Source organism: Boleophthalmus pectinirostris, unplaced genomic scaffold (genome assembly GCF_026225935.1).
Source record: "Boleophthalmus pectinirostris isolate CB_2022bp ecotype Guang Dong unplaced genomic scaffold, ASM2622593v1 HiC_scaffold_20, whole genome shotgun sequence".
In the NCBI taxonomy this organism is placed as follows: domain Eukaryota; kingdom Metazoa; phylum Chordata; class Actinopteri; order Gobiiformes; family Gobiidae; genus Boleophthalmus; species Boleophthalmus pectinirostris.
The window spans coordinates 7,078,976-7,149,584 of record NW_026571153.1 but is presented as its reverse complement, the minus strand read 5'-3'; the positions used below and the strand labels follow the sequence as shown (position 1 = coordinate 7,149,584).

The 70,609-nt window shown below is 37.4% G+C and overlaps 6 protein-coding genes, 1 long non-coding RNA gene and 1 pseudogene across 11 annotated transcripts in view; 3 read left to right on the top strand and 5 right to left on the bottom strand.

The window, feature by feature from the left end:
* LOC129409859 (uncharacterized) overlaps positions 1 to 1,007 on the top strand; it is a 2,638-nt gene extending 1,631 nt beyond the window's left edge. The window contains exons 2-3 of the long non-coding RNA XR_008632618.1: positions 38 to 138; positions 812 to 1,007. This is a non-coding gene — a long non-coding RNA (uncharacterized LOC129409859). The remainder of the gene's footprint in view (positions 1 to 37; positions 139 to 811) is intronic.
* An 8,527-nt stretch (positions 1,008 to 9,534) lies between these two features.
* On the bottom strand, positions 9,535 to 11,714 carry LOC129409815 (erythroblast NAD(P)(+)--arginine ADP-ribosyltransferase-like). The gene is made up of 3 exons (XM_055156584.1): positions 11,668 to 11,714; positions 11,538 to 11,603; positions 9,535 to 10,666 (listed from the first exon to the last, which is right to left on the bottom strand). The coding sequence occupies exons 2-3, from the start codon at positions 11,592 to 11,594 to the stop codon at positions 9,890 to 9,892; spliced, it is 834 nt and encodes a 277-aa protein (XP_055012559.1). The 5' UTR covers positions 11,595 to 11,603; positions 11,668 to 11,714; the 3' UTR covers positions 9,535 to 9,889.
* A 10,203-nt stretch (positions 11,715 to 21,917) lies between these two features.
* Positions 21,918 to 23,414, top strand: LOC110164162 (erythroblast NAD(P)(+)--arginine ADP-ribosyltransferase-like; annotated as a pseudogene).
* A 5,633-nt stretch (positions 23,415 to 29,047) lies between these two features.
* On the bottom strand, positions 29,048 to 30,056 carry LOC110164443 (ecto-ADP-ribosyltransferase 4-like). The gene is made up of 2 exons (XM_055156807.1): positions 30,042 to 30,056; positions 29,048 to 29,875 (listed from the first exon to the last, which is right to left on the bottom strand). Exons 1-2 carry the CDS (start codon positions 30,054 to 30,056, stop codon positions 29,141 to 29,143), a joined length of 750 nt encoding a protein of 249 aa, XP_055012782.1. The 3' UTR covers positions 29,048 to 29,140.
* Positions 30,057 to 35,318: 5,262 nt separating this feature from the next.
* On the top strand, positions 35,319 to 37,353 carry LOC129409803 (NAD(P)(+)--arginine ADP-ribosyltransferase 2-like). 2 transcript variants are annotated; one of them, XM_055156563.1, is made up of 3 exons: positions 35,319 to 35,423; positions 35,488 to 35,550; positions 36,023 to 37,353. In XM_055156563.1, exons 2-3 carry the CDS (start codon positions 35,497 to 35,499, stop codon positions 36,716 to 36,718), a joined length of 750 nt encoding a protein of 249 aa, XP_055012538.1. In that variant the 5' UTR covers positions 35,319 to 35,423; positions 35,488 to 35,496; the 3' UTR covers positions 36,719 to 37,353. The 2 variants fall into 2 exon arrangements, with proteins under 2 accessions (XP_055012538.1, XP_055012537.1); XM_055156562.1 differs by lacking the exon at positions 35,319 to 35,423 and having other exon boundaries at positions 35,438 to 35,550.
* Positions 37,354 to 38,756: 1,403 nt separating this feature from the next.
* Positions 38,757 to 47,879, bottom strand: LOC129409755 (uncharacterized). Of its 3 annotated transcripts, XM_055156343.1 has the most exons (8): positions 46,720 to 46,859; positions 45,817 to 45,892; positions 45,244 to 45,337; positions 44,843 to 44,901; positions 43,977 to 44,225; positions 42,120 to 42,144; positions 41,981 to 42,042; positions 38,757 to 40,705 (listed from the first exon to the last, which is right to left on the bottom strand). In XM_055156343.1, exons 3-8 carry the CDS (start codon positions 45,249 to 45,251, stop codon positions 39,729 to 39,731), a joined length of 1,380 nt encoding a protein of 459 aa, XP_055012318.1. In that variant the 5' UTR covers positions 45,252 to 45,337; positions 45,817 to 45,892; positions 46,720 to 46,859; the 3' UTR covers positions 38,757 to 39,728. The 3 variants fall into 3 exon arrangements, with proteins under 3 accessions (XP_055012318.1, XP_055012316.1, XP_055012317.1); XM_055156341.1 differs by lacking the exon at positions 45,817 to 45,892 and having other exon boundaries at positions 46,720 to 47,879; XM_055156342.1 differs by lacking the exon at positions 45,817 to 45,892 and having other exon boundaries at positions 44,025 to 44,225; positions 46,720 to 47,879.
* A 147-nt stretch (positions 47,880 to 48,026) lies between these two features.
* On the bottom strand, positions 48,027 to 55,239 carry epdl1 (ependymin-like 1). Its single transcript, XM_020933776.2, has 6 exons — positions 55,114 to 55,239; positions 54,999 to 55,033; positions 52,676 to 52,810; positions 50,373 to 50,556; positions 49,159 to 49,246; positions 48,027 to 48,530 (listed from the first exon to the last, which is right to left on the bottom strand). Exons 1-6 carry the CDS (start codon positions 55,190 to 55,192, stop codon positions 48,389 to 48,391), a joined length of 663 nt encoding a protein of 220 aa, XP_020789435.2. The 5' UTR covers positions 55,193 to 55,239; the 3' UTR covers positions 48,027 to 48,388.
* Positions 55,240 to 60,423: 5,184 nt separating this feature from the next.
* alpk1 (alpha-kinase 1) overlaps positions 60,424 to 70,609 on the bottom strand; it is a 16,888-nt gene continuing 6,702 nt past the window's right edge. For both annotated transcript variants that reach the window (XM_020933775.2, XM_055156585.1), the window contains exons 7-14: positions 69,971 to 70,047; positions 69,802 to 69,897; positions 69,611 to 69,715; positions 67,004 to 68,429; positions 65,788 to 65,935; positions 64,413 to 64,575; positions 64,077 to 64,263; positions 60,424 to 62,729 (exon numbers count right to left, since the gene is read on the bottom strand). In XM_020933775.2, the coding sequence (XP_020789434.1) occupies positions 62,518 to 62,729; positions 64,077 to 64,263; positions 64,413 to 64,575; positions 65,788 to 65,935; positions 67,004 to 68,429; positions 69,611 to 69,715; positions 69,802 to 69,897; positions 69,971 to 70,047 (2,414 nt within the window). In that variant the 3' untranslated portion in view covers positions 60,424 to 62,517. The remainder of the gene's footprint in view (positions 62,730 to 64,076; positions 64,264 to 64,412; positions 64,576 to 65,787; positions 65,936 to 67,003; positions 68,430 to 69,610; positions 69,716 to 69,801; positions 69,898 to 69,970; positions 70,048 to 70,609) is intronic.

The following is a 70,609-nucleotide window of genomic DNA, read 5'->3' as shown; positions in this document are numbered from 1 at the left end:
GAATTACTAAGAAAAATAAGTGTTCTTATGTTTGCAGGCTTCACTGAGTGCCGCACTGGATTTATCTACATGAAGGCAATATGTGATCAAATTGCTGATGATTTTCCTTGGAGACCCTGTTAATGAAATAAGAATCAGGTATGATAACGGTGTATATATAATATACATGTCATGTCTTATAATATCAAACTCCTCACCAATTGGCTGTCTGTAATTGATGCCCCTTTTTTGTGTTAAACATGTGAATGAAGCAAAACTTGCCTTGAAGCCTATTCTGATTCTAAATGCCATTTACACTGGTCCTTTTAGTGAATAAATAGATTTGCAGTGATCTTGTTATTGGGGGAAAAAATGCATAGTCCATTATATTGTAGGGAATATTTTACCAATATACTACATAGCATTAATTATACAACAAAATATTAGTTGATGCAAATTTTAAAATATTAGAAATCATACTGCAAATTCTCAGCTCAGTGTTAAACTGTAGGGATTGTGGAATGTTGTGATGTCACGTGAACCCAACATTTTCAGTTGTCTCAGTCTCTATAGTCATTCAATCTAGCCACATGAAACCAAGAACTGGCACGAAGTTTACATTTATACATCATAAGAAAAGAGATTTCTCTCAAAGGAAATCTGTTTTATATATAGTTATGAAGTCACTTCCCACCATCTGAAATCATTACATAACATTTTAGAATATGATGTATTTTTTTTCAAATTCTTAAAATGCATACAGATGCAGACTGATCATAAGCATTGGAAAATTATATTTTTGTGCTAATCTACTCATGTTTTTCCGGTACAGCAAGAATGCAGTGTGGTGGAGGAAACAATGGCAGTTGTCACAAGTTGTTGCTGGTTGCTATGTAACTACTTGCATATCGCTGTATTCAGTGATGTTCACATTTATGCACTGTTAATAAAAAGTAAAATAATTCAATGTGTTGTGAAATTATTAAGATTATAGGACCACTATAAAATAAAAGTTCAAATAGATTGTATTAATCTATTACATGGTCATTCATTTAATGTAGAATTTAAATTGGCACATAAATGCTAATGAATGTTTTTTAATTGACACAATTAACTTTTGCGTGTTGAGGTAATGGATGTTTTCTTGTTGAACCAATTTATAATTTATTAACTGTTATAATTTAAACTGTTTTAGTTTGACCAATTTATAAATATCATTACGATCAATTAACAATATTTAGATGTAAATGATTTCTATATAAATTATAAGTTAAACCAGTGTTTTATTTTTTTCAGTGTACATAAAACGACACATAGTGAAATGTGAGGGTGAATACAGGCGAACCAGTTGAGAAAGCACCATCAGAGGAGCCGTCTACACCAGGAGCAGAGAGACGTCCACCACCACCAAGGAACCACCACAGGGTCCAGGGGAGAGATGAGGCCCAAGCACCATCCCTCCACCAGGAGCCCACGGGACAGACCCGACAGCTACAGCCGACCCCTGCTCCTGATGCAGAGGGCTCCTACAGAGGAAACACTGGAAATCCTAAAAATAAGTCTAAAATATAATTAAAATGTGTATAATAGAAACAAGTAAAAAAATATGATATTTCATTCAAAAGCTAAGCTAAAAAGGTGGGTCTTGAGCCTACTCTTAAAAACATGAACGTTCTCTGCAGCCCTGAGCTCCTCCGGCAGACAGTTCCATAGACGAGGGCCACAGTACTGAAAAGACGCCTCTCCGTGAGTGTGTGTCCTGACTTTGGGAATGACCAGGAGCTGCTGCCGGAGGAGCGCAGGGTCCGCGAGGGTTCGTAAGGTAAAAGGAGTTCTGAAAGATAAGAAGGCCCAAGACCATTAAGACATTTAAAAACCAGTAAAAGAACTTTAAAATTGATCCTGAAACTCACAGGGAGCCAATGCAGTGATTTTAAAACCAGTGTAATGTGGTCCCGCCCTCTGGTCCTCGTCAGGACACGTGCTGCTGAATTTTGTAGTAATTGTAAACCTGAAATACTCTTTTTGGGAAGACCAGAGAGCAGGGCATTACAGTAGTCTATTCGACTGGTGATAAAAGCATGCATCAGCGTCTTTGTGTTGGCCAGAGAGAGAATGGGGCGGACTCTGGCTATGTTTTTTAAGTGATAGAAACCAATTTTTGTAATGTTCTTAATGTGTGGAATAAAAGTCAGCTCAGAGTCAATAATGACGCCCAAGTTTTTCACTTGTGGAGAAGGGTTAAAAGACTGTGTTTGTAGTTTGGGTAAAAGTTTCTCTCTCTGGGCCTCAGGACCAATGACTAAAACCTCAGTTTTGTCCTGGTTAAGCTGGAGAAAGTTTTCTGCCATCCAGGATTTGATATCTAGAATGCAGTTAAAAAGAGCATCCATTGGTCTGGTGTCATCAGGAGACATGGAGATGTAAAGCTGTGTATCATCTGCGTAGCTGTGGAAGTTAATTCCATGTCTCCTGATGACACCACCAAGAGGGAGCATGTACAAGTTAAAAAGCACAGGGCCTAAAATGGAGCCCTGGGGCACACCACATGTGATTTTATGGACCCTGGAGGAGCATGTGTCTACACTCACCATAAATGTTCTGTCTGTGAGGTAGGATGTGAACCATTTGTGAACAGCACCGGAGAGGCCGAGGTCTTTTAGGCGAGTTAAAAGAATAGTGTGGTCTACTGTGTCAAAGGCAGCGCTCAGATCCAGTAGAACCAACACGGTCACCTTCTGTGAATCATAATTTATTCTAAAATCATTTAAAATCTTTGCCAAGGCGGTCTCGGCGCTGTGGTTCACCCTAAAACCAGACTGAAATTTTTTCCAAAATGTTATGATCATCTAAAAAATAATTTATTTGAACAAAAACAAGTTTTTCTAAAATTTTGCTTAAAAATGGTAGGTTAGACACTGGTCGGTAGTTGTTAAAATCATTAAAATCTAAATTGCTCTTCTTCAGCAGGGGCCTCACCACCGCTGCTTTGAAGGCAGAGGGAAAGACCCCCATCTGAAGAGAGCAATTCATCATGGTTAAAAGCTCATCCCTAAAAGATCCATAAAATGACTTAAAAAATGGGGTAGGAATTGGATCTAAAAGACATGTGGTGGGCCTCACTGAGGAGAAAACTTTATCAAGCATCTCAGCATTAACCAGGACAAAACTGTCCAAGGTTTCCTCTGGTCCAGACAAACACTCAGATGTACTAAAAACAGAGCTTTGACAAGATAAAATATCACATCTGATAGTGTTTATCTTACCCATGAAGTGGTCTGCAAACTGCTCACAGAGAGTCAGTGGGTGTTAAGTAAAACCTGCTAAAATCAGGGTTTAAAATGTTGTTGATGGTTGAAAAAAGAACTTTTGGATTATTTTTGTTATTGGTTATTAAAGTAGAAAAGTAATGGTTCCTTGTGTTTCTTATTGCGTTGTTGTAAGTCCGTTGTTGATCAGTAAATAATTGATAGTTTATTGTAGTTTTGTTTTTTCTCCATCTACGTTCTGCCCTCCTGCACTCTCTCTTGGATTTTTTCAGTTCTTCATTTCTCCATGGGGGTTTTAGCTTAGTTTTGATGTTTTTAGTTTTGAGTGGAGCAACCAGGTCTAGAGCTGACTGTAGTTTACTGTTAAAATTGTCAGTAATAAAATCGCAAGGGGCAGGTAAAACGACTGGGGGATTTTTATTTAAAACTTCGATAAAATTTGCAGCCACTTCAGGGGTCAGACGGCGCTTCCTCACAGTTCTCACAGAGGTCTCCCGCTGTATAAAACCAGTGATGTTAAAAAACACACAGTAGTGGTCAGACACAGCCAAGTCAACAACAGAGGACACACTAGTGGTCAGGCCATAGGTGATGACCAGATCCAGAGTGTGTCCTCTGTTGTGAGTTGGCTGTGTGACGTGCTGAGTAAAATCCATATAATTAAGAACATTTAAAAATTCATTTGCGACAGGATCTAAAAGGTTATCTATGTGTAAGTTAAAATCACCGGTTATAATAATCATATTAAAAGAATTGTGTAATATAGATAAAAACTCAGAAAACTCATTGATAAAAATACTACATTTCTTTGGTGGTCTGTACACTGTGACACATAAAATCTGGGGGTTGCTAAAAACAATTGAGTGGTGTTCAAAAGTTGTAAAATTATTCAATAAAATAGGTTTGGTGGCCAGTGTGTTTGTACAGATAGAAGCAGTGCCACCTCCCCTTTTACCATTCCTGGTTGAAAAAGCAAAGTTAAAAGCAGGTGGTGAGGCCTCTGTGAGAACAGCTGGTGCATCTGTACCCAGCCATGTTTCAGTTAAAAAGAAGCAGTCAAGTTTGTGTTCTAAAATCAAGTCGTTTACAATAAAAGATTTGTTCAGCAGAGAGCGGACATTTAAAAGGGCCATGTTTAAGGTTAATGGTGACAGTGAAACAGGAATTTGTGGTGGATGTGCTTTTTGAAGAGGTCTAAGATTATTGATGTTGGCAGTAGTTTTAAGAGAAGATTTATGCTGATGCCGCTCTCTGCTGATAATAACGGGAATTAACTGTCCTTGAGTATATTGTCATGATTCTGCTAGTGTGAGTTCAATATTATATGAGAGGAGACGGGATCCGGGGATGTTGGGGTGTAGTCGGTCCTTTTTAAAAAGTTCAGGTCTCTTAAAAAATGTGATAAAATTGTCCACGTAGGGGATTTTATTGTCTCTGCAGTATCTTTTGAGCCATATGTGCAATGCTCTTAGACGGCTGAACTTCTCGTCTCCAAAACGAGGTGGTACAAAGGGTCCGGAGATGATACACTGTTTGTCTAAACTGTGGATTGTGGTGATGAGGATTTTGAAATTGTCCTTAAGTATTTCTGACTGCTGCAGTTTGAGATCATTAGTTCCGATATGAATAACTACCGCTGATACTGTGGGGTGATGACGTATGATGGTGGGGGCGGAGTCTATGATGTCCTTCACGAGAGCACCTGGGTGACAGGAGGTGTGGCCTTTTTTAATTCTCACGTGTCGGACCATGGAGGAGCCGAGAACCAGCACGGACGGGTCTGGCCTGGACGCCGGGGCCGAGGGCACCGCAGAGATGTGAGCCGAGCTCCGCGAGGCAGCACGGTCAGGAGCGAGACCATCTCCTCGCTCACGTCGAGCGCTCGGGCTCGACATGCGCGAGGAGGGAACGGAGGCCCCTCTCGGCGCACGCGAGGCGGTCAGGACACGCGCACGCGGAGAGGGGGCCGTAGGTCCCCCCCCGTCACGCCGAGCCGCCGGACCCGGCATGCGCGAGGCGGAATCTCCGGCAGAACCTCCGGGCGGCACCGGGGCCGCAGGGGAAGACCTGGACAGCAACGGAGACTCACTCTCGTGCAGGTTACCCAAGGCAGGTGGCGGTGTGGCCATGGTCATGCCGCGCGCACCGGGACGATCTGATGGTGGAGCCGGGGTGAAGTGCAGCTGGCCCTTGTAGGTTTGGGGCAGCGGGGGAAAATCCACATGGTCGAAGACATTGAATTTATTTGCCATGGATATGGAGGAGCAAGACGGCCGGTTTGCTCGCTTACCTCGCTGTCTGGAGCAACCACGGGGTAGAACAGTCCAGGGATCCGATCGGACTGGAGTAGAGCTCAGCGGGGCTTTAGGTCTAGCCCCACGCTGAAGCCAGTAGTGATCACCTGTACCAGTTGGGACGCCAGGGTCGGGCGGAGAGGGCTGGTGCTCAGGGGCGTCTCCGGAATAGTGGACGGTGTCAGCTAGCTGGGCGCTGTTGGCGGTGGCACGGGTCTTTCCCAGGATGATGTTCTGGTCGCTCTCCAGTCGACTTTCAAACACGGATATACGTTGTTCTAACTCAGCTACCCTCTGACTGAGGACGTGGCAGCTGTCACAGCTGGACGTAGAGGTAAGTGGATGCATGGCACCTGTAGCCACGCAGCCGGCTTACGGCGATTTCGCTAGTTGGCTTAATTTCGGGCAATTTCGGAATAAGGTTATAACCAAAGTCAATAAGTGCCTCGATATTTCTTATTCCCCTCTAAAAGATGCCTTAATTATTGGTAAAAACGAATTGTTTGGGAATCGATCGAGCTAGCGTAAACAGACGCCGACGCATGCGTTAGATCTAGTTGTGTAGATACAAGACAAGATAACCACCCACTTCAAAGACAGCAGAGATGCAAAGAGTCTATGGCTGGACATCCAGATTATCACGGGACTACAAGCCAGTGCCACTGAGCAGCGAGAGCAGCACCTCTGTTCCATGACCTGAACAACACCCATCCATAGAAAACCACACCCCCTCTCCACAACCAAACTCTATGCCTGTCTGCCACCAGCTTGAAGAAGACACTCACCGCCATCAACCCACGCAAAGCAGCAGGTCCAGACAACATCCCAGGCAGTGTGCTGAAAGAATGTGCAGAGGAGCTAAAGGATGTCTTTACAGAATCTTCAACATCTCTTTGGAGGAAGTCATTGTCCCATCTTGCTTCAAAGCCGCCACCATCATACATGTGCCAAAGAAACCATCCCCATCCTGCTTCTATGACTACCGCCCTGTGGCAGTGATGCTCATCATCATGAAGTGTCATGTCTCACATTAAATCCACCCTGGACCCCTTCCAATTCGCATCCCAAGTAGGGGTGGGCGATATATCGATATTTTAAATATATCGAGATAGTTTTTAAACTCGATATGAATTCTGACATATCGTATATATCGATATAATTCTTATATTCAATTTTGATTTCAGCCGCTTCGCTTGTTTATCTTCTCTCTCGTCGCCTCCGCGCGCCCCGCCTCCCTGAGTTTGTTCGCTCATGTCTCCTTCACTCCTCACTACCACCGCGAACGCCCAAAGTTGGTGCCAGTGAAAAGCTTCAAGCACCACGAACCTTTGCCACCATTTACAGACAAAACCATCAGCAGCACATCCTCATATTCCACCGAGTCGCGTCCTTTAGTCCAAAAGAAGCTAAAAGAGCAGAGCTGCGTGAGAAGTGCGCTGTTTATGCAAATGAGCCATGCGCTTAAGTTTCGTTTCTGTGAAATGTAAACACACGTGCGCAAAACTGCATTAAACACATTATTATCACAAACGGGGTGATGTGGCTCTATAGTCGTTATGCTTTATATTTTATAAAGTTTAGCAATGTAAAGTTTATTTATACAGAATATTTTAATTAATAATCTGCTGCAGTGTCACTTGTACAATAGTGTTTGGAAACGTTGGGTTTGATCTGCAGTGGATTGTGGGATTAAACCTCAGAGCTCCTTACTGCTGCATAGAAACATGGATCTGTTAAAATAAGGAACATCCTGAGCTTCTTCTGCTAAATGAGCTCATGGTTATGGTTCTGGTTTGGATAACAGAGTTAATGCAAAGATGAGCTTGTGTTGAGTTGTTTTATTTTATGAATGAAAAGAAGGAAAAATGTATTATTTCTTTTATTTTACAGTTAAATTATTATTTATGTAATTAGGGTTTTTTGTAATCTTAAATGTTCCTATATGAACTGCCGACCTCTTACACTTCAATAAAAAAAAAAGACCTGGTGGAATTGGCATATTTGTTTTTGCAGTTTTCAGTTTTAGGGGGTTATTTTTTCTTGAACATATATCGAGATATATATCGTATATTGAGATATAGCAAAATATATCGAGATATATTTTTTGATCCATATCGCCCAGCCCTAATCCCAAGCCAAATGTTCTACACAGAGGATGCGATGTGCTCTGCCCTCCACCACCCCTCACCCATCTGAACAATAAGGACTCATATGTGACAATGCTGTTTATAGACTTCAGTTCAGCATTCTACACCGAAATACCACAGTAACTCATCAGCATACTTGACAAACTGGGCTTCAGCACCTCCCTCTGCAACTGGCTGCTAGGCTTCCTCAGCCAGAGACCACATGCAGTACGTTTTGGCAACAATACCTCAAGCACCATCACTCTGAGCACGGGTGCTCCTCCTCAGACCTCTGCTCTTCATCTGCTGACACATGCCTGCACAACAACTTGCAGCACCAACCACCTTGTGAAGTTCGTGGATGACACAACTCTGGTGGGTCTCATCACCAAGGGCGACGAGACTCACTACAGGCGAGAGGAAGACCTTCTGACCATGTGGTGCAGAGACAACAACCTCCAGCTGAAAGTCAGCAAGACTAAGGAGATTGTTGTCGACTTCCACAGAGGCTAGACCCAACAGCTGCCACTGACCATCGACAGTGCTGCTGTGGAGAGAGTGAGCAGCACTAAATTCCAAAGGGGGTGAAGAAAGACCAGCAGTGCCTCTTCTTCCTGCGAAAACTCAAGTGGGCTAATGCCTCACCATGATCATGATCACATTCTCCTGAGGAACCATCGAGAGCATCCTTTCCAGCTGCATCACTGTGTGGGACGGAAGCCGCACTGACCACGACAGGAGAGACCTGCAGTGCAGAGTGAACACAGTTGCCTCACCCACATACACACCACCTGCCTCAGCCACAAAGCCATCACATTTGTGAGCGATACAAGTTACCCAGCACATAATCTATTCACCCTCCTGCCCTCTGGGAGGAGGTAGAGGAGCCTCTGTTCCCACACCACCAGAATCACTAACAGCTTCATTCACCAGGCTGTTAGGATGATGAACTCTCTCCCCTCTCTAACCATCAGGCAGCCAGGAAGCAGAAATCTTCCTCTCCCCAAAGAAGAACACTTGGTCTTCTCTATTTATTATTATTATTAGTAGTATGAGTATTATTATTTAATTAGAAGACTGGGAGTGAGGAATACAATTTCAGTTCTTCATATGTTTTTATATGGAAACTGACAATAAACTGAATTGAATTCAGATCAGGTAATAGGTGTACAAATCAAGTTTCAGAATCACAAATAGAGTTATACACACTTCTTATTAAAGGTAAAACAAATTAAGAATGTACAAATCTTTGTAACAATAATGCTAAACAGGATTTAATAAAACATAAGAATTATGAGTAAATTGGTGCTCTCAGTCTGTCTCCATTATATACACTGCTCTGAAATAGTTGAATTGTTCCTGTTTTCATTCATCTGGTTGGGTTTTGTACTTGGAGAAAACACAATAGATCCTGGTACAACTATAATTTTCTACATTAAACATTCACACGTGTATGACACTGCTGGTGTAAATTGTCTGACCAGTTACAAAGGAAAGCATTACCTGCGCGTGTGCTGCTCATGTGCTGTTGCACTACACACCCCTGGGAATGTTTTGATCCAGCAGAAGGCAGCAGTGTGGAGTATTTGCACATGGAGCTGTCCGAGGTTCTGAAATGAGACTTGACTTTGGATGGGGCAAAGTCACATGACTGCAGATGTGGTAATGTCAGAAATGGTCTTACTGAATTGAATGGAGTTACACAAAAGCTGAGTTTTTGGTGATGGGGCGATAGATATGGCGGTAATGATGATTTATTATTAGGAAATGAATTAAATGAAACTGCAAATTAAGACAAGAAAAAAAACAACCTTTTATTTCTAAGCTTTTTTATTTATTTATTTATTTTTGTTTTGTTTTGGTTTTTAATGGCATGTTATATGTGGAAGTTTCTGTTACACACACTTAGATTTAGACATTTTTGACCATTGTTTGTGTTAATGTAGTAAAAAAGCACTTGACAATGTTATTAAAACACAATATACACAGTTATAGCAAAAAGATTTGTGTTTTGTTCCACTTTAAATTTACTCTCATGAAAGTAAATGAAAACAAACTGAAGAAAAAAAGAGTAAAGATGTAACACTGAGTTTATTTCATATGATTTGAATAGTGCACCCCTTTCACCTATTAAAAAGTTTTTAAAAAGCATCTGCTTAAAAAAAAAAAAAAAGAAAGAAACTGGTTCCAGCTAACTCCTGTACAAACATTATGCTGACAGTCAGGAAAAAAAATTTCGAACTGAGTTAAAAATATTTTCAATTTCTTTTCTTATGTTATTGAACAACTTTTTCATATATGCGGCCTTGCAGTTGAGTTTAGTCTTGGTCCCCACATGCTTCAGAACAAAGATCTTTTTACAGTCTTCCAATCGTTGATAGGAGCAGTGCTTAATATCAATGATCTTGAACTTCTCATAGGGAGGGATTAACACCTCATCCTCATTACTAAAGCACGAATATTCATTGATGGGAGCACCTAAGCAGGTCTCAATTTGAAAGCAAGTCTCGTCACCAAATTCTACCACATCGGGCCTGAGTGAAGAGGAGGCAAATTGACCAAAACGTATTTCTTGGTTGAGCTGACCTGTAAATGTATGTTCGCTTCTCCTGTAGGTGGTACGGCATATTTTGTTATTATTAAGTGTCTGTAAAGCAGAAACGAGCCAGTAGTATAAAGCGTGATATTTGAAAGAATTAGAGACGTATTTGTCAGCACTGACTCGAACCGCAGCGTTAAACTCTCCATAGACGTCATCTCCAGTGTAGACGCCTAAAGCATGGACCTGATCTTTGGTCAGGGCCATGTTCGTTCTTCTGTTGTATTTGTTATTTGCACAAGACTCCATTTTATTCCACGCCTCTTTGAATAGCTGATTCTTCTTCATTTCTCTGGGGAAGTAAGTATGATTGACCCTTTCAGCCATTGCCTCACTGCAGCCGTCGTACATGTCGTCAACCGATTTGTCCATCATACTCAGGGGAATTGAGAAAGACTCCTAAGCAAGGCAAGGCAAGGCAAGTTCATTTGTATAGCACAATTCATACACAAAGTAATTCAAAGTGCTTTACAGAATAAGAAATACATTAAAATCACACTAAAAATAAATCAAAACATCATAAAATTTAAGATTAAAAATTTAAAAAGAGAGATAGACATTAATTACATAAATGAGAGAGAAGAGTGCGGAATGAAAACTTTTCAGTCATATGCACAGTTAAACAGAACCGTTTTGAGCCCGTATTTAAACAGAGTCAAAGTAGAGGCCTGTTTCATATGTTAAGGAAAACAATTTAAGAGCAAAGAGATCAAATCAATTATAATCTTTAAACCGAGATATCTGAGAATATTTATATTGAATTCCATAAACATGACCTAACTGTAACTGGACATGTTCAACCCAAACACAACTTTTACTGAACAACTGTAATGATTCATTCTTAATTACAATCAAACTGGACATCATGTTTTGGTTTTCAAGATGGTTACACAATCAGAAAGTGGAATGAGTGTCTCATTTGTGTTGCCAGTTTCAATGCTGAAATCCAATTTGTTTTAAAACCTAAAATGTGTCTCTCTGATCTGAACGGTCACTACCTAAACCCCAGCACTGCAGCCTCTGCAGCTCAGTGTATGTGTCCATATACTGACAATGAGGAGAACTTGTATGTGTCCTCAATCTGCAGATTAAAGCCCAGGTTCAGTTGTGTTCAGTTCAAACTGTAAGACTGCAGACAACATATAGTTTCTTTAAATAAAAGTATAGAATAAAACAGAGGCTTTTGCTTAAATTGTCCGGAGTCCTTGATCATTTTAAAAAGAAATAAAACAAGCTAAATGTCTTAAGAGTTTGAATCAGAAACCCTTACCATTGAAAAAGAAGTCATCACCAAACAAAGCATCAAAGCCAGCACTGTGGTCTCCATGTTTGTGAACTAAAGCAGGAAGAATAAAGCAAAATAACATATCTGGGTTATAGAGTAAACTTGCTGTTGTTACCTCATGTCCAGTCTGGTCTCTGTCTGCAGGTCACCACTGCTCTGCCCTTAAATACACAAGACCATGATGGGGTTTTGAATTTGGAAAAAAACCAAAAAAAACATTTACATAGTACTGTTCCTCCTACGTTTTCGTAGTACTGTCAGAACATCTGACCCCAGACTTTGTGCTAGTTTCACTTATGTTATTTCAGCACAAAGAAAAAAAAAATGAAAGCAATCTTTCCTTCTGCATTTGACCATGGAGATACTTTGTGTAACTATGTACTTCCTGTTTCCATTCCACAAAAGCTGGACTGTGTATCGTGCATTGCTGCATCTCTATATCATTCATTACACTGAAGAAAGCATTAGTACAACCTTCCAAAGGAGTCTGGCACAGTTTGGACTTGGGACCTGCTCGAACTCCATGTACCAGGACACGGCATCTTTGTGAGCTGCCAGACACACAGCAATGCTGTTGTCACAGTTTAGGGCACAAAGCAGCACACAGTAAGGCTCAATAGAGCAAGGGACTGATTCACTCCACCCAGGAACCTGTGTGACCAGTGGACTTCTGCGTTGTTTTGCAGTGCTTGTGGAGCTGTTAAGGATCAAAATAATTCGCTTTTATGGTAAAAGCATGAAACTTTGCCAGATTACTGACTAATTTACTTACACCCTCAGGACTAATATTTCTGAATATGGAACCAAGTTTAATTTAACACTGGAGCTGAGAACTGCTCATATCACAAAATAGATAACATGAAAACGAGGAAACTAGCATAAAAAATACTCCATTCTTACAATCGAAGTTGTGCAGGTTCATAAAGTTAAATGAATAAAATATTTTATCTTTCAAAGATTGAGTTTGTTCTGTCCTTTGTGTTGTGAAGTGTCTGAGTTACACAATTTCAAACAAATTTATTATTATTATGATTATTATTATTATGATTATTATTATTATTAATTATTAGGGATGTTACAATAACCGAAATATCGTGATATCGTATCATTAGAGTTATAATAATATCATGGATCATCACAATACATCGAATTACAAGTCTCCTTGCTTAAATTAAAAGTTATGGTGCAGCAGTAGCTAAAAAAAGACAGATGGAACTACATAGACCATGATCCTTTGCTCCATTTCAGCGCAGACTACAAGAAGAAATAACAGTTCTTCTTGTCTTGTCTTGTCAAGACATTTTAAGAGGAAAAAGTAGCATATTAACCGTTTTGTTATCCTCCAAAAATATCGCAATAACTATCATACTATGAGATGTATATCGTGAAAATATCGTTCTGAGAGATTTGGATATTGTTACATCCCTAATCGTGAGTCTCCCTAACATATCGTGAGCTTTCCCACGATATAAGTATCATACCGTGAGGTTCATACTGTGACGATATCGTATCATTAGACTTGGATATTGTTACACCCCTATTAATTATATGAGTTCTGGTGTGCAGCCAGGGAAGTTTCAGTTAAAGGGACAGTCTGAAATTTTGGAGATAGGATGTCATTTCCTAGTGAGCCAGAGTGTTGGAGACGTGTGGAGACACTTTTTAAAATATTCCATCCAGTCCTTGTATTTGCAGAGGTTGTTGGTGCTAGACTAGTGCACGTCAATGTCCAATCCACAAAACACCCGAAGTAAATCTATTATTACACCAGGTTGTCTATGTAAATGTCTGTGTGTAGGATCGTATTTACGATAAGGCCGGTATGGTTAAACACTGATTCTCTGACAACAATTTAATTCTTTGATGATTGAGTTTTTCATTTGTGAAGTTTGTTCTTGAAAAATTCCACATTTTGCATTATTATTATATTTAATTTATATTTTTATAAAAAACAGTAAATTTCAATTACTCTTACTCTGTCCAACAGAAAAGCTTTGATCTGACTGTGGAAGTGAGGAGGTTTGAGTCGGCTGATCAGAGTCTGCAGGACGGGTGGAGGGGCTGGAGGAGGTCAGTGAGGTGTGGAGGGGTCTGGTTATGGAGGCCCATGATGTGCTTATGACTTGAGTCTAAACAAAACCAGTTGGGTTGACAACAGAACAGAAGAGTCTATGATGGAGTATGTGAATTTTTTTCCCAAGACTGAGATATTTTTTGCTTCCTTTCTTTCTTAGAAGCTGGGGTTCATCAGACGCTTCTGCTTTCTCAGAGTCACATACTAAAACGCTGATTCTGCCAATATCACTTCACGTTGTATTTATTTTTTACCATAGCACTGTTTTCATTTCTGTGTTTTTAAAGGCCGACAATTTCACCCCAAACACTGTTCTCTGATCAGTGTAAATGTTTTTGTTTTCCAAAACCCAATAAATATGGCTTTGAAAGATAACATATTTTATGAATTTAACTTTATGAACCCGCACAACCCTTACATTCTCAAGGAAAACTGTCACGTTCCCTCCTTAATGCTTTGGAGTTTAGAAAAAAATAGTTGTTCAGCTTTACAAAATTGATAACTAATCAAATTCGATAAGAAAGGGATCATGCAGTGTTTTTATGACAGCCTCGTTTTCATGTCATCTATTTTGTGATATGAGCAGTTCTCAGCTCCAGTGTTAAATTAAACTTGGTTTCATATCCAGAAATATTAGTCCTGACAGTGTAAGTAAGTAAGTTAGTAATCTGGCAAAGTTTCATGCTTGTACCATAAAAGCAAATTATTTTGGTTATGAGCTCCACTTTGGCCTTGCCCCCGTATAAATTCAGGGTCTGACCGTTTCCTCTTCACTTTGCAAATCTCTTATTGGAAGAGGTCAGTCATCTGTTGTAATCCTGTGATTTAAGTGTCCTTTTGTTATTATTCTGCCTTTATTCACATTCTGATTACCATTGTTTAATTAATTCATATGAAGATGTCTGGTGAGATGCTGACTGTCCATTGTCTTCTCCCCTGTAGTTTGGGCTGAACCGCAGACTGGACTGAGTAGAGGCACATGTTGATTATGTTTTTCTTATATGAACCAGATTAAACAGAGAGTGCCTCCAAAAGTTCCCGCTGTGTCCTTTGGCGCCTTAACACACCACAAGCAAAGCAAAACAATGCAGAAATCACTGGTCACACAGGTTCCTGGGTGGAGTGAATCAGTCCCTTGCACACAGTAAGGCTCCCTTGAGCCTTACTGTGTGCTGCTTTGTGCCCTAAACTGTGACAACAGCATTGCTGTGTGTCTGGCAGCTCACAAAGGTTCCATGTCCTGGTACATGGAGTTCAAGCAGGTCCCAAGTCCAAACTGTGCCAGACTCCTTTGGAAGGTTGTACCTTGAGAAGTCTGCCCTCTACCGCCCTGTACAGGAAACAAGGCTTAATTCTAATCAACAATACACAAATTTGTGCTTTAATCAGAACAATAGTGATGTAAAAATACATTCATATGTAATTATTTTATGGTCTGATTAAGTGCTGCCCGTTAAGATGCAGAAATCCACTTCTTCCACCAATCTGGAGCTTTGTAAATCTAGTAAAAGGCTCAGGCTTCCTTCTGTCTTTGATAATGTGTACATCTTGGTGCGCAACAATAATCCACAATCTCTGAAACAATACAGTTTGTTCATGGTGGCCCATGCATGGCCAACTCCGTTAGTGGGACTATAGCCGGGTGGTACAGTAGCCTAATGAAATCCTGCAGTGAATGCACTTCATTTCTTTGTACTGAAATAACCAAGAGAAACTAGCACAAAGGCTGGTGTCAGTAAACACTGATGCTTTGACAGTACCACGTAAATGTGTGTGTGTGTGTTTTGTTTTGTTTTGTTTTTCTTTCAAGTGCAAAACCCCATCATGGTCTTGTGTATTTAAGGACAGAGCAGTGGTGACCTGCAGACAGAGACCAGACTGGACCTGAGGTAACAACATCAAGTTGATTCTTATACTCAGATATGTTGTTTTACATTATTCTTTGTGCTTTAGTTCACAGACATGGAGACCACAGTGCTGGCTTTGATGCTTTGTCTGGTGATGACTTATTTTCCAACGGAAAGGGTTTTTGATTCAAGCTCTTAAGATATTTGGCTTATTTAATTTTTTTCTAATTTAGCCAATGGACAATTTAACCAAAATCCTCTGTTTTATTCTGTATTTGTATTGAAAGAAATTGTATGTTTCTGTAAGGCTTTAATCTGCAGATTGAGGACAAGTTCTCCTCATTGTCAGTATATGGACACATACACTGAGCTGCAGAGGCTGCAGTGCTGGGGTTTATGTAGTGACCGTTCAGATCAGAGAGACACATTTTAGGTTTAAAACAAACTGGATTTCAGCTTTGAAACTGGCAACACAAATCAGAGATCTTTCTGATTGTGTAATCATCTTTAGAACCAAAACATGATGTCCAATTTGGTTGTAATTAAGAATGAATCATTTCAGTTGTGCAGTAAAAGTTGTGTTTTTGCTTGAACATGTCCAGTTACAGTTAGGTCATGTTTATGGAATTCAATATAAAAATTCTCAGATATCACAGTTTAAGAATTATAATTTATTTGATCTGTTTGCTCTTAAATTGTCCAGGAGTCTGACATAATTCCCGTGAATATGATGGACAAATCGGTTCACGACATGTACGACGGCTGCAGTGAGACAATGGATGAAAAGGTCAAGAATGAATCCTTCCCCAGAGAGATGAAGAATAATGAGTTATTCAAAAATATGTGGAAGAAAACAGAGTCTTGTGCAAATGACAAATAAAACAAAAGAAAGGACAAGGCCTTGACCAAAGATCAGGTCCAGGCTTTAAGCGTCTACACTGGAAATGACGTCTATGTAGAGTTTCACGCAGCTGTTCGAGTCAGTGCAGACAAATATACCACTAATGAATTCAAATATCATGCTTTACACTACTGGCTCATTTCTGCTTTACAGACACTAAATATTAACAAAATATGTCGTATCACTTACAGGAGAACCCGAGATACATTTACAGGTCAGCTCCCATCAAAGAATATTCGTGCTTTAGTGATGAGGATGAGGTGTTAATCCAGGGATGGGCAAACTACGGCCCGGGGGCCATATGCGGCCCTTTAAACCTTTTAATCCGGCCCGCCGAATTTGAATAAATAATAATAATAAACCTTGTTAATGTTTTATTTTTCCTGGATTTCCGGCGTTTCCCAGTAGATGGCGCACTATATATACATTGAGGTGAGGCGGCTTCTGTTGGCCGCAATGCTTTATGGGAAAGTATTGACAGGAGTCATTTTCAGGCGGCGTATCCGGACCATGAATGAGGTAGAAATGTTAAAGACATAAGACTGCACTAATTCCACTGGAAAAAAACATAAATTAAACTTCAGTGCTTTCCTCTTTCATGTGTAAAATCATGACATACAGGGAAAATGCGCTCAAGCAAGTTTGTGTGACGGGTTCTCATGTGTCATGTTCTGTCTCGTGTTATTTGGTTCAGTCGGGGTTGTGAACACCTGTGACATTTGTTAAAGAAAAAGTCGTACGAGCCAGTGCCAAACCCAACATATACCAAAATGGACGTCCATTCAAATAAATGTGCTTAGCTCAGTGGCGTATGATCCCGGATTAGCCTAGCCCGGCTAGGTACTTCCGGCGGCTGTGGGCAGACCGAGCATGCGCACTAGTGCTCTTTTCTCCCGCGGGCACACGCGAATGCACGCGACCCCACGCATGGTGCGCGGGCTCGTGTGTCATGTGATCGCTTTGACCAATCAGAGCGAGAGGAGCTAAAGCGGAACAGAGCGTAGCCGAAGCTAACGAATATAAACTGGTTTTTTTTAAGACAACTGAAGGATTTTGAGCTGAGAAAGTTTATGATATAAAAATAGGTAAAAATCGCCAATAAATCCGATATTTTTGAAAGCTGTAGATGACCTGTCAGACGAACACGAGCAGTTTGTGATTACATTGCCTCTATGAGAAAAATCTTGTCTCGGCCCATGGGATTTTTTCTGCTGAAGTTCCAGTGAGTGACACTACGTCAGCTGGAGGCAGCTACAAGCAGCAATACTGTATCCAGTTATTTAGTGTCCGGTGACCTTATGCAGCCATTCAAACTGACTCACAGAACTTGACCAAATTATAATAAATAAACCGTACTGCTGTTTTATCTTTCTTGCATTTCCGGCGTTTCCCGGTAGATGGCGCACTATATATACATTGAGGTGCGGCAGCTTCTGTTGGCCGCAATGCTTTATGGGAAAGTATTGACAGGACTCATTTCGGGCGGTGTATTCGGACCATGAATGAGGTAAAAGTGTTCAAGACAATAAGGCTGCACTGTTTCCGCTTTGTAGCTACGTAAAACAAAGTCATTAATTTCATACTCACTGTACTTGACAGTCATTAAGTTTTGGTTGAACTGCGCGTTAGTAGCATGGTATATGTGTCGTATAAGTGCTCGGGACACTTGCTTGACTGTGGTATATAGTGGGGCAGATCTCATTTCACTTTTCATGAGTTCTGGAACTTACATGTCTAAAAGTTGCAGCGCGTAGTGCAGAATACGTCCTACATGAGAGTAAATACAAGTGCAATGGAGCCGGGCTCTGAACACGTCGTGTCCCGTCTTCTGTCCAGCCCTTAAGTCAAATTTTAGAACCCGATGTGGCCCCCGAGCCAAAAAGTTTGTCCACCCCTGTGTGTGGTATTTTTTAAAGTGTAAACTTCAGAAACAGTGCTCCAAGAAACACAAATAAAAGAAGCTTTATGTTGACAATATTAAAATCAACTTTTCTTCACAAACACACACTTGACTCTGAGAAATACTTTATAATTATAGGAACTATTTTACCACAGGTACTATTCTACCAACCAAAATAATAATAATAATAATGATAATTAAAATGGATCAGGAGTGGAGCTCAGCAGGTGAGTAATTGGGATCCGCCCAGGAAACTCCAAACAAGGTAAGGAGAGAAGGGGAGAGGGAGCAGGGAAAGGAGGGGTAGGAGCAAGATGAAACTGTCACAAAGACAAAGTATTTAGTTAAATGATTTTATATTAAGGATTTGTGTGTGACATGGCAGTCACATGAATTAATGTTTTGGCGGCCATACTGGAGGTCAAGACTGGGATTATTCAGTTTATTACAATATAATCATGGCGACTTTAAACAGCACAAATGAGTCAGGTACACCAGAGAGAAAAAATACATTCATTTCCTGTAAATCTCTTCTTTGTTTGTGTGGAAATTGTCCCTCACCAGAAATGAAATGTTGACTGCAATTGTACTCAGTGGGCTCCATCCCGCTCTTTTTATGTTCGCTCTCCATCTCTGTCTGCGATCTTTATCAGCCGGGATCCGATAGAAAGATACTTTGGCCTCCTTCTTTAGCAGATTGACTCCGGCCAGAACATCCGATAGCAACACAAGTCAAAACCATTGTTATTCAAATCAAATTTTATCGCACACAAACTCTACACATTCAGATGGTTTGAAATTCCAACAGCGAGGGTACCCTATGTCTTGGGTTGATGATGCTTATGGGCAGGCTCTCCATAAATCACGGACAGATTTATTAAAAAAGAGCACCAAAAGGCAAAAAAACATTATTCCGTAACCTGTATCACCCAATATTTGACCCATACACCTGCAAATATTGGCATATTTTGAAATCAGACCCAGAAATTTCAACCATCTTTAAAGATCCTCCACTCTCTGTTCACAAACGAGGCAAAAATCTTAGAGACTATCTGGTACGGGCCAATTTCACAAACAAAACTAAACTATCCTCTCAATCTCTATTGCACCCTCTACCCAATGGTAACTACAGATGCGGCAGCTGTGCTCAATGCAACAATACAGTAAAAACGGATCATTTTTTACACCCTCACACTGTTAAAAAATATCCCATAAAAAGTGTTATCACATGTGCATCTACACATGTAGTCTACTTGTTGAAATGTCCATGTGGCCTAGTGTACATTGGCAAGACCACAAGAAAACTTAAACAAAGAATAAGTGAACACAAGAGCTCCATCAGAAGAAACGACCGGGACTACCCAGTAGCAGTACATTTTAATGATCAGAGACATGATATTTGCTCTCTATGTTTCTGTGGCATTGAGCATGTCCCCCCTCCACCCAGAGGAGGGGACCATGACTGCATACTTAAACAAAGGGAAACATTTTGGATTCACCCTCTCCAAACTTTAGCCAAAATAAATAAAATAAATAAATAAATTACTAGGTTAATGCCAAATCCTTATATCACTGCACTCTTTATGTTTTAGTTGGATACAGCTTAGTTCATGTTTACAAAGCGGTGGGGAAACTTCCAGGGAATTTGGGCAACATCGTTTCCACAAGACGGCCTGAATTTGGCCTCCAATCAGGTATGAGGTTGCCCAAGTTCCCTGGAAGATTCGCTATTGCTTTGCAAATATGAACTTGGCCTCCTGCTCGTTTCCACAGAAATGTTCCTTTCACAATAATTTTGGTTTTAGTTTATTTTATTGAGCATATATTGTGACCTTGTGCATATTCTGTGCACATAAATAAAAAAGTTGGCATCATTCCAGTGTGAAACCTGGAAGAAGCGGCAGAGACTAGATTGTTTAAATGAATTAATTTGTGGACAGTTGTTTTCTGTTTTGTGACGTTTTATAAACCCATGAAGGGGCTGGACATATGTATGCAAGACACAATAATAAAAAAAAAAAAACATTTATTCATTAATTTATTGTATTATGCTCAAGGCAATGAAACTTTAACACCATCCATCCAGTTTCTTCTGCTTATCCACAAGCTTCTTTTAACACATTACAAACTTTTACCGCTGGTTAGGAAACTCTTGTGGTTTCCTAAGTTAAAGGAGCTATGGAAGGAAGCGTACAGGCTCCTTTTCCTAACTCGCTCCGAACTCAGCTCATAATTCAGACAGTTCTTATCATGGCAGGAGGTGACGCACATCAGGTTTTGACTTAAGGATCTTGGAGTTTAGAGGTCAACTTGATGTATTCAGAACTAGCCCTAATCTCTTTGATTCATTAACTATAAGCCACGCCCACAAAAGAGAACAGCCAATAAGAAACGGCCTCGGTCCTCCTCAGTCACATGATCAACTGGTTATGCTTTGGCATCCTGGATCTTTACTGTAAATTTTACCCTCTGAATTTTTGACTGTTGAATTTCAGGATTTGAAATGATCTGTGCAGAATATTTAAAAAGTGACTTTATAATATTGACATTTTAAATACACTTGAAAAAGTATACTCTTCACATATTCATCAACTGAATTTCAGAATAAAAAGATTTTTTTCAGACTAAAAAGTTTCAACTTGAGAAATCCAGCAGCATTTAAAATGTGATGAAACAAATGATCTTACATGAGGCAGGAGTTCTAACGCAGGACAAGTTTATTTACCATCAGGAGATCACCCAGCACGCGGAGACATGAAACCTCAACACAGTGTGATAGTGTAGTCCATTCCAGTCTGGTACAGTCCAATCTGGCTACGCTTCTGTTGTTGGGAGTATTATACCTCGACATGGGCAACAGGCCAAGGTAATAAGGACTGAGCTGCACAGCAAATTCTCTAGCAACTATTTTAAAGACTTTTATCTGAACCCATTAATGCCATAATACCACCATTCCAGGCAAAGCAGCATCTCTGTCCACCTCTGGAGCAGAACTAAGTAATTTTCAGTGAAAGTTCACATATGAAAATATGAAAATACAGTGTCAGGGAACCGATTCAAAAGCACTTTTTAATTCTCTATTCTTTTTACTGGAAAAAGGCAGTATAATTACATTGAAAAAAGTTTCCAAATATAAATAAGAAGTTTGGGTTGTCTCCACCATATTACAAAATTGGTTTTCTGCACAGCAACAAGAGAGAAAAGATAGGCACTTCAAACACCCCATACAAAGTCCAATGAAGTTCATTTGGTCGTCAGATCATTTTTGTTATTAGTTTTTTTTCAGACCAAGAGTTTTGTTTGTTCCTCTTGCTCAGGACAGTATCCCAGGTGTGTGATTTTTTTCCCCAGAAACTGCCAGTTAACAGATATAAAACTATTATAATTATTTACCATAATAAACACACAAAAAACAGAAGTACACAGATACACAAAGTATTACCATTGTCAAATACAGAGAGAAAGGTGGCTTTCACTTAGTTTTTCTTAAATGTAGGAGGTGACAGTACCAGGGAAATTTTTTTTTATGTTGTTTTTTTTTTTTTTTTTTTCTTTCAAGTGCAAACCCCATCATGGTCTTGTGTATTTAAGGGCAGAGCAGTGGTGACCTGCAGACAGAGAGCAGACTGGACCTGAGGTAACAGCAGCAAGTTTACTCTTATAACTCAGATATGTTGTTTTACATTATTCTTCCTGCTTTAGTTCACAGACATGGAGACCACAGTGCTGGCTTTGATGCTTTGTCTGGCGATGGCTTCTTTTCCAACGGTAAGGGTTTTTGATTCAAACTCTTAGGATATTTGGCTTATTTGATTTTTTTCTAAAAATTATCGAGGAGTCCATACAATTAAACCAAAATCCTCTGTTTTATTCTATACTTTTATTTAAAGAAACTGTGTGTTGCCTGCAGTCTTACAGTTTGAACTGAACACAACTGAACCTGGGCTTTAATCTGCAGATTGAGGACACATACAAGTTCTCCTCATTGTCAGTATATGGACACATACACTGAGCTGCAGAGGCTGCAGTGCTGGGGTTTAGGTAGTGACCGTTCAGATCAGAGAGACACATTTTAGGTTTAAAACAAGCTGGATTTCAGCTTTGAAACTGGCAACACAAATCAGAAATCTTTCTGATTGTGTAACCATCTTGAGAACCAAAACATGATGTCCAATTTGGTTGTAATTAAGAATGAATCATTACAGTTGTGCAGTAAAAGTTGTGTTTGGCTTGAACATGTCCAGTTACAGTTAGGTCATGTTTATGGAATTCAATATAAATATTCTCAGATATCTCAGTTTAAGAATTATAATTAATTTGATATCTTTGCTTTTAAATTGTTCAGGAGTCTGCCATAATTCCCCTGAGCATGATGAACCAATCGGTTGACGACATGTACAACGGCTGCAGTGAAGCAATGACTGAAAGGGTCAAGAGTACATACTTTCCCAGAGAGATGAAGAATAATCAACTATTCACAGATGCATGGAAGAAAAGAGAGTCTTGTGCAAATGACAAATACAACAGAAGAACGAACAAGGCCTTGACCAAAGATCAGGTCCAGGCTTTAGGCATCTACACTGGAAATGACGTCTATGGACCCTTTAATGCAGCTGTTCGAGTCAGTGCAGACAAATATACCACTAGTGCATTCAAATATCATGCTTTACACTACTGACTCATTTCTGCTTTACAGACACTAAATATTAACAAAATATGCCGTACCACCTACAGGAGAAGCCGAGATACATTTACAGGTCAGCTCTACCAAGAAATACGTTTTGGTCAATTCGCCTCCTCTTCACTCAGGCCTGATCTGGTAGAATTTGGTAACGAGACTTGCTTTCAAATTGAGACCTGCTTAGGCGCTCCCATCAAAGAATATTCATGCTTTAGTACTGAGGATGATGTGTTAATCCCTCCGTATGAGAAGTTCAAGATTATGAAAATTGTGCAGAAGTCCGATGAAAAGTTTAAATATTGTAAAAAGATATTTGTTCTGAGGCATGTGGGGACCAAGACGAACCTCAATTGCAAGGCCACATATGTGCAAGCCGGGTTCAGCGAGTGGATCATAGATATAGCTGAAAAAGTTATAGACTCAGTTGTGACATTTTTCCACACAGTGTTCGGGGCATAGTGATCGTGAAAGTGTTGGCTGGAACCAGATCTAATTTTTTAAAAGAACCAAATATTTTTCTTGTTAATTTGTATGCATTTTTCAACACAAGAATCAGCACAGAAGTAGGTGCGCTTTGTAAACTTTTTTTTTTATAGGTGAAAGGGATGCACTCTTGAAATCATATGAAATAAACTCAGTGTTGCATCTTTACACTTTTTTCTTCAGTTTGTTTTCAGTGACGTTCATGAGGGCAAATGTAAAGTGGAACTAAACACAAATCTTTTTGCTAAAACTGTGTATATTATGTTTTAATAGCATTATCTAGAACTTTTTTACTACATTAGTGTAAATGAGATACATTTGCAGCTTTTCTGGTCAAAAATGTCTAACTCTAAGTATATAACATATCATTAAAAACATTGAAAAAATAAATACATAAAAGGTTTATATAAAAGGTTGTCTTTTCTTTGTCTTAATTTCTTGTTTGATTTACTGACCCCAAACCCTAAACATGCTACGCAGGTCTCCAGGAAGAACAGTTGATAGTCAAGTCAGTTAAATACAATCAATCAATGAACCTGCCCAGAGACTATAGGTGGAAATTAGCACTGGTGCTACAACCTGGTACAAGGCATTTCTCCTGTTATTGTTAATGTAAAAATTGTGCACTGTCCCTGTCTCATTAAATAAAATAAATAAAATTAAATACCCAATAAATAAATAAATTGTCATTATCACCATATGAGATTTATCTCCACATGAAACATCCTACACCAGTAAAGTTTTTTTTTAAGTTTTAAAGTGCATATGAATGTTGTTGTTTTTTTTTGTTTTATTTGTTGTTTTTTTTCTAAGTATTACTGTGCTTGGTAGGACCTGTGGTAATATATTTATAAAGTATTTGTCAGAGTCAAAAATTACAATTACTCTTACTTTTACTTAGTGTTTTTTTTTTTTTTTTTTTTTTTTGCAAATACATGTGTTTTTAATCCCTACTAATCATTTTATTTGTAATATTAATTCAAAGTACTAAGTCTACTTGAATCCAATGTTTGGTGACTTTACCAACCTGTTTATGAAGCCAGAACAGTGACAGCATTTAGAAGAAGAAATGTTTCATAAATTAAAAAAAATAAATAAATAAATAAATAAATAAATAAAAACTCAGTGTATATATGTGTTACTCCATTCAATCCAATAAAATCAAATACATCCCTGAAAATGTTTTGAGAGTTGAAGAAAAGATCCAGCAGAAGTCAGCAGTGTGGAGTATTTGCACATGGAGCTGTCCGAGGTTCTGAAATGAGACTTGACTTGGGATGGGGCACAGTGGGACAAAGTCACATGACTGCAGATGTGGTAATGTCAGAAATGGTCTTATTGGATTGAACACATATACACTGAGTGTTTGGTGATGGGGTGATGTAGGCAGGGACGATAGGCAGAATCTTTGCCCTCACAAGGGATGGTGAGGGCCTATAACACCACGTGTAGCTTTAATTTATAAAACATTTCTTCTTTGAAATGCTGTCACTGTTCTGGCTTCATAAACAGGTTGGTAGAGTCGCCAAACATTTGATTCATGTAGGCTAAGTACTTTGAATTAATATTACAAGTAAAATTATAAGTAGGGATTAAACACAAATGTATTTGTAAAAAAACACAAAGTAAAAGTAACAGTAATTGTAATTCACTGATTTATAAACATCTAACATTAAGTAATGCAAAATGTGATTAAAGCGTAAACTTCACAAATGAAAGAGCCACTCATATCTGAAACAGTGCTCCAAGAAACACAAATGAAAGAAGATTTATGTTGACAATATTAAAATCAACTTTTCACATGCATGTTAAAATACTAGTGTAGGATGTTTCATGTAGAGATAAATCTGATATGGTGATAATGATGATTTATTCATTTATTACGTATTTTACGAAAAGAAACGGGAAATTAAGACAAGGAAAAGACCACCTTTTTATAAGCCTTTTATTTTTTTTTTTTTATGTCTTTAATGGGATGTTATATGTGGAAGCTTCTGTTACATTTAGATTTAGACATTTTTGACCAGAAAAGCTGCAAATGTATCTAGTTTGCACTAATGTAGTAAAAAACAAACAAACAAACAACAACAACAACAAAAAACAGAAGATAATGCTATTAAAACACAATATACACAGTTATAGCATAAAGATTTATGTTTAGTTCCACTTTACATTTGTCCTCATGAAAGTAATTGAAAACAAACTGAAGAAAACCCCTTTCACCTATAAAAAATGTTTTTAAAAAGCGTCTGCTTCTGTGCTGATTCTTGTGTTGGTTCAGAGTAAAAATGCATAAAAATTTAACAGAAAAATATTTGGTTCTTTAAAAAAGTGAGAATCAGTTTCAGCCAACTATTGTACAAATGTTACACCACTACGAGCCAAGGTAAAAAGTGCTTAATTGAGTTTTATTGAAATAAAAAAAAATTTTATTTCTTTTTTTTATGGCTCTGAACCAGGCTTGCACAGATGCAGCCTTGCAGTTGAGGTTCGTCTTGTGCCCCACAGGCTTCAGAACAAAGATCGTTGTACAATTTTCCAACTGTTCATAGGAATTCTGCACAATTTTCATAATCTTGAATTTCTCATAGGGAGGGATTAACACCTCATCCTCATCACTAAAGCACGAATATTCATTGATTGGAGCGCCTAAGCAGGTCTCAATTTGAAAGCAAGTCTCATTACCAAATTTGACCACATCAGACTTGACTGAAGAGGAGGCGAATTGACCAAAACGTATTTCTTGGTCGAGTTGACCTGTAAATGTACAATTGCTTCTCCTGTAGGTGGTACGGCATGTTTTGTTAATATTTAGTGTCTGTAAAGCAGAAACGAGCCAGTAGTGTAAAGCATGATATTTGAATTCATTAGTGGTATATTTGTCTGCACTGACTCGAACCGCTGCATTAAAGGGTCCATAGACGTCATCTGAAGTGTAGACGCCTAAAGCATGAACCTGATCTTTGGTCAAGGCCCTGTTCGTTCTATTGTTGTATTTGTCATTTGCACACGACTCTGTTGTCTTCCACTTAGCTTTGAATAGCTGATTATTGTTCATCTCTCTGGGGAAGTATTCATTCTTGACCATTTTAGCCATTGCTTCACTGCAGCCGTCGTACATGTCATCAACCGATTTGTCCATCATACTCAGGGGAATTATGTCAGACTCCTGGACAATTTAAGAGGAAAGAGATTAAATAAATTATAATTTTTAAACCAAGATATATATATATATATATATATATATATATATATATATATATATATATATATATATATATATACACACATATACATATACATACATACATATATATATATATATATATATATATATATATCTGTTGAACAACAATTCAAAAACAATGTCTGATTTTCATTGATTATTTGTCAGGAAATTTTTATTTATTATTACTTTTCTTAATTTCAGGTTATTTCCGTGACCCTTGTTGATTTTTCTTTCATTACCAGAGGGTACCAACAATTTTGTCCACATCTGTAGGTGTTTGTGCACACATAGTTCCACTTGTGTGTGTTTTAGTAGCAGTAATAGTTGTAGCAAGTGATGTGTCCTCTGTGTCTTGGCTTTAAAGCGTGTGTGAATTAATCCAGGAAGGCTTTGGTGAAGTGCATATCAAGGCTTGTATCGGTAACATATGTGGTGACGTTCGAAGCTTCGTGAACTGTCAGTGTGATTTGAAACATAAAGGCTAGTGAATCGCAATGGACTCCCCCTCACATTTTATGGTTTTGGGTTATTGTGAGTTTGGTACATTCTATTTGAGATTCTGGGAACATTTTGAGCTGAAATCTCCTAATAAGGTATATAGTAATAATGACTCCATTAAATAAATAATATTACTAAATACACAAAATTGACAACAGTGTTTCCCCTGATCTAGTATATTTCTTGTAAGAAAAAAAACAAAAAATCAGGTGAAGTGTTTGGTGTGTTCCAAGCATCTTGGATACAACAGTATTTAATCATTCATTTGTTCAGTATAAATCTTTCCATCAGAACCATGATGATCATGTTGATTGTTCTATTTTCACTCTGCCTGTTATACATTTTTTGGCCACTTGATGGCGCAGTGGAGCAAATGAAGCATCTTGAAGCATCTGTTCAAGAGTTGAGCAAATGGATGGAACGATTCAGTGCTTCATGGGGCTTCATCTCACCATCACTAGTCTTGGTATTGGAGGTAGTATTAGTATTGGTATCGGTATTGGTATACAGCAGTAGCATCAGAAGAAGATCCTAATAAATGAATTGGACCAGATCCATTCATTTTCTTCTGCTTTATCCAGGCCCAGGGGGCAAACACAGCAGTCTGAGCAGAGACTCCCAGACATCCCTTTCCACACACACTTCCTCCAGCTCCTCCTGGGGTAACCCAAGGGGTCAGCCAGGGGGTTCCTAGGTCAACCGAGAAACATAATACCTCCATCCGGGACACATTCGGACCAGATGCCTGAGCCACCTCAGCTGCTCCTCTCCACGTGGTGGAGCAGCGACTCTATTCTGAGCTCCAATAGTGTGACTTAGCTTCTCGCCCTGTTTCTATGGGAGCACCCAGCCGAACTCATTTTACTCACTTGTATCTGTGATATTGTCCATTCGGTCATTTCTAAGGATGAAAGTAGCTTTATGTCTTGGCTGGTATTAGGCCTATATCTTTTAAATTGCCTGTTGCAGCTTTCAGACACATACACCCAGTTACAATATGATTTGGGTAAAATGAATAGCCTAATAAATTTAAAATGTACATCAGGTATGTTATTATATTATGTTCAAATCAGAGCCAAGCAATTTTTTCCTCTTCACACCAGACTTCTGATGCATTTTAACATTAATGCAAGGCAAATCTATTTGTATAGCACAGTTCATACACAAAGTAATTCAAATGTTTTACAGAATAAGAAATACATAAAAATCAGAATACAAATAAATCAAAACATAAATAATCATCAAAAAAGAAAAAGAGAGCAAGACATTAAATGAGAGAGAAGAATGCAGAATGAAGAATAAAAACCATTCAGTTATATGTGCAGCTAAACTATTGTAAACTGTTTTCAGCTTGGATTTATGTTGACAATATTAAAATCAACTTTTCGTATGCATTTTAAAATACTGTTGTAGGATGTTTCATGTAGAGATAAATCTGATATGGCGATAATGATGATTTATTCATTTATTAGGTATTTAATTAAATGAAACTGGAAATTAAGACAAGGAAAAGATCTTTAATGGCATGTTATATGTGGAAGCTTCTGTTACACTTAGATTTAGACATTTTTGACCAGAAAAGCTGCAAATGTAGTATGCAACACTAAAAAAAAAAAAGCACTAGATAATGTTATTAAAACACAATATGCACAGTTAAAGCAAAAAGATTTGTGTTTAGTTCCTCATGAACGTAATTGAAAACAAACTGAAGAAAAAAATGTAAAGATGTAACACTGAGTTTAGTTCATATGATTTGAAGAGTGCACCACTTCACCTATAAAAAAAAAAAAAAGTTTTTAAAAAGCGTCTACTTCTGTGCTGATTCTTGTGTTGGTTCAGGGTAAAAATGCATAAAAATTGAAAAGTTAAATATTTGGTTCTTTTCAAAAGTGAGAATCAGTTTCAGCCAGCTCTTGTACAAATGTTACACTGCTAACACTCAGGGGAAAAATGCTTAATTGAGTTTAAAACATTTTCAATTTCTTTTTTTTATGGCTCTGAACCAGGCTTGCACATATGCAGCCTTGCAGTTGAGGTTCGTCTTGTGCCCCACAGGCTTCAGAACAAAGATCGTTGTACAATTTTCCAACTGTTCATAGGACTTCTGCACAATTTTCATAATCTTGAATTTCTCATAGGGAGGGATTAACACCTCATCCTCAGTACTATAGCATGAATATTCATTGATGGGAGCGCCTAAACAGGTCTCAATTTGAAAGCAAGTCTCATTACCAAATTCTACCACATCAGGACTGACTGAAGAGGAGGCGAATTGACCAAAACGTATTTCTTGGTCGAGTTGACCTGTAAATGTATCTCGGCTTCTCCTGTAGGTGGTACGGCATATTTTGTTATTATTAAGAGTCTGTAAAGCAGTAGTCAGCCAATAGTGTAAAGCGTGGTATTTGAATGCACTAGTGGTATATTTGTCTGCACTGACTCGAACCGCTGCATTAAAGGGTCCATAGACGTCATTTCCAGTGTAGACGCCTAAAGCCTGGACCTGATCTTTGGTCAAGGCCTTGTCCTTGTTGTATTTGTCATTTACACAAGACTCTGTTTTCTTCCATGCATCTCTGAATAGCTGATTATTCTTCATCTCTCTGGGGAAGTATTCATTCTTGACCTTTTCATCCATTTCTTTACTGCAGCCGTCGTACATGTCATCAACCGATTTCTCCATCATATTCAGGGGAATTATGGCAGACTCCTGGACAATTTAAGAGTAAAGAGATCAAATAAATTATAATTCTTAAACTGAGATATTTAAGAGTTTTATATTGAATTCCATAAACATGACCTAACTGTAACTGGACATGTTCAAGCCAAACACAACTTTTACTGAACAACTGTAATGATTCATTCTTAATTACAACCAAATTGGACATCATGTTTTGGTTCTAAAGATGGTTACCCAATCAGAAAGTGGAATGAGTGTCTCATTTGTGTTGCCAGTTTCAATGCTGAAATCCAGTTTGTTTTAAATCTAAAATGTGTCTCTCTGATCTGAACGGTCACTACCTAAACCCCAGCACTGCAGCCTCTGCAGCTCAGTGTATGTGTCCATATACTGACAATGAGGAGAACTTGTATGTGTCCTCAATCTGCAGATTAAAGCCCAGGTTCAGTTGTGTTCAGTTCAAACTGTAAGACTGCAGACAACATACAGTTTCTTTAAATAAATATATAGAATCAAACAGAGGATTTTGGTTAAATTGTCTGGACTCCTCGATAATTTTAGAAAGAAATCAAATAAGCCAAATATCTTAAGAGTTTGAATCAAAAACCCTTACCGTTGGAAAAGAAGTCATCACCAGACAAAGCATCAAAGCCAGCACTGTGGTCTCCATGTCTGTGAACTAAAGCACAAAGAATAATGTAAAACAACATATCTGGGTTATAAGAATAAACTTGCTGTTGTTACCTCAGGTCCAGTCTGCTCTCTGTCTGCAGGTCACCACTGCTCTGCCCTTAAATACACAAGACCATGATGGGGTTTTGCACTTGGAAAAAAAAAAAAAAAAACATTTACGTGGTACTGTCAGAGCATCACTGTTTACTCACACAAACCTTTACGCTAGTTTCACTTATGTTCTTTCAGTATCGAGAAAAAAATGAAATGAACGCAACCTTTCTTTCTGTATTTGACTATAGAAATACTTTGTGTAACTGTGTACTTTCTTTTCCACTTCATATAAGCTGGATTGTGTATTGTCCACCTCTGCATCTCTGTATTGTGCATTACCCTGAAGAAAGCATTAGTTCATATTTACAAAGCAATATGGAGTAACCTGCACTTGGAAAATGTGTAAAAAACAGTATGGTGACTGAGATAATGTAGTGAAATTTATTCAGAAAACAAATTTAAATTAATTTAAAGGGCCTTTAACCATTTTTTTCCCATGGGTACTGCACCTTTAAACCAACCAAACCAAAAGGCCTTTGAGGCATCGAAACTCTAAAGCATTAAGGAGAGAACATGACCTTGATTCTTCAAGAATGTAAGGGTTGTATGTGTTAATTAACTTAAGTTAATAAAATATTTTATCTTTATCTTTCAAAGCCATATTTATTGGGTTTTTGATAACAAAAAACATCTCTAAAGAGCTGTAAGTGCCATATCATATTTCATAATGATAATTAAATGCTGCAAGGAAGCAAGGCTTAACCCCAAACACTGATCAGAGAACAGTGTTTGGGGTGAAAGTGTCAACCTTTAGAAAACACAGAAATGAGCACTGTGCTGTGGTAATAAATAAATACGTGAAGTGATATTGGCAGAATCAGCGTTTTAGTATGTGATTCTGGGAAAGTCGAAGCGTCTGATGAACCCCAGCTTCTAAGAAAGAAAAGAAGCAAAAATATCTCAGTTTTGGGAAAAATTTTCACATACTCCATCACAGACTCTTCTGTTCTGTTATGAGCCCAACTGGTTTTGTTTAGACTCAAGTCATAAGCACATCATGGGCCTCCATAACCAGACCCCTCCACACCTCACTGACCTCCTCCAGCCCCTCCACCCGTCCTGCAGACTCTGATCAGCCGACTCAAACCTCCTCACTTCCACAGTCAGATCAAAGCACCAGACCTTGGGGGACCGAGCCTTTGCCATTGCCTCCCCAGTACTCTCTCCCCCTCCACATCAGAAACTCAGACTCACTAAACACCTTCAAAAAACAGCTCAAAGATCACATTTTCCTCATAACCTGTAACTCCCCAAAATTATTATTATTATTATTATTATTATTATTATTATTATTATTATTATCATTATCATTATTATTATTATTATTATTATTATTATTATTACTGTTAATTATATGAGTTCTGGTGTGTATTATTTCACTTTTATTGTGCACTTCATGGTGATGTTGTAGTGGAATCATGACATAATTGTATTATCATTACTGTGGTTAATGACAGAGGTGAAAGTAAGCCGGTACGTGTAAGAGAATTTAAGTAATTTATCTTCCACGTAAATCTCAGTTTAACATTGACTCACAAAATCTATTTTTACACCATGATCTCCCCTTGGCAAACCATTGACACACCAGTATCTAAACTGTGGCATATTGCTGTGTAACTGGTGTCTACTGTCTTCACAGTCTCACCACTTGCTTTATCAACCTCCTCGCCTGGAAGTGTAGTAAAAGGGGCTTGAACACTCAAAGATCACACTATGTTCACTTTTGAAATCATACTATGTTGACTTTTCAAGTCCCCTGGGACTGTATTATTGATGGTAAATAAACTTCTCCTATGTAAGACTTCCAGTTGGTCTCCAGCCTTTTACTTCCACCCTTTCTTGGACAATCTGAAAACTTCGACAACAGTACGGTCCGGTACTGCATATCCCTAAAAGATTTGGTGGACTGTACGCAATCTCAACTGCAAGGCAACTAAGCTAAAAGCTAAATTCAACTAGATTTTAATAAGGCTGAATTGAAATTAGGCCATAAGACTAATGCAAATGTAATTTTTTAACAATATTAAATTATTTGAACATTTCATGGACATGTTTCTTGCACCTTTCCTTCAGATGATTTTCTCATTGTTGTGTCCATTCTTTGAAGGAAAAAACACAAACAAAATCTGATATTTTCAAATCACATTCACTTCAAATTATAAATCAGATGTTATGCTCTCAAAATTACTCTTAATTGAGTAGTAATTCTTCCAGGTACTTCTTTTACTATATTTACTACACTATTTTCTTTTTTACCTGTTCCATGTAACCAATAAAGAGCTTTAATTATATTTACAGCACAGTGCCTTGGATCTTTTTTGACTGTTTTTTTTTTTTTTTTTAAATATCACAAATAAGTTTTTATATCACATTTTTAGTCTTACTTGAATAATTTCTTGAACCTGCTTTTTACTTCTACTTGAGTAATATTATTTAAAGATAAGTTACTCTTACTTGTGTACTACTTGGCTACTCTCCCCACCTCTGACTATAAGTTTGCGAACATGTATTTTTAGGTTACAGTGACCTTAGTAAACATTAGCATATCCTTGCATCTGCAGCAGTGTCAGTCTTAAGTGTTAAAAGAAGTGGTTAATGTGTAACAAGAGGTGACGAATGACTTCAAGCAACTTCTGTTTCTGTGAACAAAAACAGACACTACTGGTCAAAAATGTTTCTTCATTTCCAAAATTATTTCCATTATAGATTCTCACTGAAGACATCTAAACTATAAATGGACACATATAGTTAACAAAGAAAATAATGTAAATCCTGTTGTAGATAACCACCCTTTGACTTGAACACTGGTTTACATTCTTGGCATTTCTTAACCCTGACATGGAACACTGTGACGTGAAACCATTTCAAGGGACTTCATCATAAACGTAATTGAGAGCCAAAGAGTTTGCAGCCCTGTCAACAAAGCAAAGGTTGGCACTTTGAGGATTTTAAAATAAAATAAGTATATTTAACTATAAATAAGTATAAATAACTCTTTAACTATTGCTTCCCTTTGTTACATAATTCCATATGTCTGGCACCATGTGCTGTATTTGTTGTCTTGCTTTTGTTTATAAAATGTAAAAAGTAGTTAACACGGGCTTATAGTTCGCGATTGCCTGGATGCAATGCCATAGGTTATCTTGTCTTGCATCAACGCAAGTAGATCTCACTTGTGTGTGTGTGTGTGTGTGTGTGTGATCCATGTATGTGTTTGTGCACACATAGTTCCACTTGTGTGTGCGTTAGATTGCAGTAGTTGTAGTTTTGGTATTGGAGGTAGTATTGGTATTAGTAACAGCAGTACCATCAGAAGATCCATTTTCTTCAGTTTTCCCAGAAGCCTGAGTCACCTCAGCTGTTCCTCTCAACATGGAGGAGCAGTGACTCTATTCCAAGCTCCTCCTGTGTGACTAAGCTTCTCACCCTGTCTCTATGGAAGCGCCCAACTGGACTCATTTTGACCTCTTGTATCTGTGATATTGTCCTTTTGGTCATTACCGGGGCTGAAAGTAGCTTTATTTTTTTGCCATTAGACCTACATTTTTTATTTCGTTCGTCACAGCTTTCATGATATCGAGAGGTTTGCGAACATGTATTTATAGGTTACAGTGACCTTAGTAATCATTAGCATATCCTTGCATCTGCAGCAGTATCAGTCTTAGGTGTTAAAAGAAGTGGTTAATGTGTCTCACCAACAAGAGGTGACAAATGACTTCAACCAAAAACAGACACTACTTGAGAGGTCAAGAGTTGGCGGCGCTGTCAACAAAGCAAAGGTTGAGGATTTTAAAATAAAATAAGTATATTTAATTAAGTTATTTAACTTTTTTTCAATTTGTTACATAATTCCATTTGTCTGGCACCATACATTTACTCTCTTGCTTTTGTCTATAAAATGTAAAAAGTGTACATATGGTCAGAAACAGAGCAGCTCATTACATGAGTGGGGACTTCCCATACTGCGCTTTACACTTTTGACTCACTTCTGCCCTGCAGATCATTAGTGAAAACAATAAAAAGCCATGTCAAACCACCTACAGGAGAACCAAGGACAAATCAGGAGATAAACTAAAAAATATTTGCCTGGTTGTGTGTGTGTAATTAATGACAGAATGTAAGACAATCTTTGGGCTGGAGAATGAAAGTTGAGCAAACTAAACCACAGAACAATCTGAAGCTGTGTATTACTGTCAGGGGACACAGCCAGTTTAGACTTCATATATTAAAGCAAAACTGTAACTTTCTGGAGGTATCATGTCACTTATTCCTGTAGAAAGGTAAGACCATGTCTGAAACATTCTCCATGGAGACAGAGACAGATATTGTGGAAAATTAAAGCCACAGCAATAACAACTCTAAGAAAACAAGCAGGACTAGGCCGTCCTTCAGGTCAAAGAGATTCAGGTTTGTGGAGATGCAAGCCTGCCCAGTGTAAGGGCACATGTTTTTCAGTGCAATAAAAACATCCAAAATGGAAAAAAGCTAAGAACCACAAGAGATCATAGCTTGCACCTTAAATATTCATGGATGTATTTGAGGATCCACTATCTATCCTCCTAAAAACTTTATAAACTGAACACTGTTAAGTATTTTTGTATGGTTAGAGTGGGTGCATCTCATAAGTGAACAAAATGAGTGGGGTGGTTAACACTAATGTCAGTCTTGGTTCCTGTTTAATGTAGAAGGTGTTAGCTACCAGGAATTACACTACATTGATGAGAAAACAATCTTCCCTATTTAAGAGCAGTGAAGTGGTGACCTGCAGACATCAGTCTGCAGTGGACTTGAGGTAAGAGCATCAAGTTTATTCTCTAACTCTTCTAAATTGTTTAATGCTATGCTTTCTGTGTCAGTCCACAGACATGGAGACCACAGTGCTGGCACTGATGCTTTGCCTGGTGTTACCTTCTGCAGTGGTGAGGTTTATTCTATTTTATTTTTTGAAGATACTACAATCACAACTGAACCTGAGTTGTCAGAGCCTTAACCTGCAGATTGAGGACACATACAAGTTCTCCTCATTGTCAGTATATGGACACATACACTGAGCTGCAGAGGCTGCAGTGCTGGGGTTTAGGTAGTGACCATTCAGATCAGAGAGACACATTTTAGGTTTAAAACAAACTGGATTTCAGCATTGGAACTGGCAACACAAATGATAGACTCGTGTGAGGCTTATTTTGCTTTCTGAATGACCAAAACAACAAATAAATGGGTCAAATTTTGGGGGAGAATTGAAAATTAAATCAGAATTCCACTTGTTACCAGTAAAAGTTGTATTTGATTTGAACATGTCTGCCTCATATCTGGTTCACAGTTAGGCTGTGTCTTGTTCAGTTCCTTTAAAACTCTGGGTATTTTTTTTTTTTTCCCCCTTAAATTGTCTAGGAGTCCCAAAAATCTGGCACAATTCCCCTGAGTATGATGGACCAATCGGTTGACGACATGTACGACGGCTGCAGTGATGCAATGGCTAAAAAGGTCAAGAGGACGTACTTCCCCAGAGAGAAGAAGAATAATCAGTTATTCAGCAAAGCGTGGAAGCAAGCAGAGTCCTGTGCAAATAACAAATATAATACAAGAAAGAACAAGATGCTGACCAAAGATCAGGTCCAAGCTTTGTGCGTCTACACTGCAGCGTGGCCTAATGTCTATGAACCCTTTAATGCAGCAGTTCGAGTCAGTGCAGCCAATTATACCACTAATGCATTCAAATACCACGCTTTACACTACTGGCTGGTTTCTGCTTTACAGATACTTAGAATTAACAAAGTATGCCGTACCACCTATCGGAGAAGCAAAGATACATTTACAGGTCAAAAAAACCAAGAAATCCGATTTGGTTCTTTCACCTCAACTTCCAAAAACGCCAACCTGACGACATTTGGTACAGAGACATGCTTCCAAATTACGTCCTGCTTAGGCGCTTACATAAAAGATTATTCGGCATTACCTCACGAGCGCGAGGTGCTCATTCCTCCTTATGAAAAATTCAGAATAATGGAAACTGCGAAAAGGTTCCTACCAAAATCTGAGAAACTGCAAGCAAATCTTTGTCCTGAAGAATGCAGGACGCCTCAGTAAACTCAACTGCACGGCCTCACGCAAACAATGGACTTTTAGGTTTAAATGAAGTCAGAAGAATCAGAAACAGACGTGGGAAGTAAATACGAATACTCAAGTAACTACAACTGAGTAGATGTTTGGGGTGTTTTTACTTTTTGTGTACATTTTTAATGCTGTACTTTCACTTGTAATCAAGTATAATGTACTTATGTCATTGTAATTAGTTACAAGTACTGTCTCAACAATGTCTCTGCTCCTTTCAACTCTGCTCTACACCTGTTCCGATTGGCCAGAGCTCAGAGAATATACAGATTACAGTTTTACACTTTTTGACTGATAGCTTTCTGTATAAAAGGATCTATAATGCTTCTAAATTGTATTAAAACTTAACTAGAAAATGTTACTCTGTGTAGTATTTCTCATGCATACTTTTTTGCTTAAGTTCATTTTTGGCAGTTGTACTTGGATGTGAATCATTATTAGCCATGTAGCTGTACTTTTACTTTATTTTCTTTCCACCACTGAACTGTTACGAGCTTTGAGATTTTGTTTTAGTAACCCTACACAAGTCATGTTGAGATCAATGTAATTGTAAAGCAAATAGTAATGTAGATGTGTGACTTGACTGAAAAATAAATAAAATATTAACATGGTTTGTCTCTTTTCATTTACTTAAAGAAACTAGAACTAGAACATTTTTTATATAATGTATAGCTAAAAAATAGGCTACTAAAGGTAGTGTATTGGGGTACAAGATCATCTGTCTAGGTATTATTTAATCTAGTATCATGTATGTTTAGCTTCCTATGGGTTAATTCTCATAATAATAATGAATATTTGTAAAATTGTGATGCATCTCCTTTACATTTTGATATGTTGAGCAATATTTTTTAATAACAGTAACAGTTCTCTTCCCACTGTGAGTAAGTCTGCAGTGGCAAAAGCTTCATGTTGACAATATGAAATGATTTAAACATTTGTTTCTTGCAGCTTTTCTCCAGATACGATTTAGTTTTTTCCTCATCTGTGTCCATCCTTTGAAAATATCAGATTCTGTGCACTGTTTGTTTTGTCTTTCAAATTACATTAACTGCAAATGATAAATCAGATGTTATGTCAGTTACTCTTTACAAATATTTTTTTTTACTCTTAATTGAGTAATTTCTTGAACCTACTTTATACTTCTACTTTTGCAGACAAAGAAGCAACAGTCTTAAGTGTTAAAAGAAGTGAAGTGGCTCATGTGTGTCGCCTGTGAAGAGGTGATGAGCGACTTCCACCAACTTCTGCTTTCACCAGGCTTCAGACGACTTCTGCGAAAAACAACAAACACTTTTCTTTATTTACAAAATTGCGTTTAGATGACAATGCTGCAAACCTTTGGCCTTCTCGTTATCTCTGGAAATGTGTTTTACTTCACAGTTGTGCCTTTCAAAGCAGTGATAAACGAGAGGGTAGATGAGGTTATTTTTTATTTCAAACGAGTAATTTTAAGTTTATTTTTTGCTTGCTACGTCTCATGTGTTCACTTATAGTTTTGGTGCTTTCAGTAAGAATCTACAATTCAAATAATCATGGAAATAAAGAAGAGAAATATATTAAAAAGGTGTGTCCAAACAAACTTTTGACTGGTACTGTTGTTTGGCTTTTATTTTAAAAACAAAAAGGAGTTTGTAACCTGTTACAAGAGCAAATCTTCTGCTTGCAGCTCAGCACCTTTGTTCTTTTTTTCAGAACAAAAATCACAAAAAGCAGCAGCTCTAATCTATCTTCTTCAAATCTATTTCCGTGGAGATAGATTAGGAGGAGGCAAGTTTAATGCTGTACTGTAGAAATTCCAGGCAAAGCAATAACCAGTGGACGCCAAAGGAAAAGTTACATAGTGCACCTTTAAGAAACTCTGTGGCGTTGGCAGTGCTCAAATACTTGACCATGCTGCCATCTGCTGGGTCTTTCCTGTAATAACCAAAACATTTCCAACAAAACAATTACTTTTCATTTGTTGTTTTTTTTTTAATCAAACACTAATCATTATAAAATCTTTATTTTACTCGAGGCTTATGAGGCACTGTTAAAACAAAACTCACTAAACAAATTAATACCAGCGTAGATCAGAAGTAACAGGTGAACTCATCCATTAAAATACACACGACGGAAATATAAATATGATCTTATTCAATGTATGCAGTGAATGGCATTTAATAAACAAACTGTAAACAAAACATGACATTATATACTAAACTAGTATACCCCTTTGCTTTAAAGTTTTCTTTACCTTAAGCCAGGGGTGTCCAAGCTTTTTTCATCAAGAGCCACATCTCTAAACACAGACGAAGCAGAGGGCTGATCGAGGGCCGTTGACTGGAGCTCATTACAGTGAATAATTGAAATATGTGCATGTTTAACATGTTAGAATGAGCCAGCAGTCTTTATTCAAGCTAAGATCCTTAAAACCACACACTAAATATTAACTTTATCAGGGTAGACTTTTCAAAAAACTTGCAGTAAAAAGTTAATTTATAATTGATATAAGGCAGGCATGGGCAAATTCACCTGGAAACCTGAGGGTCAAGAAAAAATTGTCTGAGGGCCGCATTTGGCCCACGGGACATAGTTTGGACATGCCTGGTTTAAGCAAAATACTATCCTAGATGCAGGTGCACAAGCTTAAGAAGTACTCCAACAGTACAAGATGAAACTTACACTAAATTGCTTGTGTAAGTTTTTTTCTTTTTTTTTTCATTTTGGTTGTTTTTATTGCACTGAAACACATAAAAAACATTGGTAATTACTCTGAGCAGGCTCTCATCTCCACAAACTTGACTTATTTGGTCTGGAAATGCAAGTTTCCACAGAAATGTTGTTCCTTTGGCTATAATATTGCACAACTTCTCTAACTCCACGGAAAGTAATCTAAATATGGTTTTAACTTTCTCCTTCCACTGTTTCATGTCCAGAACGTCACATACTGTAACTTTAAACGAATCAGACAGACCTCAACAAATAAACAAACGAACAAAATCAAAACTCACACAGCATCTTTTCTTTTTCTTTTTCGTTTCTGATTTTTGACGACGTTTGGAACTAGACTCATTTTCAAGTTTGTGAGAGCGGCACAGGCCATCACCACGTCATTCATCATCTCCTCGTATGACGCCGGTACAGCCGTCTGAAATATTCCAAAGTCCTTCCACCAACCAAGCACTACATTCACATGGCTCCACACTGCCGAGTCCGCTGTGAATCCCCTGGCTGGAGTATGTAAGGTCACTCTGATTTTAGCGAGCTCTTCTTTGATCGCAAAAGTCCTGCTGGCCAAAATCTGACTGGGAGTTTTAAACAATTCGAAGAACCCTGACATCTTTAAGGCCTGCTGTTCTGAAACACTCCTGTTGAACCCCGGTGCCAGGAACGAAATGGCCCCAGCCGGAGTGGTGCTTACGAAATACTTGACGTGTTTTGTGGCGCCTTTGGGTGTAGCTACTGCGAATTCCACGCAGTCTAAAAAGCAGCAACATTTCCTGAATTTCGTCTTGAATATGTCTGGCTTGCTTTTGTGGATCACGTCGTCACTTTGCCATTCGATGAGCGGACTGAGCAGGACGGCCAGGGTGGGAATCCACGTTTGACAGATTGCCGTGATGATTTCTCCGCTCATTCGGAATCGATAGCCCAAATCGTCGTCGCAAAGCCCCATTTTTAATTTCATCAGGACGATCAAAAGGTGGTCTTCCGCTTTGAACTCGGGATGAACTCTGATGACGTTGTATTCGATGCGTGAAAGAAGCCAGTCAAATGCAACCGAGGGGAGTCCGGTGAGAAATCTGATCTGTTTGGCGTCCCATTTTAAAAAGCGGTAGGAGAGTTTGGAGAAATCACTTTGGAGGGAGTTGCGCAGTTTCTCGTTGTCAGTGCGTAGTTGTTGAGCCTCCGCTAACAGTTTGGTGTAGGCCTGGTAGAGTACGCTGTGTTGCATTTTCAAGTCTTGATAGTTTATGTTTTTACCTGTTGGACAAAAAAGCAAAACATATTGAACATACTATATTTATTTTGCCCGACAAGTCGAGAATGAGCAAGCAATCAGATGTTTTTTTCAGTGATGCTCCTTGGTCACCTATCACTAACAAACCAATTAAAATTTATCTCACCTGAATACTTCTGCCACCACTCCATAGTGTCAGTATTTTATTTAATTTCATTTCATTTACATTAATTACACCACACACCACATAGTTTAATTTAATTCCTTGATTTACACTTATATTCTAATTTGAGTGCACGCATTTTACTTTTTTACTTACATTTGTCCTTTTTGTTTTTTGGAACACCGGATGGAGGAGCATCGGGAGAGACCATCGAGGACTCCACAAAGGGGGAGCACTATTTAGTTTTACTAAGTTAGTTAGTTTAGTTTGCTTTAAGGTCACTTTATTATCACTTATTTTCTGTATTATAATTGCCTTTTTTTAAACTTTGATTAAGTTAGGAGTTTAGTCAGTTATTTAGTGTCTCCTCCCTCTTGTGTTTAGCTTTAGTTGGTCCTCAAGTATTTAAACCCCTCTGTTACTTTGTCTGGTTGGGTTAGTTTTGTTCTGTTCAGTTTGATTTAAGTTACCCCAGTTGGGCCCATCTTTTTTGTTAACAATTTGCCTAATTTGAGCTTTTGTTAAATTATATCTTTTTTTTTTTTACTTTATTAAATTTAAACTTATTTTTATACATTGTCTTTGCCTTTCTGTTTGGTCCACTAAACCTGAGGTGAGACAAAATTGCTCATTGATTCTGCAGAAATCCACAAATTCCTCGTAAGCAGCCATATTTGTTGCTAATCCACCTGTCAATCAAGCCCATCGGAACTCAAGAAGATTCAAAGGTGACCAAACTAAGTGTGTATCATGGATCCCAGGCAAATATTTTTTTCCTGGTACTTTGTAATAAACTATAACATACATTATTTTATATTTTGTTTATTGTAAACAACAAATTTGGGAACCTTGGGCAGTGGGAGGGGGTAGGAAGTAGTTGAAAGATTCTCAAGCCTATATGGGAAAATGCAAGGTGATCTTATATAGTAATAATCAGATCAAAAATTTGTATCATAATTTGAATTGTTGTAATGAGCTGGATCATCTACACAGCATTTATTTAGGAAGCTATTATAACGTCATCAATTATAATAATTATTAATTTACAATAAATATCTAGTCTGTGATATTTACACTGCAAAATGTGAACTGAATCTTTGTTTTTAAAATGTAATTGTCAGTGTATTCATCTTACCAGTAATGATATCTTTGAAACTTGATTTGGGCACCAAGACTTTGTCCTCTTTTTTTTTCAGTCTGGAAAAAAATAAATCATGTTATTTGCTCAGATTTGCACGAGTTGAATAAATGCAGTGTGAGTAGCACAGACTTACGTTTCATTTGCCATTGAGGGACCACCTGCAACATAAACAAAAATGTAATTTAGTGTAAGATAATGTCAACATTTTACCTTGTGCAGTAATAATCATAAACCAATGAAACAACAATAAACAAAAACTCCCCCAACTCTACAAACTGTATGTTCAACAACAGGTTCGAACAGTGTAAAAGCTAAAGCTGAGAACTGAATCCACAGAAAACAAAATTAACATCACAGAGTACAAAAATATTTGCATTGAAAAAATTGGTTGTTTCCCAATTTTTAAATGTGAAATAATCTCATTCCCAAGCAGAGAGCAGGGGCTGGTCAGAATCAGCTGTTTTATATGATTAGGTTCTTTATTCAGACCAAGAGTTTGTTTTCATACCTGACAGTTTCGACTGCTCACTAGCTTTAAACTTTTGGTCTGAAAAAAGAACCTAATAACATAAAATATCGGAAGACCAAATTAATCTCATTGGACTAGAATCAGCTGTTACTTTTTATGAGATTTATAGGGTAGATCCACTGACTAGTGCAGCCAAGACCGGGGATTGGGTCACAATATAATCTTATGAATAAAAAATGTGTAATTTAGATGCAAAATTATACTTTTAATACAGGTCAGACAGGGCAAAAGTGAATCTACATGTTAAGTGCTCTTAATGTTTTTTTTGTTCTTATCCTTCATGTTAAGCATTCAAAAAGTGATTTCATAAAGCTGACAACAAACTCAAACAATGTTAATGCAAGTCACTGGGAACAGTTCATTAAAGAGATGGTAATTTAACTGCTAACACAGGGAGGGTTTCAATAGGGCCTGAGAGAGATCATTAAATTGCATGGATGGATGATATCTAAATCCTCTTCAGGCATGTTTTGATGAGGAAACGTTGTAACATGGTAGAATGCTTAAAAGTTTAAAAAACACCCCCTCGTTTCACCGATTTCACCGTCGTTTCGACACGGTGTCAACATTTATGGATAATTTCACATCAGTAACACCAGACTGATGAATGTAATTATTGCTCTATTCAATTCCAGAAATACAAATGTTGATATATACTAGGGATGGGCATGAAGAGTCGATTAATCAATAATTGATCATTAAGACTTTCATCGATTACGTTCATTTTAATCGACAATCCGAATGTAGGTTGCTGTGTGTAGCGTGACCAAACAGGGGTCTGTACATGTATCTCTCTGCACTCAGAAAGAGCGACACACAGGCAGTCGGTCAGCCTGCAACGTGCCAAAGTGCAAATGTGTATTTAACGATGACTTGTACAAGAAATTCCACGCTTTCCATCCGGGTCGGGACAAGTGTGAGTCCATGTGCACAGTGTACAAAGAAGCACATATGTTTCGGTGTCCAGTGGGAAAAAGTTTTGCCAGGTGAGAGTAGCGCAATGTCAATAACGAGTCCCCAACTCCCATCCCCCGTACGGTGTCCTGGTTTTGACAAATGCAAATATGGTCACACTAACCTGTATTCCGCTGAGTCGTGCCACATTTTACTTCACTTAGTTTATGCAAATTAGCCATGAGGTTTTAAGTTTTGTTTCTGTGAGACTTGCGCAAAAAATGTCAAACAGGCTGATGTGACTCTAGAGTGGTTACGGTTTATATATGTTGTAAAGTTGAATTTATTTATGCAGATTAGTAGTGCAGATAGAAATAATAATGATGACAATTTTAATATAAAAACGTCAATGATTAATCAATCGTTAATTCTCCCGACGATCGATTAAGAAAATTTTATCGAATGCCCATCCCTAATATATACCTTTTAACCCTTCACATGTCTGTAAATTTACTTAACGTAAAGCAGTCACAGATGGAGGATATTGGAAAATAGTCAGTCTCTCACATTGTTCAGTATGGATGTTTCTTCTGCTCTTTTGAAAGGCCTTCTTACATGATTCCTTTAGGTCTGCTGCTGTTCTCTGCTGCTCAAGGGCGGGGTCGTGCGCAGCAGTGGGTGGCTCTGGCGGCTCTGGGGGATCCTCCACCTTGTCACACTCAGACGCTGTGTCTGTGTCACTTTTTTCAATGCTGGTAAGGACAACAGCATCAGGAGCAATTAACCGCAGTTCCAGGATATCCTCTTTTGTGATTTCTATAAGGTTATAAGAAAAATATGTTAGATTCATTATCTTAAAATATAAATCAGCCTGTGCTGGAGATTTAAAGCCAATAACTGAAACACTAAAAAAGCAAATAATGGCCCCACTTGTCTTTTGTTTTCTCAGTGATGCATGAGAAGCTCATTGGTCACATTATTATAAAAATGTACTCAATTATCTCTCCTCAGATTAACAGAGTTGAGTGTTTCACTCATTGATTTTACAAAAATCCCCAATGTTTTTCAGTCCCCTGTGATTTTTCTACTATTACCCATCACTTTGCATCCAACCTAAACTATGCTCACAAGACTGTACCTGCACAGGGGCTTCGTGTAAAAACTATTATTTATGCAGAAAAGAGTACAAGGAAGGAATATATATAAAAAAGATTAAAAATGTGATGCATGAATTTAATCTCTAATCTTGCTTTCTGCTGTTGTCCCATAAAAAAACCCTATAATCTGAATTAAATGATGACCAATAAATGACCAATACAAATTTAGGTCAACCAACACTCCATTGTCCAAGTAATACAGTCCTAATAGTTTTACACACACAAGAAAATTAGGACATATGGAAGATATAGGATAAGGAAATGTTTGTTACACACCTTTGTTTGTGGATTTCTGCAGCATTTTTCGATGTTCCTTTTTCTTTTTTCTTGCCGGCCTGAAAGAAGAAAGAAAACATAGGCAAACTTTATTGATCTACAAGGGAATTTATTTGGACACATGGATACAATACATACAAATATACTGATATGTTATGATATGTGATATGTAAAAATAAATATATAGTGAATACAAAATTTCTCTAAGAGGACAGAGGGTGATCTATGACATAAGAGTGAGTCTTTCTCTTCTGGTGCCATTTCAAGTGACGTAGGCGACAACGAAATGCCAACTCTCTCTCGTCTTTGTCAGTCTCAACAGTTGAATCTAGTCCAGTCCAAGCCACGACACCATTTAGGAAAGTTCATCTTTCAGCACATTTCATTTCTAAGCACCTTACCTTTCCATCTTTTCACTCGGGATGCTATTCTGCTGTTTATGGGGGAAAACAGAGGGGACGAAATCTGGGCTTTCAGCATCCAGTGAAGCTTCTCCTATATAAAAAAAGAAAATATATTAAAGGTGCATTGTGTAAATTTTCTGGTGGAGGGTCTGTCACCTGCTTGTTTGTATGGATATGTCATTACTCTGCTAGAATGTTCCACAGTATGACATTAAACTACTCTACCTTACATTTATTCAATTACAGTGGATTTATTGCTCAAAAATACATAGAAAAACAGACTATGTGATTGCGAGTGGAGTCGCCTCTACACAGATATGATCTGTAACTTGGTCTGGTAACACAAAGGTTTAATGTCAATGCTGAGAAACATCCCAGACAAAGCAATAACATTTCCGTGGACAAAAGTATTTGATCGACCCTCCACAGTAAAGTTACACAATGGACCTTTAAACATTTACATCAGTTTACTGACCAAAACATGTTGAGTGGACAACACTACACATTTTTTTTTAATCTGTAGTATTTATTTCAGTATATTTTGTCACACACAGGTTGTAGTCATGGTACCTTGTTTCACAGAACTAGAATAGGGTCAGTCCATTTGAAATCAGCCGCCCTCTCCTATGAGCCATCTCAGATTTGACTGAAAAAAAAAAAAAATTCAAACTATTTCTAAAATTACCAAATGAAAGAATCTAATCATCTATAATATATTATAAAATATATAATATAATCAATCTAGTCATTCCTGAGTTATGGTCTGTTGAAATTTTGGGGCTGTCCCCACTTTTTCGGAAACCTTAATTTATAAGCATGTTTGAGAGAACATAACTTCATAAAAAATAGAGCTAGGAAGCTGAACATTTGTATTATTGTAGCTTTTGGGTCATAAATTCAAAATCTGTTGTCAAATATTGGGTATCATTATTAAGGGGGGTGTTGTGGGCCCCCAAATTCTCAAATTAGAATAAATACTTTTTTTCATAATTTTGTACGGAGTAAATAGTTAATAGTTAAAAGTTGTGGTTTCTCAAAAATACTTATAAATTAAGGTTTCTGAAAAAGTGGGCATGCCCCCAAAATTTCAACAGGCCATAACTCAGGAACAACTGAAGGGACTGATCTTAAATTTGGTAATTTTAGAAATGTTTTGATTTTTTTTTTTTTTTCAGCCAAATTTGAGATGGCTCATAGGGGAGATTCCTGCAGATTTCATCTGGACTGACCCACTAGTTTTACCATGTTTTGAATATTTCTAGACTAAACGTTTTAAAATGATTGACTTGAGAATATTGTCAAGGCAGATCTAACTATGATTAACCATGTAAATGTAATAAAGCACGCACTGTAGCTTTCGGTGTGTTTTGTTTGTTTACCAAGTTAAAATTTACGCTAGTGGCATTTCTCGAGCAGAAATCGATTGTTTTGTACTAGATAAACCCATCAGTAAAAGTACATGCCTTGTCTTACCTGATATGAAGTGTGCGCTGCAGACATGAGCATTGTTTACGATCGTCTCTGTCCAGTTGCTCCGTCTTATCGCGTTCAACCACAATTGTCTCCTTGTTTTCTGCGAAGGAGTGTCTGCTGGTATGCGGTAAAACTTTAGCTTTGAATCACAAGTGTTGTTTCTCCAATTCTCGCAGCCAAGAACACAGCAAGACGACATTTTAAAGTGATTAAACTTAGCGCGCCTGCAAACAACAACAAGTAACTCCCACTTCCTGCAAATGTGACGTTACGTTGACGTATGCGGGACGTGGGTTATCGAGATTATCAATAAAAATAAAAATATATTATAAAATTTTTAAATCCAAAAGTAAGTCTATGTGACTTATAGCAAAAAAAAAAAATAAAAAAATAAAAAAAAAAATTAAAATAAAATAAAAAATCAACAAGTCATACTGAAAATTTAAGTAGCTTTTTCGCTTTTTCAAATTAGCTACATGATTCAAATCGAGAAAGCTGAAAAATCGATCGCCTTTCAGTTTATAATTTCTGTCCTTAATAACAGTTTTGTCAGCTCAAAAGCGTACAAAGTGAGCGCAGTGGTTAATGTTAGCAGCAGCCTATCAACAAACAACAAATCCCACAATGCATTTCGGTGTGCTGTCAAATTTCCGGATGATCTTCGAAAAACCGAATAAATAAATAAATAAATAAATAAATAAATAAATGTAGGTGCATTATAATTCCCATCTGCAATATCATCTTTTTTTAAACAAATACTTTATAATTATTTGACAGTTAAATTAAAATGATTTTGTGTGTGTGTGTGTGTGTTTTGCTTTATTCACACGTTTAAGTAACAAGACCAAAGCATTAATCTTTTATAGATCTATGTCAGAGTTGTCATTTTGTTCTCAATTTAATTCTTGATTACGATGATGTAATGTTTTAGGCCAGTGTTTCTCACACTGTGGTACATGTACCATTGGCGGTACTTTGGATACTCTGCAGTTGTAGTATATGTCTTAATTTAGACTGGATATACTCTTCTTCTTAAGTGTGGTTTAGATGTGGAGGTGTTTAGAAGGTTAAATATTTTCTTGGGAGGTATTTGATGTGAACATTTTGAGAACCACTGTTTTAAGCTATAGAGTAGACAATACTTTTTTACATGCAACTCACAGTGTACTGACCAGCTGTAGCAACTACACTACAATGTATTTTTTGAGGTTGATGAGTCAAAAATTAAGTACCTTGTTATTGCAAAAGAATAGTTTATGTCTATTGGAAACTACCTCTATGCAACTTTTTCTATGCAAAAGAAAAACTATAAGCCTAAATTTTTATTATGGGAAATATAAAATGTTCAATTACGTTTGACAGGCAAAACACATTTACAAACATTTCATAGTCCAAATTAAATTTATGAATCCAAAAATATATCATAGAATAATCATTGACAAAGAAGTCTATTGGTCAGTGTAGAACATTTATCTAATGTTATTGGCCAGTTTGGAATAATATGTTTCCCATTCTACATGACGTTCTGCATGAGTAACTAGCTACCACCTTCGCAGTTGAAGTTGATCTAGGAATTCTGAATCCATTTTCTTTATTATTACACATCCAACAGTCAGGGAAGGTAAAAATGCCCTTCAAATGTATTACAAAACAAACATGGACACTTCTATTAAACTGCAGTTTTCTTCAGGTTATTGACGATGCTGAAGAAATCCACAGGCATCCCCACTGGCTTGGCGTTCAGATCAGGGCAGAATGGAGGAGGGTTCAGAGCGCTGGGGTCGAGAATTCCTTTAATATTGTTGATGTAGCTGAGAAAGAGAAGATATTTGGTAGCAATATTAGATTCCTTGTTGGATGTTTTTTTTTTTACTCTCAAATGAAATGTTTAGGAGCAAAACGTATTTTCTACACACTCAAGATCGCTTTTATTTCTAATTAAAGACATGATCTACTGATCAGTTAGTCGACTAAAAAGGACGAAACCGTGACAAAATCTCTCAAAACTATTATACTATTATATGTTTTTTCCAGTATTCTACATCTATTTTTAAACCATGACACTTTTATTTTATGTCATAATTTAGATGGAGGGTATAGCCTATATAATTTTATGGGAGATTTACTGTTTTTGAAGAAAAATCTAAACATATGAACCACTATATCATTATTTGTTTGGGATTGGCTCCACAAACTTGCCATATTAATATTACGACTATAAATCCTTTCAGCTGGAGGTTCAAATTCTGAAGCTATTGTGAAAAAATAATTACACTCTTTCTTGATTAATTTATACAAGATAGAGAAGCCAAGTTTTGTTTCATGTGGACAGGCCCAGTAATAGCAGAGACATTAACCATAAACCAGGAATTCTGACCTGTCCTCCAGCTCAATTTTGATACTATAAAAAGACATAGATTTTGTTTATTAAAATCTTACCTAACGATTACCCAGCCGAACTGTTTGGTGTGGTACAAAGTGCTGACAGGAGCGCATCCAAACTCAGTCACCGTCACCATGTACTTAGCTGCAGAAAGAAAAGATTGTATATGTTTAATTCTGATTTTAGACCTAACTATCCATCTATAGGTACTATTACTACTAATATTACTACTACTACTAATCCAAAAAACACTACTTACTGCCACCATTACTACCACTACTATTACTATACAAGTATACAGCTACATCTGCTACTGCTAACTGGTATTACTACTATCACTTTCACAACTGCTACTATTATTAGTACTACTACTACTAAAACAACTACTTCTACTCATACTGTCACAAACACTAATTCTATTAGAGCTGCTCGATTATGGAAAACATCATTATCATAATTATTTTGGTCAATATTGAAATCAGGATTATTCAAACTATTATTTTTTAGTTACACGATGCATTAATTCAGCATTCCTCTCTCTCATAAACACTTTGTTATTGATAATTTATGCAAAACTTTCAAACTGAAAATAAATATAGGCTACAAACATGTAACTTAGAACAATTTTGCGATGTATAAAACATAAAATGAATAAAATATGACATTGAACATGAAATAAATCATAGAAAAACATAAATGTACTCAAAATAAACTATATATCCAGCTCTTGTACAATCTCTATACTTAAAAATTTAAATAAATATACTACTACTACATATAAAAATATCCCAAAATAAACTTTAAGATAAATCATTTTAATTTGATTATATGAGTTTGGAGATCGTTTGACATACAAATGAAAATTGCAATAAAAATTCAATTAATTGCACAGCCTTACTTCTACTATTATTACTACTACAACAACTATCACTACTGCAGTTCTTATATAATATAACTAACTACTACCATTATTACTACTACTAATGCTACTACAAATACTGCCACAGCTACTACTTCTACTACTATAACCACAACTACTACTAATCCTGCTGCTATTACTGCTACTACTATTACTGCTTCTGCTATTAATATTACTATGATTATTAAATCTGTTACTAATTATTACTACTACGTCAACTTCTGCTACCGATAATTACAACTATTACTACTTTTGCTACTAATATTACTCTAATTACTACCTCTGCAACTAATACTACTGAATCACTAACACAATAACTCTAAAATCTGCCCTTGTACTTTATCCACTAACCTCCATCTGGTGCGATCCCCTGCCAAGTGTCGACCAGCAGCCCCTCTCCAGGTCCAGAGGAAGTCCCGACCACGAACTGCCCCACCAGGGTGGCGTTAGGGGGCACGCCCATGGGCATGAAGTCTACCTGCAGAGACTGTTTGGTGCATGTCCTGGCCTTGGAGTCGATCTGGTACATCACTCCCTGACACAAAAACAAGAGACAAAATAGTTAATTAAAGAGAGAGTACTGCACTTCTCTGGGATATTAACTGGTAACACATAGCATATTTAGATCGCCACTCTTCACTTATTGTTTTAAAAATGCTATATTCGCCAAAAACAACAGAGGATTAATATGTTTTATAAGTCTCACTTTCATTTTTGATGCTCTGAGCAGCTAAAAACACAACAAGACGACATTTTAAAGTGATTAAACTTAGTGCTGCCTGCAAACAACAACAGGTAACTCAAGTAATTATCAATAAAAATAAAACTATATTAAATCCAAAAGTAAGTCTATGTGCCTAATTGCAAAAAAATAAATAAATAAAATAAAAAAATATCATCAACTCATATCCTCATAAAACCGAAGGGAAAAAAAAGAAAAAAAGGAGGTCCATTATAATTCCCCTTTGCAATATCCTCATGGAGAGTTTTTTTTATTTTTTTTTTTTACAAATACTTTATATTTATTTGATTAATTTATACAATCTAATCTATTTTTTTATTTTGTTTTATTTTTATCAGAGATGAGAAAAAAAAAAAAAAAAAAACATGAACAAGAATCTAATGTTTACTCTCCACACTAAGTCACTCCAAGTTGCTTTGTACAGTTTTGTATCATGTTTTTACATATTTATGATAGATAGATAGATAGATAGATAGATAGAGATAGATTTTATTTGCACATATACTAAAAAGAACATTTGAAACAGGTAGAAACAAAAGAAAATGACTGTGCAGGAGAGAATAAGAAGACATTTTCGGTCTTATACGATCACCTCTCCTATAAACATAATTTTATCACAACAGTCATGAACAGGCAAGTTGACTGGAGAACTGTCATGTGGGAGCATGGGCAAGAATCTTACTGATAACCACAAGGAGGGTTTGAATAGGAGCAGGGAGAGATCGCTAGATTACTCAAACATGCATGGATGACATCTTAAACATCTTCAAGCATGTTTTTGATGAGGGAACAACATTATCACTTTGGAGAAAACAAAAAAAAAAAAAAAAAAAAATAGAAAAATGCATAATTTCCCCTCTTTGAAATATGGAAAGTTTATGTTTTTGAAATGATATTACTTGGTTTGGTGGTATAGTAAATAAATAAAATAATAAACTTCCAACAAAATGCAGAAATTTATGCACAATGAATAGGCAAATTTTTCTGGCAGTTTATACATTCGTGCAGTGAACTAAAGATGTAATTACTACTGGGTAAATTAGTCAAGCTTTAACCCTTGTTTACATTATGTTTGTTATGTGACTTTTCATATTACCTAAGTCACATCTGCAGTCCATGTCAAATTCTAGACTAGAATTGTCAAACTATTTTAAAAGTGGGTAAGATATGCACTGTATGTGAAAGGATTAGGGGTTTTCGCACATAACAACACCAACATAGTTCCTCTAGACTCTGCACAGTGTGAATTTAAAGTGGGGAAACTCCTAAACACCTAAACTCCCCCCACAACCACATTTCAAATAGAGCTGCTAAACTGGGTAGTACCTAGAGACGACTAAAGGGGAGAGCGAGAGAACAGGAGACACGAGGTCTAGAGGGACAAAAACCACTGTGATTGGTCAAACAGGTAGACACACTTTATGCTCTGCCCCTGTAGCCAGGCGTTTAATCAGAAACAACTGGGTGTAATGTGTGTGATGTGACAAACTACTGGAAATTACACAGGCCAGTGAAGTCAGTGTACGTTTAAATTTGGGCATATTTGACCAGAAGGCTTCAAATTGCACTAATGTTGCCAAAAAAGGACTAAGAACAGTCCGTAATGCTATTAAAACACTATATATGCACAATTTTAGTAGTCAAAAAACAACACAACTTTAGTTCCACTTTAAAGTTGCTTGAGAATGAATCACAAATATTTTGCAACAATGGCAGTGTTTTTCCAGTGTACCAAAACGTTTCTTGGAATGAGTGGGAAGTGAAATAAGGTGGTAATATAAGTAAGTAAAATAAGGCAGGTAGTAATACACACACCAAACTTTTATATGGCATAATAAAAGTACATCTCGTGACTGTATCTCCACCATAACGCCCACATAGATGTACTGTGCAAACTCTAAAGGAGCCGTACCTCTTTGTAGAGCAAGAGAACGTCGTAGGTGAAGGACTTATTGTTGTACACTCCGGTCTCGTAGATGCGGATTCTCTCTTGCCACGCGTCATACTCGTATCCAGCGTAGAACCAGGCCTTCTCGTTCTGCGTGGACTGAACACACCATTTGAAAATTAAAATGTAAATGTAAATGTAAATCATCACTAAATGTATTACAAGATTTGAATAAATTATATAAGAAGTTTGTTCATTATTAAAGGTGCAATACGTGTTGGAGGATGTTATAGCTTTGTCTGGAATGTCCCATAGTGTAATATTAAATAATAATTAATAACAGGGATGTAACATTAACCAAAATATCGTGATATTGTATCGAATTACAAGTTTCTTTCCTTAAATTCATTGTTACGGTGCAGCAACAGCTAAAAAACAGACAGAACTACATAGACCATGATCCTTTGCTCTCTTTTAGTCCAATCTACATGATAAAACAACTGTTATTAAGCACTTTTAAATATTAATTATTTGGATTATGATAGAAAAGTAACATATTTATTTATAAATATCGTACCGTGAGATGCATATCGTGAAAATATTGTATCAAGAGATTTGGATATTGTTACGTCCCTAGTTAATAATAATTAGAAAGTTGCTTCTCCACAAATCTGACCTGTAATTTGGCCTGAGCACATCAACAACGTGTCTCCACAGAAATAAATATGTTTAATGTATCCAAAAAAAAAAAAAAAAGATGTAGTTAATTAAAGATATAAACCTGTGTTGCCAGCAGTACCTTAACCTGCAGATAGGGGGGCACACACGTTTGTCTCATTCTTAGTATATGGACAGGACATTGGGATGTAACAATAACCGAAATATCATGATATCGTATAGTAAAAAGTCTCACAATAATATTGTGGGATGTCACAATATATCGAATTACAAAATCCTTTGCTTAAATGCATTAATTTATAGTAGCAACAGCTTATAAACATCAGGAACTACATATCCCATGATTCATTTCAGTGCAGACAACATGAAGAAATATGTTTTTTACTTGAATTCTTGGAATTATGACGGAAATAATTCACAACAAAATCTTTTCAAAGTATTTTAAAAGCAAAAAAGTGTTCCAACTCCAATTATATCAGCCTCTCCAAAATATCGCAATCAATATCGTACTGTGAGATGCATATCGTGATCAGTGTTGGGGAGTAACAGATTACATGTACTGAAGTTATGTAATCAGAGTACAAATTATTATGAGTAACTGTATTCATGTGTATTTTCCTGTTTTCACATTTTGGGCTATATCGCTTTTTTCCCCCCTTTCTTTCTTTTCTTTTTTTTTCCCAGTAATTCCATTCATTGCCAGACACTAAACCAGGACTAAAACCAAGTAAAAACCAGGTCTAAACCAGGACTAAACCAGAACTAAACCAGGACTAAAACCAGGTCTAGACCAGGCCTAAACCAGGTCTAAACCAGGACTAAACCAAGACTAAACCAGGACTAAAACCAGGTCTAAAATAGATGTAAAGCAGGTCTAAACCAGGTTTAAACCAGGTCTAAACTAAGATCTAAACCAGATCTAAACCAGGTCTAAACCAGGACTAAAACCAGGTCTATACCAGGACTAAATAAGGACTAAAACCAGGTCTAAACTAGATCTAAACTAGATCTAAACCAGGTCTAAACCAGGTCTAAACCAGGTATAAACAAGGTCTCAACCAGAATTAAAACAGGACTAAAACAGGATTTAACAGGTCGAAACCATGCCGAAATATTTGTAATATGGTTAAGTAAAGACTGGGCTTTTTATTGTCTTTTATCAGACAAAACATCTTATGTGAAGATATCCAAGTCTTTGCTTCTCTACAGCAAATCAAGCAAACAAAATTTTGGGGTATGTAATCTGTAATCTGTAGGGGAATACATTTTAAAAATCACCTTCCCAACACTGATCGTGATAATATCGTACCGAGGGATTTGGTTATTGTTACATCTCTAATCACATTCGGTGTTTTCAATTGTTATCAGTAAAAACTACATTTGATTTTAATATCTGTAGCTCAAATCTACAGACACAGAAAGGTCATTTTGAGATAATATTCTATGTAACCTCCCTTTAAGACAAACTTTATAACACATTGGGATATTTTGGTGTTGAATTGAACCTTTGGTCAGGTGAGTCTGATGGTCACATGCTTCTCACTTCCCTTTCTATGACGTACAGCAGGTGTCATTATATTACTATATCCTACTCCTAATTCCCGTTACAACTCAAAAATACTTATTTCAGCTTCACCAAGTGCATATTTAATATTATAATAAGACTTACAAAAGTGAAAGCTCCAGTCAGCAGAGGTGGGCTTTCTAGATTAGGAATAAAAACATGCAAATGAGTGAATAAAACAATGGAAATGACAACAACAGAAATGAAAACAAGCACTTACTGCAGTGTCGGGGCTTCCTCTCCATGCTGGCTGCAAGGCTAACCCCCAGCAAACACACCAACAGCAGTACGGACCTCATGTTCAGACCTATTCCTGTTTCCACTGTGCAGACGGAGAGCCACACACTTCCTTATAAACACACAGACACAGTCCAGGTTAGAAATCCAGCCTCCGGGTTTTACGTGGGACCTTACATAAACTAAACAAGCCCATTTCCAAGATGGTGGGTGGACAACAGTGAGATGAAAGTGATTACTGCCAAACCAGGCCTACTATAGTCGTTAAGTTTGGTCAAATATGTGAAAAAATACTTAAAATATTTAACCAAATCAATCAATTAAAATAAACATAAATATAAATAAATAAATAAATACACAACTATTGCTTAAAATATGAGATTATCTGATACGAGATTTGTCAGACAACATCATTTCTATTGTTATAGAAAATGTGGAAATGTGTTCTCAAAAGTACATACAGAGTCAAGTAAAGCATTTGTCACTTATAGCAACAAATATGTTGTATACTCGTGTAACTTGTATAACTTTTTATTATCCTTTAATTATCATACTTCTACTAGCAGAAGCATACACCTGCAAACTTCTATTTCTCCTTTTAATACCGTACTATTACTTATTACTTATTACTTATTACCACTTACTACTTTAAAATACTTTCAAGAGGACTGTTATAACATGAGCTTTAAATCAGGTGAAACCTTGTTCCCTCATTGTTATTAACTTACTCAACGACTTGGGACTCGACTTGGACTTGAGGCCTGTGATTTGAGAAGCACTTATAAATCAGAATTTTTTTCTGTTCTGACCATAATGATTCAGACTAAGATCTTGTCAAAGTTTTAAAAAGGAAAATTTTACTAAATTAATTTGTACAACTCTTAATCTTAAAATTCAGACAAATTGATACAATTTCAGCTGTACTTGGTACTTTGGTTTAAAGACTTAAAAAGACTTGAAGCTCAAAGCAGACGACTTGGACTTGACGTGGACTTATGGGTCAGTGATTCGAGACTCGACTTGGACTTGTCTGTATTTGACTTGGGACTTGACTCGGACTTGAGGTCAAAGACTTTAGATGTTACTTGAGACTTGCAAAACAACAACTTGGTCCCACTTGAGGGAAATGGGGGGGGGGGCTTTTTTATTTTGTATTTGTTGTAGGTGTTGTTTATGTTTTTGTGTTTTGTTTTATGTTGATTACTGTAATTTGTTAAATGTTGATTATTGTATTTTGTTAAATGTTATATTCAGTTGTCCTTAATAAAAATAAATAAATAAATAATAATAAATAAATATTAAATGAGTCCACTGGTGAGAAAACAAAAGAATATAAATAAATAAATATTAAACAAGTCCACAGGGAAAAATAAATAAATAAATAAAAATAAATATTAAACAAGTCTATTGAAAAAAAAAAAAAAAAAAAAAAAAAAGGAAATTAAAAAAAAAAAAAAAAAATAATAATAATAATATTAATAATTATAAATAAATTAATATTAAATTAGTCCACTGGAAAAAATAAATAAATAAATAATAATAATAAATAAATAAATAAATAAATAAAAATGAATATTAAACAAGTCCACTGGAGTAGAAAAAAAAAAAAAAAAGTATTGGTTCCACTTCTGCTTACTACTATCCTTTTTATCTTTTTACTATTACTAACTACTATTGTTACTTGAACCACTACTCGCCTAGCTGCCAATTTTCCTAGTATTGTAATCTTTTGAATCAAATACCTGTATTTTAGTAAAGGCCATTATGTCAGATGACCCGATGCGCTGTGGGACAGGGGTAAGGAATGTTGTTTATGTTCCCAGCAGGTTGTTGGTAAGGTCTGGAGTGGATTCTAAACAGGACTGGATGGGTGTCTCTCCTTTGCTCCAGAAGTGATCTCATTGTCATATGACTGCAGGTGAGGCCTATGCAAAACAGAGGTTATCAGGTCACTGTTATGGCATCAATATGGAACTATAAAGACATTGAATTATATTTGTGTTTCCATTTCTTATCATGACACATAAATGCATAAAAATATACACTGTGACTGTCCTGTTTTAAATTAAGCTTTTTTAGTTAGGGGAGCTGAAGTCATGTGATATCAGTACTAGTAATTGCTGTGGAAGTAAGAAACAATAACTTGTACATACAGTTAGCAAAACCATACAAAAAAAAAAACAAACAAAAAAAAACAAAACACAACAAACAAACAAAAAAACAACAATAGGAAAAATTTATAAAAAAGTTAAATAATAATAATAATAAATAACAATAATAAAAATAATAATAATAATAAATAACAAATAATAATAATAATAATAATAATAATAATAATAATAATAATAATTAATAATAATAATTATTATTATTATTATTATTATTGTTAATTGTTTTTGTTAATAATAAAATAATACAAATTCTTTTAGTTATGTTGTAATTTATTTAATGTCTGTCAAAGTAGTAGTCAAAGTATCTACTAACTAGTAATTGCTGTGGTAGTAATATATGATAAATTGTACACAGTCAGCAAAGCCATCCACAAAAAAAGTAATAAAAAATAAATAAATAAATAAATAATAATAATAATAATAACTTAATAAAAATATTTTTGTTATGTAGTAATTAGTTTAATCACACACTATTTTGTGGCAGTCAAAGTATCTGCTAAGTCTACTATTGTGTAATAGTGCTTGTACTTGACTTATTATTATAGGTAGAAGAAATAGTAATAGCAGTGGTGGAAAAAATTAACAAAACAAAAGAAAAAAAACAGCAACAACACAGTAGTAATAGCAGTAGTACAGGTATTTTTCTATATAACCCCATATTAGTTCAGTTTATATATATATATTTTTTTTTTCATCAGTAAGTCAAAATCTCCTCCAAATGAGATAAAATACAAAATGAGGAAACATGCAATAAAATGTGAATGATGCACTGGATGGGAAGATGGAGCGTAGGTGGGGTCAATATTACAAGTCTTATCTTATCTGTGAGATCACATGCTGTTTTACAAAGCAGACAGTTACAGCAGATAGACCAGGTCACATGACTAACATCGTATTATAAGCAGAAGTCTGTGGTCATCTTAATCAAATTTAATCACGCAGATATTAAGTAAACTGTAAAGTAAGCATGTTCTTACAGTCTATGGTCTTAATGCCTTATTTTCATGTGCTTAATTTATTAATTTTTTATTATTATTTTATTTGAAAACTACAGACATTATAACAAATGGGAACCAAACAACATACAAGATACAAGACAGACATTACAATTACGGAGATTACATACAAATAGGGACAAATGTGACAGGGGCTGGTGAAAGTGTGGACCTTATGCGTGTGTCTGTGTGTGTGTGTGTGTGTGTGTCTGTACACGGAGGGAATAGACAGGCTATTCGAATGATTTACCGCTGACCTGTTTAATTACTAGTTAATTTGAGTACTGAACATAAGTTAAGTATGTGTTGAAGTTTTGCCTCAGATCCCCACTCAAGTCGGAGCAGGTGCCACCCCCAAGGACCCTGCATGCGACCGCCCACCAATCAGGCCTGCCAACCCCTCGACGAACTGGTCTGAACGCTGCCCCTCCCTGATATATATGTACATGCAGTTTTGGAAAGGTGACTTTTAAAATGTATTCCCTTACAGATTACAGATTACATACCCAAAATGTAGTTTGTAACGGAATCCAATAAATTACTTAAAGTGAGTAACGTAATCTGAATACTTTGGATTACTTGCTTTGTTGTAGTGTAGCAAAGACTAGGATATCGTAACATAAGTCTACTAAAAGACAACAAAAAAGCCCAGTCTTTACTTAACCGTATTAAAAATATTATTGATAGAAGAGGAGGAGACATGGTCCCCGCAGCATGATTTAGTCCTGTTAAATCCTGTTTTAGACCTGGGTTAGTCCTGGTTTAGTCCTGGTTTAGTTCTGGTTTAGACCTGGTTTAGACCTGGTTTTATATCTGGTTTAGACTTGGTTTAGACCTGGTTTGGACCTGGTTTTAGTCCTGCTTTAGTCCTGGTTTAGACCTAGTTTAGACCTAGTTTAGACCTGGTTTAAGACCTGGTTTTAGACCTGGTTTAGTGTCTGGCAATGAGTGGAATTACTGAAAAAAAAAAAAAAAAAAAAAAAAAAAAAACAGGGAATACCCCAAAATGTGAAAACAGGAAAATACCACAGTGTAATCCATTTATTTCAACCATGTAACTGTAATCCAATTACCACTCACTGAAACAGTAACCGAATACAGTTACTCATAATTTGTACTCTGATTACGTAACTCCGGTACATGTAATCTGTTACTCCCCAACACTGTTTACATGTGCATACATTCACACGCACACATGCATACACGCCCCTGCCTGTATAGGAACATACACGCACACCCACATACACACAAGCCTGCACACACACTCACACACACGAACCCACATCCATCCCTGGTTGAATTGTGATGCATTAAAAAGTTGGGTGTGATGCATTAAAAGTATCAGGGAGGTAAGGAGCTTGGAGGTAGAGCAGAGAGGGAAGCCAGCGCAGAGGGGAGGCTCTGAGGGGACGGGAGAGCATGTGCGCTCGTGTGCTTAAAGGTTGTATAGAGGATTTTTAGGGAAGAGAAATTACAGTCCTTTTTCAAATGTCGTGCATGCGTGACACCACCTTCCTCCTCCACAGCTCCCTCAGTAGAAACACCTCCTCTCACCTCTTTACTCTACAAATCACGCTTGTTTACGTCCAGTGTGTGTTCAGAATTACTGTTGAAGCGACCACAAAAAGCCGACGCATCAGTTTTTAGACCCTTCGTCTGCTTCAGTTGCACCGTCGCTGGAAGGAATCTCCAAGAATCACCTCAGTTTGTCTTCGCTCCTTTTCCCCTTCTCTTCTTCTATCAGCGACCTCAAAAACTGACTTTCTTTTGCAGCGAACTGGTCGTGGATTCTCATCCGCCATCGCAACAAACTGTGCGAACTGCGAGGAAGCGACTGTTTGAAAAAGACTCTTAAGAACCCCTGCATAAACCACGTAAAACCCCACGCGCCGGCGAGTCAGTTACACTAGAAACGTAGAGAGTTTGATTGACAACCTAACAGCCAATAGATAAAGAGGGAGCCTTGTTTTCTATTGGCTGGTGTTTATCTGGCCTCACTACGTCCACAGTTGATAAATTTTCATTCTTTTTTTTTTTGGTCATCATAATTACAAGACTGTTGCGTCTCTGTAATGGTATTTTAACCTTTCAATGACAATTTGAAACAAACAAAAAAAATCCTCCATCCAACCTTTAAGTTAAGTTTATTCTATTTTAAAGTGGATACAAAAAAGTAGCTGAAAATGATTAAGCGAAATGAAAATAAACACTTGCCTCGAAATATATTACATTTTAAAAGTTGAACACAGTGTAAGAAGTGCAATATTTCAAAATCTGTCAGGAACAGAACACTTGAGAACATAACTTTTAAAATATTTGATCATATTTACATGCTTGCATTTTTGTTTTTCCAATGTGGTTTTAACTACAAATGGCAAATAAACTAGCCTAACCAACCTCACTAATCTAACCTCGCGTTACTATTGTGCTCTGAAATGTCTAAAATATAAACACAGATTATACAACATGATTATTGGTTATGTTATACAGAATATTTTAAAACTGATTTGTCATTGTGGCCATTGTATGCCTGTGTGTTTGTCATGTGCTTAGAAATTCTAGTTTGACTGCAATCCAGCGTGGGGTGACAAGACACGCAGGAGTTTATCTGCTACAGCGGTGTCATGTGATGGTGCAGAGATTTAAGCAAGTTCCTCATTAATACCACAGAAAGTACTAAGAACTAAATTACACATAATGCCGACAGTTTCGGTATTGACTTCTTTTAAATTGTCATGTTAACTTGGTCACATACTTTGGCTCCTGTAGTTATCTTCCGTAAAGTCCCTTTTTTAATATCTAATGCTCATTCCCTACATACTAATGTGAACAAATCAGGTAATAATGTTTTCTATTGCACCTTTATTCTACATAAAATAATGTCCTGACAGAGACAACAAAAATATACCAGAAATACACAATTATATGTTCATTTAAACCCTTTAATAATTTTTTTCTGTCCCAGATTTCACATTATTTTCTAACATTTATTTTCTATCATGGCAACAGAATCTACAATCCCTCTATAGCAGACATGTCAAACTCAGGCCCAGGGTCCAAATTTGGCCCGCGATTTAATTATATTTGGCCCATGAGATCATATCAAACATGTATTAGATCTGCCCGCCGACTACAGATATTATTATTTTATATTATGCTTATTCTGGATTCAGTGTTTAAGCAAAACTATTATTAAACATTTATTTTAATAAGAAAAGGTTTAACATTCCATATCTCGAAAGAAGAGAAAACAGGCAGATGTTTTTTCAAATTTTTCAATAATTATTTAATTTAGCCCACGACTTAGTCCCAGTTTTTAATTTTGACCCTCTGTGAATTTGAGTTTGACACCCTTGCTCTACAGCCTATTGCAGCAACATCGCGCTGGGGGTGTTCTATTTCTTTATCTATGGCAGAATGTTGAGCAGTTACCAAGGTGACACAGTACAAACATTAGCAAACACTGCCAAAAAAGTTACTAGATACAAAATACAAAACAGATTAGCACATTTTCAGGAGCCTGAGATCAATATGAACATTCATGGTTCTGTTTGAGTGTTTGAGTGTGATTAGTGTTTTCAACAAAAAAGTTGATAGTGAATAACTGGACTCTGACTCTGGAGCGATGATTGACACTCGACCAACAGCCACAACAATCCAACACAGTGTGGACGGTGCGCTCCAGACTTTGAAACAGAGCGGACATTTGAGCTGAGATCACACCGTTTCACTTTTCTCCAGACACGGTGGGACATCGCGGTGCCCGTCGGGGCAGGGCTGAGAGAGGCTCCTCACATCCCGCCCGTAGACGCCAGTGGTTGAACTCATCACGTAATAACCAGTGTCTGACTCATTTGCACCATTAGTCCAACCCGAAAATTCTAATGTCCTGACCATAGTTGATCCTAAAGGGGCTGTTACAGACACGACTTTGACCCAAAAGTCACAACAAACAAATAACAAATATGCATTAAAAAGCCAAAATAAGGCCAGTGATAGGTATACACTTCTATTTCAAACCAATTTACACAGATAATCAGTAGAAAAAAAGTGATTTTGGTGTTTAGTGACTCTTTAATTATCAGATTTTGTTAAAATTGAGCTCAGACTTAAGTCTAATTTGAGTACCAGACAGAGTAGTGCCTACAGTCACAGCCCCAGGAAATGTTGATAACATCAGCTGCCTAATATCAATTTTAACACCCCCTTGGTCCCGTCACATTACAGTGACTGGGGGATTGGAGAGGACAGACTGGGCACTGGTGGAAGCTGGAGCTTTTCACAGATCTCATTACATTTGGGCCCATGTTGTTCTGATAAAAAGTACCTCAGGCCCCTCTCGGCAAAGTTGGAGGGGCCCTTGGGGGTCTTTGTGGAGTGGATTTGTGGATCAGTGAGGTAGGTCAGTCCTTTGCCATTACCTGTCACCCAACCTGCGGAAAGAGTAAAGATTTAGTACTAGAAAATTATATCTCTGTAATCCCTCAGTCGTCCAGGTGGGTTCCATACTGGTCATATACTCGTCAGTGTTGCCAGATTGAAGCCTTAGACGGTCAGATAATATTTGGGATACTCTCAACAAGTTTGGGCATTTTTTGTTTTCACACCAATCATACATTTCATTCAATAAATAAATCAAATTGATCAGACATGGCCACATGAAAACGCTGTTCAAAATTTTACCAAAGGTTTCACGTAACATCAACATTTTCCCAATCCTGGCAATGTTTTTAAAAAAGCCAATAGATGACGTTACAACATGTTTTTTCAAATATTAGGCTAAATTATATTCTTTTCTATGATAAAATAAAATACTGTTTTACATTTAACATGTTTTCTCAATACTGGCAATGTTTTTTTTTTAAATCCCAACAATTGATTACATACGTTTATTCAAAGATTAAGTGTTAATCTTTGAATGTTGGGCGTTTTTGTTTTTTTTTTGCTGAAGAGGGCAGGTTTTTGATAGCCAGGCTGATGCCACCTAGTGCCTCTGCTCGATTTCATTTCTCTACAGCAACTAGGTCAGGAATTGGAATACACTAGACGGTTTGCAAGAACCCCGGAAGTGCAAGTTCGGGCACCATCCAATCAGCAAAGAGCCATATATTCTGTGTTGGCAACGATTCCTGAGATCGAGGATTTAAAGCCGAAACAAAGAGAATGTTTGGTGAATTTTATCAAGGGGAAAGACGTTAATGCCCTTCTTTCTGTGGGATTCAGGAAAAGCTTAATATACCAGATAGCCCTGTTAGCGGCACATTACATACGTCACAACCAAATAGCACTAATTGGTTAAATGAAAAAAGTACCCGCTTACCGTAGAGTGAATGCGAGGTCAGACAGTTTCTATGAAGTGAAACCGGCTGATGAATCGGGCTAGATTTTCGAATGTGATTGGTGCGGAAATCACTTCAGCCTACATCTGGCAACACTGATACTAGGCTGTGTGCTCTTATACGTGTTCTGATACAGCTCGAGATCATTCTGACTATTCAGAAAAGGTTCATTTCTGTTGTGTGAATGTGACTTTTTTAGTATCAGTACCTCCTCAACTGAGTATCTAGTTCCGATATTAGTTTCAATATCGATTAGCCTGTCTTGATACTTTTGACAACTTTAATAGACAGTTTACAAAATTTTATATTACTATTATGTGCAGCACTCTTGTTTATATAATGTGCTTTATAAATAAACTTGAACTGGCTGAATTGTGTAATCTTTAGGAAAGCTAAATGAGTAGGCTACTTTTTGAATTTTTTTTTACAATACGCATTTACCTTGTAGATCCACCACCACCTCCTGCCCTCCGGAGATGAGGTAGGTGAAGTGTCCGAAGGCTAGTCCGTATTTAGTGGCCTCCAAGCGCTTCTGTTTCTTCACAGTGTTGTTGGTCAGCTTCACAAATTCTCCCAGCATGTACGGCTCCACTGTCACACAGCCAACGATCTGGTTCCCCTCCAGGATCTGACAAAAATAATATGAAAATTAGCAGCCTCATAGTATAGTTGTTCATTTACTTGTTTCATATGGATGCAGTTAAAGATGGTACACAGGTTTCACCAAACTATTTTTATTTATCTATTTCATAAACTAACATTGAGTTATGTTCTCACCAGCAGGGCCTCTGAGGGGATGAAGAAGATCTGTGCCATCTGCTCGCGCTCGTACAGACTTTTGTTGAACTGGGTCACGTAAAACTGTGCGGTCATCTGCCTCTCCACGTCCTTCAGGTGGAACTCGATCGGCCGTGGCTGCAGGTAGTCTTTGCCCACATAGCTATCAACGGCAACAAGCTCAGTTATTTAAGTGCATGAGAGAAGATAAAAAATGATTGAGCTGGACAAATAATAGTTGCTTAAGAATATATATAAACTGTAAAAAAGTATATACCATGAGCTCTCCTTGGTTTTAAGAAAACATATGCATTCCTGTGTCTTTAATTCAGTTTTAAACATTTTAGGATTTGTATTTCTCATTTTCTAACCTAGAATAATATCTATATTTGCAAAACACACTTTATAAACTACATCTCCATTTATGATGAGATCTTTAGGCGTTGGAGCGCTCTCTGCTGTCAGCAACAGGAATGAATAATGAGAAAATATCCATCCATCCATTTTCTTCCTCTTTATCCGGGGCCGGGTCGCGGGGGCAGCAGTCTAAGCAGGGACTCCCAGACTTCCCTTTCCACGCACGCACACTTCCTCCAGCTCTTCCAAGAGGATCCCGAGGTGTTCCCAGGCTAGCCAAGAGACATAATCCCCCCAGTGTGTCCTGGGTCTTCCCCAGGGTCTCCTCCCGGTGGGACACGCCCGGAACACCTCCCGAAGAAGGCGGGCAGGAGGCATCTGGAGTAGATGCCTGAGCCAACTCAGCTGCTCCTCTTGACGTGGAGGAGCAGCAGCTCTACTAAGAGTTCCTCCCGGGTCACTGAGCTCTTCACCTTATCTCTAAGGAAGCGCCCAGCCACTCTGCGGAGGAAACTCATTTCGGCCGCTTGTATCCGCGATCTTGTTTTTTCTGTCATTACCCAAAGATCATGACCATAGGTGAGGGTAGGAACATAGAGCTTTGCCAAAATGGATCGATACAGCGACCGCGTCACTGCAGAAACTGCACTGATCCACCTGTCAATCTCACGCTTAATGAGAAAATAAACAAATGAAACCCTGAGGCCACGTGCAAAGCAGAACCATGTGTTAGTGAATATAATTTGATGGTAGAATAAGTCAGGATTTTTACCTGTGATGCAACAATCGAGGCAAAATGTGAGCATTTTTTGAGTGCTAGAAGAAGATGACTTTGGATTAACTAATTAATGAAAAAAGCCTGATTGTGTGAATTAAGCTAAATCTTCATTTCAACCTTGAGATATCTACCAGTATATCCCACTGGCAAATGTTGTTGTTTGAAATGGGAAAAATACACAAAGTCAGTCAAAGTTACTCCAATCATTGACATACTGTATTGTCATTAAGTAACCCCCACCTGCTTAACCGCTCCTCCTGGTGTAAGAACTGCACCCACAATGCCGCTCTCTGCTTCCCTGTCAGATGCATGTCCTCTCCGATGTAAACACATGTCTCCCGAGCCGTCCAGAGTCCAGTGGTTTTGGAGAACTTCAGATGCAGACCAGCTAAGAAATTCATAAAACGTTCAATACATTGTCAAGTAACCACTGTGAACAACTTAAATGTTTAATAATCTGCAGGTTTTGACAGCTACTAAACTTGACAAAAATAATAGGCTTTGCTTTGCTGAAAGAACACTGGTATAGACTTAAAATCTTGCAAAGAATGTGTTTAATAACTCACTAACTAAAATCATTCTTTGGGGATGGGACGAGACAAAATGACCACAAGACGAGATGAGATACGAGATTGGGTCCACAAGAACGAGACAAGATGAGATTTTAACATAATTCCTAATAACATTTTTACATTTCACGGTTCAGTTTCCAATTTTGGCCTCACAATTTTTTTAAATTTATGTTATTTTGTTGTTTTGTTTCCATTCTAATACGGCTTGTAAAAGATGTAACTCTAGCCAGGCTGGCGCCACCTAGTGCCTCGACTAGGTCAGGAATAGGAATACCCTAAATGGTTCGCAAGTTCGGGCACCAGCCAATCAGCGAAGAGCCATACATTCTGTGTTGGCAATGATGCCCGAGATTGAGGATTTAAAGCCGGAACAAAGAGAATGTTCTGTGCATTTTATCAAGGGGAAAGACGTTATTGTCCTTCTTCCTACGGGATTTCATGACCAAATAGCAGCGATTGGTTAAATGAAAAAAAGTACCCACCTACCATCGAGGGAACGAATTCTAACGCTGCGAGGTCAGACAGTTTGCACTAAGTGAAACTGGCTGATGAATCAGGCTAATGTAACTCACCAACACGTAACCCTTTTCTTCCAGTCTAAATGTAAACACATGGAAAAAAAATCTCAAAAGGTCATTTTTCTCTTGTGCGCACGAGCTTGTGGCAATTTTGTCTCGCGAGATCTTGTGGCATGAGATCTTGTACCAACCCTGTCATTCCTATATTGCTCTTTAATGGTTTACTGAGAATACAAGACAGGTCCAGTTCATTCCCAGATTTAGCAATCCGATTTTCTTTGGACGTTCAACTACGTAGAAAGCAACCAAGTTTATTTTTGTGAGCTGTAACACCTAAGGTAACTTGGGAAGTAATGACAGACTTACCGTAAGCCATTCTGTGTTCCTTTAGCTTAAAAGTTGTGTCACTGTTGAGTCTTTTGAGCAAACAAGGGTGACATACTCCCCCAAGTAAGGCGTTGTAATCCTGCTCCGTCAAAACATACTGGCCTTCTGAAGAGCTCCCAAAACTCCCATTCAAGCAACTGTGACACTGAGCATTCTTCTCCTCCTTTGGATCATCTCTATGCTCTTTCTTTTCCTCTTGGTTTTCAATCTTTACTTGTTCCAAAATTTCAAAAGAGCTGTCCGTAGATGGTTCAGTTGACGCACACTGGTTTGCAGCTTCGATCAAATTCGGTTTTGAGCTGACAACAGCATTTCCATTGGCCATATTTGGATTTCCGTTGTTGCTACTGGCATTTAAAGGATCTGGCGTTTCTGAGTCAAGTGTTTCTAAATGAAATATGCTATCGCTGGATTCTGAAGACTTGCTGCCGACTTTAGATAGCATGGGCTTGCTTCTCGGAAAGGGTGAGAGCTTTTCCCAAGACGAAGTTGAACCATAACTATCGCTTAAAGACTGAACTACTTTTTCTAAATCACTGTCGGTATCAACTGTTTCTAAAGCAGCTTGGAGTTGGAAGCTCCAAGATTGGGAACTAGCGCTGGAAGAAGTTAAGGATTTCGCCAAATTTTCGACGTTAAAACTGGAGGGATTTTGATCATGATCTGTTTTCGTCAAACTTTGGATCCGAGCCGCTGTTGCGCTTCCAGAACTTCCAGATCTTAGAGAATTGCTGAAAGAGATTTTGTTCCAAGACGAACCAAGATCATCACTAGAAGACGTGTTTGTGTCATGTAGGTTACTTTGGGTGCTGCATTCTGGATTAAGATTTCCCACTGTCGTCCCAAAAGCTGTTATGCAATACTTAGTTTGTTCACCTTTAACGCTTTTGCAACTCCGATCCATTTCGGATAACGTCGCGTGAAACTTTTTGAACTTCAGAATCATTTTAGAAAACTTCTCCAAATTAAAATCAACTGTTTTTTCTTGGATATTTTTGTAACTATCCGGAATAAATGACAGCTTGTCAGAATTTTCAAATGCCGCGACTTGGAGCAAATCTTTAACTTTGCCAATGAGTTTCATAATATCAGAACATAACGCATCTTTCTCTTGGTTTTGGGCGTTGCAGTAGTCGTAGAAAAGTCCTAGGGCTTTCTGACAGGCTTGTTTAGCTTGGTTGACGATCGAAGGGTTAGCGCCAAGCCATTTTTTGGTTATAGCGAGAGAGTAGGCAGATTTGAGGAACGTGTGGAGCTCTTGGATGCTTGTGACAGTTTCGGTGGAGGATTTGGTGAGGAGGCCGATTTCAAATGCCTCTTGAGCTTGGAGGAGGTAGGAGCGGCACAGGGAGGAGGGGCAGTCGATGGAGAAGCTATAAGAGAGCAGAGATGTGCCCTGAGAAACCTAGAAAATAAAGTCAAATTGCAACTTAGATTGAGTTCAACAGACACAAAAAACAGCTTTATTTTTTACAGGAGTTTTTTCATCCATGAACGGGTGGACAGTACAGTTATCATTCAAGTAAATCTGTGTATCATTTGTTCATTCTTTTTTTCAATATAAAACCAAAAATAGGAAAAGCAAAAAAAAACAAAAAAAAACTATTTTCTTCATTATTTGTCTCCAAAACGAAAATGAAAAAATGGATAACGATTTGTTTTTTCAGATTTTGATTTTGTGTTTACATGAATAATGGAAAAAATGGATTACAGCCCCTTCACATGCCTTAAACTGCGATGAATCAGGACTGAACCAGGACTAAACCAGAACTAAACGAGGTCCGGGACCAGACAGAAACCAGACCGGGATAGAGACCAGGACTGAGGCCGGGAACAGACCAGGACCAGACTATGACTGAGACTGGGGCTGGGACCAGACCGGGACCAGACCAGGACTGAGACTGGGACCAGACCAGAACTGAAAGTGGTTTAGTCCTGGTTTAGTCCTGGTTTAGTCCTGGTTCTGTCAGGCATCGCAGTTTAAGTCACGTAAATGGGAAACGGCCGTTCATTTAAACACAATATTGAAAACTGAAAAAAACAAAAAAAACAAATCGTTATCTGTTTTTTCATTTTGGTTTTGGAGACAAATAATGAAGAAAATAGTTGTTTTTCCATTTTCTTATTTTTGGTTTTATATTGAAAAACACATGAACGAATGATACATGGATTCAAGTAGTATCAATCTATCCATCATCCATGTCATTCGTGTCCCTGATTGGTTAATCTACCTTTCAATCGCACTTATCTAAATTCTGGGAGATTTACCGATGACCAGACTCACATTTTGTAAAAGTAGTGAAGAAATGTGGAGCTCAGGCAAACTACTTGTGGTAATTTGTGCTAATTCAACAGGAAAATAGAGGGCCAACTGGCTGTATTTGGCTCCTGGGCCCAAGTTTGGACATGGCTGGTCTACAGTTTTGGGCCCATTCTGATGTTGGGGCAACCTTTCTGGATTACCTAGTTTGAGGATAAAATCAACAGTGGATATGTTTGTAGATTGAGAATATTCTAAATGCCATCTTCATAACCAGGTCTGGATGATTTTGTTGTAAGTCTTGAAATAAATCAAATAAAACACACCACATTTGTCAGCACGTAGAGCGACGTGTACTGACTGTAGACCACTGCCATCTTCGCTGCTTGGGCTGCGGACAGGAGGCGGTGGCTGCTTTCTCCAAGCAAAGACTGCATGAAAAAAAAAAGACAAAATATTTGTTAAAAATTATAAAAACATATAATTGTACTATGTCATATTATGATCTGTTACATACCAGGTCTATGTCAGGAGTATCCTTGAAAGCACTGAAGTCCTCATCATTCATAGATACTAAAATATTAGCCAGTAAACCAAGGGAAGTCCCTATGCCCTGAAAAAAGTAACAAAAAGAAAAGTTATTCATCTACAGAGCTACAATACTGTTTAAAGTAAACACTGTTAACCTTTTTATCAGGTTTAGGAAGAGCATAGTATCCAACCACTGAAGCCCATATCAGTTCTGCAGCCTCCAGCCACAAGCCTTTAACAAGGTAAACAAAACAAACAAAGAAACATTTATATTACTGAAAATGTAGTAAATGGTTAAAACTTTCATTATAGTAAAAGACATATTTCACAAAAGGGCAGTGTCAGTGAGCCCCAAACTTTACTATTGACTACTTTATATAGACGTCAAATTTGTGTAACCTGTTTTGTCCAGATTCACTTCCTGTAAAATATTATTCATACATAAAGTATATTTATTTTAAATATATAACTTACCATGTAGGAATTAAAATGTTTGCATGATAAGAGTGTGTACAAGTTACCCGGGCTGGCACCACCTAGTGCCTCCGCTCAATTTAATTTCTCTCCAGTGACTAGGTCGAAATACACTAGACGGTTTGCAAGAACCCCTGAAGTTGTAGATCACACACCGGCAAATCAGCGAAGAGCCGCGAAGCCATGACGTCAAACTCAAGCGCCTGTCTGGGTCCCTTTTGTGGTACAGCACAACAGTAAACAAAGCGGTTGAGATGGATGTAGGCGAAGCCATACATTCTGTGTCGGCAACGATTCCCGAGATCGAGAATTTAAAGCCG

What these genes read in the sequence shown, in the direction of transcription:
- LOC129409755 (XM_055156341.1), bottom strand. Translation starts at nt 46,918, where the DNA reads ATGTCGTCTTGCTGTGTTCTTGGCTGCGAGAATTGGAGAAACAACACT. An exon ending in GCAGAAATCCACAAACAAAG is followed by an intron (nt 44,226 to 44,842) that starts GTGTGTAACAAA and finishes ATAACCTTATAG; the next exon opens with AAATCACAAAAGAGGATATC. An exon ending in CCCTCAATGGCAAATGAAAC is followed by an intron (nt 42,043 to 42,119) that starts GTAAGTCTGTGC and finishes ATTTTTTTCCAG; the next exon opens with ACTGAAAAAAAAAGAGGACA.
- epdl1 (XM_020933776.2), bottom strand. Translation starts at nt 55,192, where the DNA reads ATGAGGTCCGTACTGCTGTTGGTGTGTTTGCTGGGGGTTAGCCTTGCA. An exon ending in TGACTGGAGCTTTCACTTTT is followed by an intron (nt 52,811 to 54,998) that starts GTAAGTCTTATT and finishes TGGTGTGTTCAG; the next exon opens with TCCACGCAGAACGAGAAGGC. An exon ending in TTCGGCTGGGTAATCGTTAG is followed by an intron (nt 48,531 to 49,158) that starts GTAAGATTTTAA and finishes TCTCTTTCTCAG; the next exon opens with CTACATCAACAATATTAAAG.
- LOC129409815 (XM_055156584.1), bottom strand. Translation starts at nt 11,594, where the DNA reads ATGGAGACCACAGTGCTGGCTTTGATGCTTTGTTTGGTGATGACTTCT. An exon ending in TGATGACTTCTTTTTCAATG is followed by an intron (nt 10,667 to 11,537) that starts GTAAGGGTTTCT and finishes TGCCTTGCTTAG; the next exon opens with GAGTCTTTCTCAATTCCCCT.
- LOC129409803 (XM_055156562.1), top strand. Translation starts at nt 35,467, where the DNA reads ATGCTATGCTTTCTGTGTCAGTCCACAGACATGGAGACCACAGTGCTG. An exon ending in TGGTGTTACCTTCTGCAGTG is followed by an intron (nt 35,551 to 36,022) that starts GTGAGGTTTATT and finishes TAAATTGTCTAG; the next exon opens with GAGTCCCAAAAATCTGGCAC.